Raw genomic sequence first — 72,089 nt, forward strand, 5'->3', positions numbered from 1 at the left:
CACTGGGACACAGTCAAGTTCTCGAGAAGCAAAGTGTCACTGGGACACAGTCAAGTTCTCGAGAAGCAAAGTGTCACTGGGACACATCATCGTGATGACGTGAACACCTCTTCCTGAGAGTCCAATATCTTGAAAACTTGACTGCTGACATGCTAATCATTTTGGAACTGTATCATCAGTGGACTAATGAAACAAACACCACAAGATAGTTTTTGAGTGGAGTTCCCCTTTAACCCATATGCCATGAACTTTAACCCTAACCCATAATTATTTATTTTTTTGACCCTAATGACCCTAATTCATGACCATAACAGAGGCCCAGAAGAATGAATGGCTATACAAAGGTCAGACCCTACCTTAACATTTAACCTATGACCTTAACCTAACAATAACCTTTTATACCTGGTTGGGTTCCCATCCTGACTAAATTGAAAAAAGTCCCCCCGCTCTGAGCTGAGATATATAGTTCTGAGACCAACATGCGTTACACATGTCCTACACATTCCTTCCAATGTTTCAGTACATTACGTTGATGCTCCACCAGTTTATTTGTGTCCTTGTTCTCCGTTTGTCCTCAGGTCCTGAGTACTGAGTTGGCCAGCGCTCGAGACGACAGTAAGAATACTCCCAACGACCTGATCCACGCGGAGAACGTTAAGGCCGGCCGGGACAAGTACAGGACCCTCCGTCAGATACGACAGGGCAACACCAAGCAACGCATCGACGAGTTTGAGTCCATGTGAGAGAGAGAGAATGAGTGAGTGAGAGAATGAGAGAGAGAGAGAACAAGTCTGTACTGAATGTATTTGAATGGCAGTCATATAGGCAGGTACAGTGTAACTATAACGTCAACAGGTATAGTGTAACTATAACGTCAACAGGTATAGTGTAACTAACGTCAACAGGTACAGTGTAACTATAACGTCAACAGGTATAGTGTAACTATAACGTCAACAGGTACAGTGTAACTATAACGTCAACAGGTACAGTGTAACTATAACGTCAACAGGTACAGTGTAACTATAACGTCAACAGGTATAGTGTAACTATAACGTCAACAGGTACAGTGTAACTATAACGTCAACAGGTATAGTGTAACTATAACGTCAACAGGTACAGTGTAACTATAACGTCAACAGGTACAGTGTAACTATAACATCAACAGGTACAGTGTAACTATAACGTCAACAGGTATAGTACAGTAACTATAACGTCAACAGGTATAGTGTAACTATAACGTCAACAGGTACAGTGTAACTATAACGTCAACAGGTACAGTGTAACTATAACGTCAACAGGTACAGTGTAACTATAACGTCAACAGGTACAGTGTAACTATAACATCAACAGGTATAGTGTAACTATAACGTCAACAGGTACAGTGTAACTATAACGTCAACAGGTACAGTGTAACTATAACGTCAACAGGTACAGTGTAACTATAACGTCAACAGGTATAGTGTAACTATAACGTCAACAGGTATAGTGTAACTATAACGTCAACAGGTACAGTGTAACTATAACGTCAACAGGTACAGTGTAACTATAACGTCAACAGGTACAGTGTAACTATAACGTCAACAGGTACAGTGTAACTATAACGTCAACAGGTACAGTGTAATTATAACGTCAACAGGTACAGTGTAACTATAACGTCAACAGGTACAGTGTAACTATAACGTCAACAGGTACAGTGTAACTATAACGTCAACAGGTACAGTGTAACTATAACGTCAACAGGTACAGTGTAACTATAACATCAACAGGTACAGTGTAACTATAACGTCAACAGGTACAGTGTAACTATAACATCAACAGGTACAGTGTAACTATAACGTCAACAGGTACAGTGTAACTATAACGTCAACAGGTACAGTGTAATTATAACGTCAACAGGTACAGTGTAATTATAACGTCAACAGGTACAGTGTAACTATAACGTCAACAGGTACAGTGTAACTATAACATCAACAGGTACAGTGTAACTATAACGTCAACAGGTACAGTGTAATTATAACGTCAACAGGTACAGTGTAACTATAACGTCAACAGGTATAGTGTAATTATAACGTCAACAGGTACAGTGTAACTATAACGTCAACAGGTACAGTGTAACTATAACGTCAACAGGTACAGTGTAACTATAACGTCAACAGGTACAGTGTAATTATAACGTCAACAGGTACAGTGTAACTATAACGTCAACAGGTATAGTGTAACTATAACGTCAACAGGTACAGTGTAATTATAACGTCAACAGGTACAGTGTAACTATAACGTCAACAGGTATAGTGTAACTATAACGTCAACAGGTATAGTGTAACTATAACGTCAACAGGTACAGTGTAACTATAACGTCAACAGGTACAGTGTAATTATAACGTCAACAGGTACAGTGTAACTATAACGTCAACAGGTACAGTGTAATTATAACGTCAACAGGTACAGTGTAATTATAACGTCAACAGGTACAGTGTAACTATAACGTCAACAGGTACAGTGTAACTATATCGTCAACGTTGCTTTATTGACTTTGTAAGCACCCACTGCCTCTCCCCAGTAGCGTTTTGTCTCCTGTGACTAAAGAGTGCCATCTACTGGCTGTAACGTATTACATTTATGTTTGCTAAAGTCAAATTCTGTGGACTACAGACTGCAGGCTACGAGTTCAACAATCAAAGTGAATGATGACATTATTACTACATCACTCCTGTTGCTTTTGGGTTTTGCAATCTTGAAATGCATCTATGCAAAATAATCCTTAGCTGATACACTATAAAACCCATATTTTTCTGTATGCATAGTTTAGTGAGAGGAACGGTTAGAGGTTATTTACAATATTTACAATGGATGTCATTTCACAGATATAAATGAGCACCAAATTTGTTAAGTGTTTTGCTATGAGTCAAATAAATACCATCAACCAACATTGAATATGTGTTGAGTGCTGTGCATATAGCTACTGTCTCAATCTGTTATGATTGTCACTCTGGTCATCTGTTATAGGCTGTTATGATTGACGTGTGTGTGTGTGTTTGTGTCTGCAGTGTGTGTGTGTCTGCAGTGTGTAAGTGTGTGTGTGTGTGTGTCTGCAGTGTGTGTGTCATGTGTTTGTCTGCAGTGTGTGTGTCATGTGTTTGTGTCTACAGTGTGTGTGTGTGTGTGTGTGTGTGTCTGCAGTATGTGTGTGACATTTGTTTGTAAGGAGTGTGTTTTTCAGTAGGCCTGATATGACTGATAGGATACAGTAAGCGCTGTAAAAAAAATAATATATATTTTGATTCAAAGTAGAATTGTAAGAAAACCAGCTGCAATAGGATTGTGAGTTTGTTCAACAAAAATGTTCTTGAACAAAACTCACAATCCTATTGTAGCTGGCTGCCTGACGTTGAAACAACATAGTCTTTTAGTTTTTTACAGTGTTATGAAATCTGAGGTCTACTATGCTGGAAGACAAGATCCCTCTCTAAGGAAAATACAGTTATCTTCTGTGGGAAGTAGGCCATTGAACAGCTCAGTTACAAGAGCAGACTCCCAGTTAGTGAATTCATCTTAAAATAGTTTAATATTTAACCATTATTTAACTAGGCAAGTCAGTTAAGAACAAATTATTTTTTTACAATGACGCCCCAAACCTTCCCCTAACCTGGATGACGCAGGGGGCCAATTGTGCGCCGCACTATGGGACTACCGATCACGGCCCGTTGTGATACAGCCCGGGATCGAACCAGGATCTGTAGCAACGCCTCGCGCCACTCAAAAGCACATATAGTAAGGTGGGACAAACAGTTTCAGTCATAGTAAGTACATCTTTCCGGAAAATAAGTTACGTTGTAAAATAGGTTCCATAAATTCATAATGCTGTCTTAACAGATGCCATATAACTGTTAGTCTTCTTCTGACAGCTGACATGTTGCTGTCATGTGACACAAACAGAACAAAGGATGTGCCATAGCTCTCAATCGCTGTTTCTAAACAGATTACAGGAGTGTCTGGGGGTCAGAAAAACACGGACAACTCACTATTGTTGTGTTATTGCACTGGAGGAAGAGGAAGAGTGTACACGTCTGTTTTGACTGTGAGATATAACGAACCAGCAACAACACTCAGTCTCTCTACAACTTTATTAAAAATATATTTTAAATATACTTTACAGTCATAATTGTAACGGTCAAATAAGTAACTGATAGATGAAGAACACGGTGTTATAAACAGACAGTAATAACACCGTAGAGAATGCACTTTACCCTACACGAGTCACAACTTGGACACGCGCCAGCCTTTCCCTCCCCGAGGTCACAACGAATGAGCAAAACGCAGAGGCGTAAGAAGGGATTTGTTGTTCATGTACTGTAGTCTCCCGTAGTTCAGATCGGGGAGGTTATAGGTGGTGGCCCGATATAACGACATAACAGGAGTCTCTGGTTACACGGTTACGTTAAGATTTAACGTAGTTGCGTCTACTCTCACCACGGGAAAAAAATGTAGTAGCTCCTCGTGCTTTAGGCCTACAGTGAAAACCGAAGACCTCGTGAGCACGTCTTTTTTTGGAACTGTCCGCGCCTGGGAAGAAATCAAAACAACAATGCAGAGTTGCACCAATATATCAGATACAGCCAAGGAGTTATGTGACGCGGTGTCAGTGTCTTTAGGTTTGAGTTCGCAGTTAAACGAGGTAGTGGATAATGGACGGAGCGGCCCTGCCTTCTCTGCAGACTGCGGCCCAAATCATGGAAACCATTTTTCAGTCTCCGAGGAGTCTTCTCCAGAGTTTGGAGCTGGCGCAAGTATGACCTCAGAGTTAACCACCCAGATGCAGAGGAAAACGACAATTAAATCAAATGATCTCGGGCCATCGTTCGAAGTACATCAAGACATTTGCGGACAAAATTATGTCGGTTTTTTACAGACCCTCGAGCGCGAAAGGGACAGCGCATGGAAGGTGACAAGGCCTATGCACGAGTTGGAAATTGCCAGAGGTCTCCGTAAAAACTCGGACATGTTCGTGAATTTGGATAACGCTATTGCGCTCTCGGTGCCCTCTCAGTTTGACGAATTGTTACCTTTAAGTTCTCCATTCCGTAAAGACGCCCCAACCCAGTTATTTGGTAGGGAATTTACGGATCAATCGACCGTCAATGGCCTCATCAAAAGCAGCCTTAACAAAACCGAACCAGGACACGAGGGACCCTGTCCGGTGGCGGGTGGATCTTGGTTCTGTAAATATTTGGACAACGGAAATTGCATGTCTTGTGGAGCACGTAAAGCCTGTCCCCCTGGGGTTAACTATCAGGAATATGACCCTGGGATGCCACAAGAGGGTCGTGTCCAGAAGCAAAGTTACCAAAGTGTGATGCATGAAAGCGGTCTTCAACAAGTGTATCACTCCGCTATCAAGAAGGAGAGTTCTGGATGGATGAGTGCTGACTCCAGACTGAGGTAGATATACTCTTTATAAGACATATTATTTCAATTGTTTCTTTGTTTGTTTTCACGTCAGACCAAGCAGACTAGAGGAAAATTAATGGAGCTTCTCTAACTATGTAATCATAACAAAACAACAGTAATATCAGATGTTATAATATGTCAAATTCAATGAAGCAAAAAGGCACGAGGGGGTGTGGTATGTGGCCTGAGCTGTGGTGTATTGGCCATATCTGGTTAGAGTGTTGGATTTCTAACTGAACGGTTGCAAGATAGAATCCCCGAGCTGACAAGATAAAAATCTGCCTTTCTGCCCCTGAACGAGGTAGTTACCCCACCGTTCCTTGGCTGTCATTGAAAATAAGAATTTGTTCTGAACTGACTTGCCTGGTTAAATAAATATACCACAAACTCCTGAGCAGTAAAATCACCATTCAGAGCTCAAACCACAGGTTATAATAGCATTTATGCTATGTGTTATAATGACCTAATTCCCTGCACCAGCTGCCACAGAGACTCCCATGCTGGAGAGGACAGACTGCAAGTGATAGGTTATAGCCACTGTCCCTTTCAGCATGGCCAGTCTCGTGACTATTACCCAGCAGTGTGTCTGTCTCTGACAACACTGTTTACCTTCCTAACCAGTGTTTATTTCATGACTATTAGAGTAATAGGCTTCCAGCTGACTTTACGCTGGCCTTCAACTAACCAGGTGTAATGTATTTAGTCTCAATCAACAAGGCCCAGTAGGACATAAGGCAACACTCACTAAAAGATGCACTGTGCAGAAATCACTGACGTTTCCTGGTTGCTAAAATTCTAATAGTTAAGCTGTTGTACAAAACCAAAAGTAAAACGCTCAAAAAACGAAACTTAAGCACGGGAAGCATAGAAATAGCGCACATAGAACAGATCTACCGCTTCTTAGACAGGTTTTCAATGAGAATGACAGATCTATAACTCATATTTCTATGTGAATTTGGTCAGGTCGCCCAAAAAGTTGTATATTACAGCTTTCATAATGATATCACACTTATTGCCAAGGCTGTGGTGTGGTGGGTCAGTCAAAGATCTAGTAGCGGATACCGATCAAGTTGAATTAATTCACATTCAAGGACCATTTCATTTATAGAAAGGCTATCCAAGGTCAAACCAACTTTGACACAGTCGCACACCAGCTTACTGACAGTAATTGGCTAAATAATTTGTTTACTTCTTTCCACCTGCAAACACACACGAGGTACCCACATCAAACCACACCCCGAAACCAACTCACGTTTGAATTCAGTCATGGCCCCTAGCATTTATTAATTAACCAAATTTAAATTTAAAACGAGGCCAATTCAGGAAGCGCAGTCGCCCTTTAAACGGGTAGCTGGCTAATTTAAAATGTAAAGTTTGTCAGACTTGTTATACCTCAAAAGTAGTGTAATGTTGATCTGAGCCCGTCGTCCACACCGTCTGATTAACAGATTCTGCTGCTAACTGAATTAGAAAGGATCTGCATGACTCAATCCCACATCAATAGGCAAGTATGTGCAGATCAGCAGGTATAGGCAGGTAGGTGCATTTCAGATGTGAGGGTGTAGCTGTAAGATCTGAAATAGTGTTAGGTGTGTGTTGTGTGATTTCAGGTGAATGTGTGCGTGTGTATATGTGTGTACATCTGTGTGTGTGTGTGTGTGTTTCTGTCTGTGTGTGTGTGTATGTATGTACGTCTCTGTGTGTGTGTGTGTGGTTATGAGATGTAGCTGTAAGATCTAAAAGAGTGTTACCCACATGTTAGGTGTGTGTTTACAGTAGAGATCGACCGATTAATCGGAATGGCCGATTTAATTAGGGCCGATTTCAAGTTTTCATAACAATCAGAAATCAATATTTTTGGACACCGATTTGGACGATTTAAAAAAAAATATATATATATATATTTTTTACACCTTTATTTAATCTTTATTTAACTATGCAAGTCAGTTAAGAACATATTCTTATTTTCAATGACGGCCTAGGAACGGTGGGTTAACTGCCTTGTTCAGGGGCAGAACGACAGATTTTTATCTTGTCAGCTCGGGGATTCAATCTTGCAACCTTACAGTTAACTAGTCTAACGCTCAAACCACCGGCCTCTCATTGCACTCCACGAGGAGCCTGCCTGTTACGCGAATGCAGTAAGCCAAGGTAAGTTGCTAGCTAGCATTAACGCATTTAAACGTTAATGAATTAAACGTATCTTATAAAAAACAATCAATCAATCATAATCACTAGTTAACTACACATGGTTGATGATATTACTAGTTTATCTAGCGTGTCCTGCGTTGCATATAATCGATGCGATGCGTATTCGAGAAAAAGGACTGTCGTTGCTCCTATGTGTACCTAACCATAAACATCAATGCCTTTCTTAAAATCAATACACAGAAGTCTATATTTTTAGACCTGCATATTTAGCTAAAATAAATCCAGGTTAGCAGGCAATATTAACCAGGTGAAATTGTGTCACTTCTCTTGCGTTCATTGCACGCAGTCAGTGTATATGCAACATTTACTGCCACCTAATTTGCCCGAATTGTAGGTAATTATGACATAACATTGAAGGTTGTGCAATGTAACAGGAACATTTAGACTGATGGATGCCTCCCATTAGATACAATACGGAACGGTTCCTTATTTTACTGAAAGAATAAACGTCTTGTTTTCGAGATGATAGTTTCCGGATTCGACCATATTAATGACCTAAGGCTCGTATTTCTGTGTTTTATTATGTTATAATTAAGTCTATGATTTGATAGAGCAGTCTGACTGAGCAATGGTAGGCACCAGCAGGCCCGTAAGCATTCATTCAATCAGCACTTTCGTGCATTTTGCCAGCAGCTCTTCGCAATGCTTCAAGCATTGAGCTGTTTATGACTTCAAGCCTATCAACACCCGAGATTAGACTGGTGTAACCGATGTGAAATGGCTAGCTAGTTAGCGGGGTGCGCGCTAATAGCGTTTCAAACGTCACTCGCTCTGAGACTTGGAGTAGTTGTTCCCCTTGCTCTGCATGGGTAACGCTGCTTCGAGGGTGGCTGTTGTCGATGTGTTCCTGGTTCGAGCCCAGGCGAGGAGAGGGATGAAAGCTATACTGTTACACTGGCAATACTAAAGTGCCTATAAGAACATCCAATTGTCAAAGGTATATGAAATACAAATGGTATAGAGGGAAATAGTCCTATAATTCCTGTAATAACAACAACCTAAAACTTCTTACTTGGGAATATTGAAGACTCATGTTAAAAGGAACCACCAGCTTTCATATGTTCTCATGTTCTGAACAAGGAACTGAAACGTTAGCTTTCATACATGGCACATATTGCACTTTTACTTTCTTCTCCAACACTTTGTTTTTGTATTATTTAAACCAAATTGAACTTGTTTCATTATTTATTTGAGGCTAAATTGAATTTATTATTTATTATTTTAACTTATATATTAAGTTAAAATAAGTGTTCATTCAGTATTGTTGTAATTGTCATTATTACCAATAAATTTTAAAAATTGTCCGATTCATCGGTATTGGCTTTTTTTGTCCTCCAATAATCGGCATCGGTGTTGAAAAATCATAATCGGTCGCCCTCTAATATGTTGCCAGTGAGAGTGTATCTGTAAGATCTGAAAGAGTGTTAGGTGTTTACAGATGTGTGTGTGTTTCAGATGTGAGGATATGTTGCCAGTGTACTTCTCTGACCGGAGGGTGTGTAAGGTATGTGGAGACGAGGCGTCAGGCTGTCACTATGGAGCTGTTACCTGTGGGAGCTGCAAGGTGTTCTTCAAGAGGGCTGCAGAGGGTGAGCCATACACACACACATATATCACTTTGTTTACATTCATTTTACTAGGCAAGTCAGTTAATTAAGAACAAATTCTTAATTATAATGACGGCCTACCCACGGGCAAACCCTCACCACGACCCTGGGCCAATTGTGTGCCTCCTTATGGGACTCCCAATCACAGCATGTTGTGATAAAGCCTGGAATCGAACAAGGGTCTTTAGTGACAACTCTGGCACTGAGATGCAGTGCCTTAGACCGCTGCACCACTTGGGAGCCCCACACACATACAGGAAATGGGATATCCAATTCCCCTGCAGTGGCCTTGTTTGTTTTTGTGTCCCCAGGTAAGCAGAATCACCTGTGCGCCAGCCGTAACGACTGCACCATCGACAAGCTGAGGAGGAAGAACTGTCCTTCCTGTCGTCTCAGCAGATGCTTCCGGTCTGGAATGAGCCTCAAAGGTTACAACTTTTACCATAACATACATGACCGTTAAATGGAGAGAGGGAGAGAAAGAGATCACCAAAAAGAAGGGGGAGAAGAGGGGAGCAGAGAATAAGAGGGGAGGAAGGCTAGACACACCTACTTGTATTTTGGTTACAGGGTCTTTGAAGAAGCAGGAATCATGACTAGGTTTTACTCCCTATCCTGTGACTTTCATTGGTAAATTCAGCTGCTTTTCAGGCTGCCTTTCAGGCTGCCTTTCAGGCTGCTTTGGGGAGTTTTGACAGCATGTAGCTACTTTTTCCAACTCAATTCTGCCACATACAAGAGTGGGAGAAGCGGTCTGTGCAACAGCAGTGGGCCATGCACAGGCAGAGAAGCACCAGGGGAGGGGGTGTGCGGTGAGAGAGGAGGGGAAAATGTTGTGTCGGGGAGTGCAGCTGTGCAGCAGCAGTGGGCCATGCACAGGCAGAGAAGCACCAGGGGAGGGGGTGTGCGGTGAGAGAGGAGGGGAAAATCTTATGTCGGGGAGTGCAGCTGTGCAGCAGCAAGTCAAAATGGTGCTGTGATGTCGTCGTGGCAACAGCAAAAACATAATCTAGAGAGAAATCAAGGGGCCAATAGCAGATATCACTGAACAATAGTTGGCAACACTGTTTGCAACATTGTGCAGTGATTTCAGATGTGGCACCACAGGTCCCAGTTGTGGGGGGAGTTATTTTCCTGGGGCTCAGAGTTTTCTTGATCTGGTAGTAGGCTAACCAAAAGGTTACTACACAGAATACTCAAATGGCGGCGACGTAGCATAGTGTCGCAATGTTGTTTTTTGTTATGAAAGGGGAGGCTCCTTGCAGTGCGCACTGACATTCGATGTACCCTTCCCGTGGGGGCAGTGTTGTGTAGGCAATGATGTTTGCTTGATTCCTTGATCTGATCAACAGTATAAGCTATGCATCAAAGAAGCCTATTTTGCATTGATAAGCAAATATAATCTGAGCTACTGTTCAAACAACAAACCAAACAACATTGTAGCCTTGTTAGAATCTACCCAAAAAGGTATTTTGTTTAGCAGTAATAACTTGTGATTACAGGCTATTGTGAAATGGTAGAAAGTGCTGTAGGCTGATGTGGGAATACATACACAAGCAGCATATTTAACTGGAATAACGCTTTAGGTTACACCGGCAAGTAGAAGAATATTACCTGGGTATATTTTGTATTATTTATCATATTCAGTTTTTTTATATGCAAAAATAGAATCCTACTCCAACCACGTACATGCCAAAAATAGAATCCTACTCCACCCACGTACATGCCAAAAATAGAATCCTACTCCACCCACCTACACGCCAAAAATAGAATCCTACTCCACCCACGTGCACGCCAAAAATAGAATCCTACTCCACCCACGTGCACGCCAAAAATAGAATCCTACTCCACCCACCTACACGCCAAAAATAGAATCCTACTCCACCCACCTACACACCAAAAATAGAATCCTACTCCATCCACCTACACGCCAAAAATAGAATCCTACTCCACCCACGTACACGCAAGTAGAAGAACAGAGTTTAGCTTGTAGTAACCTTAACCAACTCCCAGATCCCTAGTTGTAGTAATAAATCAGCTGTAAGGTCATTAAAAAAAACTCCTGGAAAAACTTCTGGCCCTAGAAAGGATGAAAACCCTTTACACATAGAGAACAACTGGGATTGGACAGAGACTAGCAGGGCTGAGCTGGCTGTGTATGGTGTTGTGTGGCCTTTACATCTGTAATTGAATAGATACTCATACAGTGTGTCATCACTATTGTGTTAATTCATTAGTTCAAGCCAATCATTTCGGAATAAAAAGGCCTAGGTAGCCTAGCTACACGAAGTTTGATCACATTCACATTATCTCAGGACACAAATAAATTGGCCTATTTTAGGCTATAAAAACATATACGTTTCCCCTCGCTCAGATGGGATCAGAGCATTTTTCATAATTATCATTATGTTGTTTTAGAAGATATTATGCATTTTACCACAAATTCCACAATTCAATCACTGCAACAATCCCAAAAAGTGATAAACAAATCAATTGCCAATATTTCTTACATTGCTTCCCGAATGAAAATGCCTGATTTAAAAAAAAAATGCACTGAAAATAAAAATATACAAAATTAAATTATACAATTATAATTAAATTGGACTTTTTCTAAATTTGAGCTTGTTAACCATTCCAGTAATGAAAAGGCCGAATGGGGTAAAGGGGTTGTTTGAGAATAAGAACCTCATTCTGAAGGCATATAAGTAGATAAATTAAATCCTACTACTCCTCTAGATATGCATCATGGGTGGATGAAACTTTATGGAGTTTCTACAGGAAGTTGAAAAAGTGTTACGGTAATGATTTACACTTAATAAATATTATAGTTTAATGTAAACTTCAACTAGTATAACATTTTTAGGATTTATGGATAGGGTTGCACATTTTGGGGAATATTCAGAGGTGGAAACTTTCCATGGGAATTAACAGGAATATATGGGAATTAATGGAAATATATGCAAATTAATGGTAATACCATTTAAATGTAGATGTTTTTTGCATTATATGTATTTACCATATCATATGGAGACAGAAACATAAACCTTTTACCTTATCTAAGTAGACATAATTGCAAATGATTAAGTCCTTCCAATAGAAATAAAAAAACAATTTAGTTTCTCATTGAACATTAATTAAATGAGTTGACTCTTCACATGGGATGATTTCACTGAACAACAAAATAAAGGGAATAATGAATGATCCCCAATGATTCATTGCATCACACAAAAACATTTTCAACATACATCTGTAAAATGATTGTCTAGAAATTAAAGCTTTTGTTGTCTTCCTCTCAGCCTTCCATGTCTTCTTCCTGGACCTCCTCAATGTCCACCTCTTGAACATCATACTCTGAGGCCTCATCTTCAGTGTCAGGGAATGACAGTTATGCTAACAAAATGCATAGCGCTCAGAATTAAAAGGGTTTTACCAGGTATTGTTCATCCTGATCAGACAGGTTTTTTACATGGATGATACATTGGAGATAATATACGACAACTACTAGAAATAATAGAACATCATGAAACATAAGAAGCCAGGAATGGTATATATAGTGGATTTTGAAAAGGCATTTGATAAAGTAAGACTGGATTTTATTTATAAATGCCTGTATTTTTTTCAATTTTGGTAATTCTCTTATAAAATGGGTACAAATAATGTATAGCAACCCCAGGTGTAAAATAGTAAATAACGGCTACTTCTCAGAGAGTTTTGAATTGTCAAGAGGAGTTAAACAAGGGTGTCCGCTGTCACAATATCTATTCGTTATGGCCATCGAAATGCTAGCTATTAAAATGAGATCTAAAAACAACATTAGAGGATTAGAAATCCAAGGCTTAAAAACAAACTTGTCCATGTATGCCGATGACTCAAGTTTTATGTTAAGTCTGCAAGCTAGATCCCTGCAATGTCTCATTGAAGAGCTAGATAACTTTTCTGGACTCTCTGGACTAAAACCTAATTATGATAAGTGTACAATATTACGTATTGGATACTTAAAAAATACAACTTTTACATTACCCTGCAGTTTAGCTATAAATTGGCTGATGGTTAAGTAGACATACTCGGTATTCACATCACAAAAATATATAAATACGCTCTCCACAATGAATTTCAATAGAAAACTTGTAAAAATAGACAAGATCCTGCAACCATGGAGAGGTAAATACCTGTCTATTTATGGAAAAATTGCCCTGATTAACTCCTTAGTCATATCTCAGTTTACTCACTTACTTATGGCGCTGCCTACTGCTGATGATTCGCTTTCAAATCATATGAGCAAAAAATATCTTACTTTATCTCGGAAGCTAAACAAGACAAAATAAAACAAGCCTATCTATGTAATGAAATGAATTGGGTGGGTTGAGATGAGATGATTAAATATAAAAGCACTAAACCTCTCTCTAAAAGCTTCACTTATTCAAAAGTTTTATTTGAACCCTAAATGGTTCTCAAGTAGATTACTAATAAAAGCTCATCCATTGTTTAAAATGGCCTTTTTGCCTTTGTGCAGATTGCCATGTCTCATTTTCGATTCATTGAAAGTGATACTTTTTTCAAAGTATCTGTCTTTTTCAAACAAGCATTGCAGAGCTGGCTACAATTACAATGTCATCCCCCTGAAAAGATAGAACAAATATTACAACAAATATTATGGCTGAACTCAAATGTGCTGGTTGTTAAAATACCTGTTTTTATGGGAAAGATGTTTGAAAAGGGCATTTTGTTCTTAAATGATATTGTAAATTGTAATGGTAGAGTTATGTCCTTCATGGAGTTATGAGAATTGTAAGGGAAGGTCTGCTCATTCCAAGAGTACAACTAATTGATTACAGCATTGCCACAAAAATGGAGGAGGCGGGTGGCAGCAGGAGGAGGTAAGGAACTGGTCTGTCTGCCCAATATAAAGGATCAAAACTGGCAGAGGAATAAAAATAGCATAAATAGGAAAGTATACCAGTTTAATTTGAGGACCAGGATGTTGACAACTGTGTCATACAGATTGCAAAATAGTTGGGAAGAGATTTTTTTATGTACTGATTCCATGGTACAGGGTGTATGAGTTGATATATAAAATAACACAAGATTCAAGACTTCATGCTTTTTTTTTTGAGGATACAGAATCAATAGACCATTTATTTTGGTATTGCCCTCAGGTAGCCTGTTTCTGGTCTGAGGTTTGTCTGAAAATGAATAGCGTTGATCTAAAATTGACCCTAGAAATATTACTGTTAGGCGATCTGGAGAGACCGGGTCAGTCAATTACTAATATACTAATACTCTTAGTAAAACTATTTATCTTCAACACGGAATCTGTAGATTCAATTAGATAGATTGAAATTGTATGTTAAATATCATAGCATAGTTGAAAGATATGTGTTGCGTAAAAACACGAAGTGGGTGGCCAGCAGAGATAGATGGGATCGTCTGAGGGAAGCTGAGGGTTGGGATGTGGAATTGGAGACAAGTGGGAGTGGAGTTGCTGTGTGTGAGAGAGAATCATGGTCAAAGATAAGGGGGGGGGGTCTAAATAAAACATAATAAAAGTACATTTGAATGACACTGTGGCAGTGTTTTTCCAACGAATGCCGGTTTGCCAGAGGCTGATGCCCTGCAGGTGTTTGTACACATGCATATACACACACTCTCATTCAAATCAACACATATAAGAACACACACATACATGTAATAGTACCAGACATGCACAAACATATACAGTTGGCATTGCTGTTATGATTTCAGTTGTCCTTTACAGTGCCTTGCGAAAGTATTCGGCCCCCTTGAACTTTGCGACCTTTTGCCACATTTCAGGCTTCAAACATAAAGATATAAAACTGTATTTTTTTGTGAAGAATCAACAACAAGTGGGACACAATCATGAAGTGGAACGAGATTTATTGGATATTTCAAACTTTTTTAACAAATCAAAAACTGAAAAATTAGGCGTGCAAAATTATTCAGCCCCCTTAAGTTAATACTTTGTAGCGCCACCTTTTGCTGCGATTACAGCTGTAAGTCGCTTGGGGTATGTCTCTATCAGTTTTGCACATCGAGAGACTGAAATTTTTTCCATTCCTCCTTGCAAAACAGCTCGAGCTCAGTGAGGTTGGATGGAGAGCATTTGTGAACAGCAGTTTTCAGTTCTTTCCACAGATTCTCGATTGGATTCAGGTCTGGACTTTGACTTGGCCATTCTAACACCTGGATATGTTTATTTTTAAACCATTCCATTGTAGATTTTGCTTTATGTTTTGGATCAGTGTCTTGTTGGAAGACAAATCTCCGTCCCAGTCTCAGGTCTTTTGCAGACTCCATCAGGTTTTCTTCCAGAATGGTCCTGTATTTGGCTCCATCCATCTTCCCATCAATTTTAACCATCTTCCCTGTCCTTGATGAAGAAAAGCAGGCCCAAACCATGATGCTGCCACCACCATGTTTGACAGTGGGGATGGTGTGGTCACGGTGATGAGCTGTGTTGCTTTTACGCCAAACATAACGTTTTGCATTGTTGCCAAAAAGTTCAATTTTGGTTTCATCTGACCAGAGCACCTTCTTCCACATGTTTGGTGTGTCTCCCAGGTGGCTTGTGGCAAACTTTAAACAACACTTTTTATGGATATCTTTAAGAAATGGCTTTCTTCTTGCCACTCTTCCATAAAGGCCAGATTTGTGCAATATACGACTGATTGTTGTCCTATGGACAGAGTCTCCCACCTCAGCTGTAGATCTCTGCAGTTCATCCAGAGTGATCATGGGCCTCTTGGCTGCATCTCTGATCTGTCTTCTCCTTGTATGAGCAGAAAGTTTAGAGGGATGGCCAGGTCTTGGTAGATTTGCAGTGGTCTGATACTCCTTCCATTTCAATATTATCGCTTGCACAGTGCTCCTTGGGATGTTTAAAGCTTGGGAAGTCTTTTTGTATCCAAATCTGGCTTTAAACTTCTTCACAACAGTATCTCGGACCTGCCTGGTGTGTTCCTTGTTCTTCATGATGCTCTCTGCGCTTTTAACGGACCTCTGAGACTATCACAGTGCAGGTGCATTTATACGGAGACTTTATTACACACAGGTGGATTGTATTTATCATCATTAGTCATTTAGGTCAACATTGGATCATTCAGAGATCCTCACTGAACTTCTGGAGAGAGTTTGCTGCACTGAAAGTAAAGGGGCTGAATAATTTTGCATGCCCAATTTTTCAGTTTTTGATTTGTTAAAAAAGTTTGAAATATCCAATAAATGTCGTTCCACTTCATGATTGTGTCCCACTTGTTGTTGATTCTTCACAAAAAATACAGTTTTATATCTTTATGTTTGAAGCCTGAAATGTGGCAAAAGGTTGCAAAGTTCAAGGGGGCCGAATACTTTCGCAAGGCACTGTATGTCCTTTGTTTTAACCTCTTGCGACGAGCTATCCCAGATCCAGGATCATAATCATAGCCTCAAACTAATTAGCATAACACAGCGGACATAAATACCCCTAGAAACTTTTCCTATTCATGAAAATCGCAAATTAAATGAATTAAATATATTCAAACACAAGCTTAGCCTTTTGTTAACAACACTGTCATCTCAGTTTTTCAAAATATGCGTTACAGCCAACGCTAGACAAGCATTTGTGTAATTTTATCATGGCATAATGCTATGCTAGGCTCTGCTGGCAGCAGGCAACATTTTCACAAAAATAAGAAAAGCAATGGAAAATGCTACCACAACAACGCCAAACTTTTTTCAAAATTTGCTCCATAATATCGACAGAAACACGGAAAACGTTGTTTAGGATCCATCCTCAAGGTGTTTTTAACATATATATTCGATAATATATCCGTTGAGGCAATTGGTTTCTCATAAGAAGCGATTGGAAATATGGCTACCTCAGTATTTTACGCAAGATCTTCTGCGGGAGACACCATGTGACCACTTGCTATATATGGTCCCTTACGGCTTTTCTTCAATGGAAATGCGTAAAAAGACGTCATAATGCTGTAGACACCTTGGGGATTACGTGAAAAACGTAAGCTCATTCGTAGCTCATTCACAGCCATATAAGGAATCATTGGCATGAGGCGGTTTCAAAAAATGCGTCACTTCCGGGTTGGATTTTTATCTGGGTTTCGCCTGTAACATCAGTTCTGTGGCACTCACAGACAATATCTTTGCAGTTTTGGAAACGTCAGAGTGTTTTCTATCCAAAGCTGTCAATTATATGCATAGTCGAGCATCTTTTCATGACAAAATATCTTGTTTAAAACGGGAACGTTTTTCATCCAAAAAATGTAATAGCGCCCCCTAATGCTTAACTGGTTTTAAATGTATAATTATATATATTTTTTGGCATTGTTGTTTGCTGTTTTCTTCTGTCTTTTCCTTTTTTCTCTTTAGTTGATTCTCTTGGTTGTTGATGCTTTGGGGGTTCTTGGGGGTGGGGAATGGAATTAGTTGTATTTTTATTCGATTTTTTCTGGGGGAGACTGTGGGAGGGGTCTTGAATGGTTGAGGGACAGCTATTGGGGAACTGTGGGGGGATCTTGGAGGGTTCGGGTTTCACAAGATTTTGATCATGAAAAAGGAAACTATGACATATTTTATATCACTCATGCACACGCATCCTCACACGTAATACTTTAGTGTTACCCCTTCCTTGTGTTTTTTTGTAATAAATATAAAAAATAAGGACAACAGTTTTCAGCTGTTCAACATAATTGCAAAAGGGTTTTTTCTAATGATTAATTAGCCTTTTAAAATGATCAACTTGGATTAGCTAACACAACGTGCCATTGGAACACAGGAGTGATGGTTGCTGATAATGGGCCTCTGTACACCTATGTAGATTTTCCATAAAGAATCAGCTGTTTCCAGCTACAATAGTCATTTACAACATTAACAATGTCTACACTGTATTTATGATCAATTTAATGTTATTTTAATGGACAAAAAATGAGCTTTTCTATAAAAAACACGGACATTTCTAAGTGACCCCAAACTTTTGAAAGGTAGTGTATATTCACCCCACCCAGTATTGTAATCCAAATTTACCAGAAAGCTTGTAGTCCTAGGCTCAGACAGTATAGTGGTGTGGGCTCAATAGCATCTCATTAGTGTGCAAGATCTTGAGAATCAGCCGTACATGTGATGGAAGAATAGTCTGTGCATGCAGAGGGTTGCAATTCCATTGAATTGGGAATAGTTTAACCAAAATATGCCACTAGACCTAGAATTGCCTTATGTGGATCCCACAAAAAATGTTCACTGTTATAAGCTAACTCTTTTGATGAATTTAAGCAAGATTCCCGGGCTTAACTTCCCAGGAAAATTTCTGTAAATTTACCGGGAAGTTTCCAACCCTTTGCAACTCTATTTATGGACAAACTGCAGTGACATATTTTGTGTTTTATTCAAATCAGTTAGGTTTTTCAAAAGTACAATTTTATAAAATGACCCAATAATTTAATCCAGACGCATTGCGGTAATGAGAATATGGAAAAATGTACAAAATTCAGGCAAAAATGTATTAAAAACTAGACATCTTAGTCCTCAGAATGATGGTTGATTTTTGCAGATGCATCATGGTTTTGTAATTCAATTTGCTACAGACATGTTTAAAACATGCAGCTGTGGTTGTTATCAGTAGGCTAAAGTTGATCAGATTAATTGTGGATGTTGACAAATCAAGAGGCATTCATATGTTATTTTTGGGTGGCAGGTATGGGCTTCCATATAAAACAGCTCATTGCAGCCACTAATACCCATGTTTTCAGTCACATTTTGCCTTTGCCACATGTAATGGTTTGCATGATATTGATACAAATGAAGCCTGGTCAGTTGTAAAGTAGGCCTTTGTACTTTTATATTTGTATGAGAGGGTTAATCCTTCACTTTTTACATGTTACCAGTACTTAATAAAAACATGCAACTCTGGACTTTTGTCTTGAAGCTAAAATGTAATGTGTGTAGCCTACAGACAAGAAAATAAACCTTTTAATTGTCTGCACATACAGTGCATTCGGAAAGTATTCAGACCCCTTGAATTTTTCCACATTTGTTACGCTACCGCCTTATTCTAAAATTGGTGAAATTGGTGTTTCCCCCTCATTAATCTACACACAATACCCCGTAATGACAAAGTAAAAATGTGTCTGCCATGTGCCTTTTACTAAAGAGTGGTTTCCGTCTGGCCACTACCATAAAGGCCTGATTGGTGGAGTGCTGCAAAGATAGTTGTCCTTCAAGGAAGGTTCTCCCATCTCCACAGAGGAACTCGGGAGCTCTGTCAGAGTGACCATCAGGTTCTTGGTCACCTCCCTGACCAAAGACCTTCACCCCCGATTGCTCAGTTTGGCCAGGTGGCCAGCTCTAGAAAGAGTCTTGGTGGTTCCAAACTTCTTGCATTTAAGAATGATGGAGGCCACTGTGTTCTTGGGGACCGTCAATGCTGCAGAAATGTTTTGGTACCCTTCCCTAGATCTGTGCCTCGACGCAATTCTGTCTCTGAGCTCTACGGACAATTCCTTTGACCTCATGACTTGGTTTTTGCTCTGACATACACTGTCAACTGTAGGACCTTATATAGACAGGTGTGTGCTTTTCCAAATCATGTCCAATCAATTACGTTTACCACAGGTTGACTCCAATTAAGTTGTATAAAGATCTCAAGGATGATCAATGGAAACAGGATGAGCACCTGAGCAGAATTTCGAGTCTCATAGCAAAGGGTCTGAATACGTATGTAAATAAGGTATTTCAGCTTTTCTTTCATTTTTAATACATTTGAAAATATTTCTAAAAACCCGTTTTCACGTTGTCATTATGGGGTATTGTGTGTAGAATGTTGAGGGGGAAAATATATTTAATCCATTTTAGAATAAGTAACGTCTGAATGCGTTCCGGTTGTGTTGTACATGCTTGTGAATTGTTGCATTATCAAGTAGTGTAATATTTCGGGAAGAAAAGTCTCTGTCATTGTTAAATAGATTGTGGCTTCTCGCTAGTGGCTACTGTGATATTTACGGTCAATTTGAGCGACGGACCAAGAATGTCACATGGCCAGCAGCCACGGCAATGATGTAATGTGAATGGAAAAATAGCTTTCTTCACCCCACTCCTCAGACTCCTTCATATCTCCTAGTGGGGCCTTTCTCTCTGTCCTACTTCTGTGTGTGGTGCATTTCAGGCCGCAAGCTGAGGGGAGCTGGCCCGCTGAAAGGAGGAGTGGAGGGGGGAACACAGGCACCCGGCAAAGAGAGGACTGGAGAGAGGGGAGGAGAGAGGCCTGGAGAGAGGGGAGGAGAGAGGGGAGGAGAGAGCACTGGAGAGAGCACTGGAGAGATGACTGGGGGATTACAGTTATCCACCGTTTCCCCACAGGCTAAATGTGAGGATCAATATTACCATATGTAAAATATTTTTCTTAACCAGAATGCTATTTTTTCAAGTGAGCCCTGACTAAGAAAGCAGTTACAACTCAATTCAGAATTTACCCCAACCCTGGATGAAAGGCAGCACATATTAAATGTAAATGTAAATATTCAGCCTCAACAGGTTTCATTTTGTCTCTCATCTCATGTCTCAATTCACCTTGCCTTGTTTCATGTCATATCCCTCTCTGCAGGCTGTGCTGCGTTGCAGGCTCCCGCTCTTGGCCCCTCCCCCAGTCTACGCCCCTCCCTCCTCAACATTCTGAGTTCCATTGAGCCAGGAATGGTCAACGCAGGCCATGACACCTCCCAGCCAGACTGTTTCGCCTCCCTACTGTCCAGCCTCAACGAGCTGGGAGAGAGACAACTGGTGTCTGTGGTGAACTGGGCTAAAGCCATGCCAGGTAAACCATTCTTCCTGTATCCTACTGTTACCTAACTACTACATGTTACCAACCCTGTATCCTGCTGTTACCTAACCACTACATGTTACCAACCCTGTATCCTGCTGTTACCTAACCACTACATGTTACCATTCCTGTATCCTGCTGTTACCTAACCACTACATGTTACCATTCCTGTATCCTGCTGTTACCTAACCACTACATGTTACCAACCCTGTATCCTGCTGTTACCTAACCACTACATGTTACCATTCCTGTATCCTACTGTTACCTAACCACTACATGCTACCAACCCTGTATCCTGCTGTTACCTAACCACTACATGTTACCATTCCTGTATCCTGCTGTTACCTACCACTACATGCTACCAACCCACTAACCCTGTATCCTACTGTTACCTAACCACTACATGTTACCAACCCTGTATCCTACTGTTACCTAACCACTACATGTTACCAACCCTGTATCCTACTGTTACCTAACCACTACATGTTACCAACCCTGTATCCTACTGTTACCTAACCACTACATGTTACCAACCCTGTATCCTACTGTTACCTAACCACTACATGTTACCAACCCTGTATCCTACTGTTACCTAACCACTACATGTTACCAACCCTGTATCCTACTGTTACCTAACCACTACATGTTACCAACCCTGTATCCTACTGTTACCTAACCACTACATGTTACCAACCCTGTATCCTACTGTTACCTAACCACTACATGTTACCCCCTGTATCCTACTGTTACCTAACCACTACATGTTACCAATCCTGTATCCTACTGTTACCTAACTACTACATGTTACCAACCCTGTATCCTACTGTTACCTAACCACTACATGTTACCAACCCTGTATCCTAACCACTACATGTTACCTAACCACTACATGTTACTGTTAACCCTAACCCTGTATCCTACTGTTACCTAACCACTACATGCTACCAACCCACTATCCTACTGTTACCTAACCACTACATGTTACCAACCCTGTATCCTACTGTTACCCTGTATCCTACTGTTACCTAACCACTACATGTTACCAACCCTGTACTAACCCTGTATCCTACTGTTACCTAACCACTACAACCCTGTTACCAACCCTGTATCCTACTGTTACCTAACCACTACATGTTACTAACCCACTACCCTGTATCCTACTGTTACCTAACCACTACATGTTACCAACCCTGTATCCTACTGTTACCTAACCACTACATGCTACCAACCCACTAACCCTGTATCCTACTGTTACCTAACCACTACATGTTACCAACCCTGTATCCTACTGTTACCTAACCACTACATGTTACTAACCCTGTGTTACCATTCCTGTATCCTACTGTTACCTAACCACTACATGTTACCAACCCACTAACCCTGTATCCTACTGTTACCTCCTACTGTTACCTAACCACATGTTACCAACCCTGTATCCTACTGTTACCTAACCACTACATGTTACCACCCTGTATCCTACTGTTACCTAACCACTACATGTTACCAACCCACTAACCCTGTATCCTACTGTTACCTAACCACTACATGTTACCAAACCCTGTATCCTACTGTTACCTAACCTACCAACCCTGTATCCTACTGTTTACCTAACCACTACATGTTACTAACCCTGTATCCTACTGTTACCTAACCACTACATGTTACCAACCCTGTATCCTACTGTTACCTAACCACTACATGTTACCAACCCTGTATCCTACTGTTACCTAACCACTACATGTTACTAACCCTGTATCCTACTGTTACCTAACCACTACATGTTACCAACCCTGTATCCTACTGTTACCTAACCACTACATGTTACCAACCCTGTACTAACCTGTATCCTACTGTTACCTAACCACTACATAACCCACCAACCCTGTATCCTACTGTTACCTAACCACTACATGTTACCAACCCTGTATCCTACTGTTACCTAACCCTACATGTTACCAACCCTGTATCCTACTGTTACCTAACCACTACATGTTACCAACCCTGTATCCTACTGTTACCTAACCACTACATGTTACCAACCCTGTATCCTACTGTTACCTAACCACTACATGTTACTGTTACCTAACCACTACATGTTACCACCTAACCACTACATAACCCTGTATCCTACTGTTACCTAACCACTACATGTTACCAACCCTAACCCCTACTGTATAACCACTACATGTTACCTACTGTTACCTAACCACTAACCCTGTATCCTACTGTTACCTAACCACTACATGTTACCAACCCTGTATCCTACTGTTACCTAACCACTACATGTTACCTAACCCAACCACTAATGCTACCAACCCACTGTATCCTACTGTTACCTAACCACTACATGTTACTAACCCTGTATCCTACCCCACTACATGTATCCTGTACCTACTGTTACCTAACCACTACATGTTACCAACCCACTAACCCTGTATCCTACTGTTACCTAACCACTACATGTTACCCCACTAACCCTGTATCCTACTGTTACCTAACCACTACATGTTACTAACCCACTAACCCTGTATCCTACTGTTACCTAACCTACTACATTCCCTGTATCCTACTGTTACCTAACCACTACATACCCTGTATCCTACTGTTACCTAACCACACATGTTACCAACCCTGTATCCTACTGTTACCTAACCACTACATGTTACCAACCCACTAACCCCACTGTATCCTACTGTTACCTAACCACTACATGTTACCCCTGTATCTAACCCTATCTACATGTTACTAACCACTACATGTTACTAACCCACTAACCCTGTATCCTACTGTTACCTAACCACTACATGTTACTAACCCACTAACCCTGTATCCTACTGTTACCTAACTACTACATGTTACCAACCCTGTATCCTACTGTTACCTAACCACTACATGTTACCAACCCTGTATCCTACTGTTACCTAACTACTACGTGTTACCATTCCTGTATCCTACTGTTACCTAACCACTACATGTTACCAACCCTGTATCCTACTGTTACCTAACCACTACATGTTACTAACCCTGTATCCTACTGTTACCTAACCACTACATGTTACCAACCCACTAACCCTGTATCCTACTGTTACCTAACCACTACATGTTACCAACCCACTAACCCTGTATCCTACTGTTACCTAACTTCTACATGTTACTAACCCACTAACCCTGTATCCTACTGTTACCTAACCACTACATGTTACCAACCCTGTATCCTACTGTTACCTAACCACTACATGTTACCAACCCTGTATCCTACTGTTACCTAACCACTACATGTTACTAACCCACTAACCTTGTATCCTACTGTTACCTAACCACTGCATGTTACCAACCCACTAACCCTGTATCCTACTGTTACCTAACCACTACATGTTACCAACCCTGTATCCTACTGTTACCTAACCACTGCATGTTACCAACCCACTAACCCTGTATCCTACTGTTACCTAACCACTACATGTTACCAACCCACTAACCCTGTATCCTACTGTTACCTAACCACTACATGTTACTAACCCTGTATCCTACTGTTACCTAACCACTACATGTTACTAACCCTGTATCCTACTGTTACCTAACCACTACATGTTACCAACCCTGTATCCTACTGTTACCTAACCACTACATGTTACTAACCCACTAACCTTGTATCCTACTGTTACCTAACCACTACATGCTACCAACCCACTAACCCTGTATCCTACTGTTACCTAACCACTACATGGTACCGACCCTGTATCCTACTGTTACCTAACCACTACATGGTACCAACCCACTAAACCTGTATCCTACTGTTACCTAACCACTACATGGTACCAACCCACTAACCCTGTATCCTACTGTTACCTAACCACTACATGGTACCAACCCACTAACCCTGTATCCTACTGTTACCTAACCACTACATGGTACCAACCCTGTATCCTACTGTTACCTAACCACTACATGTTACCAACCCTGTATCCTACTGTTACCTAACCACTACATGTTACCAACCCACTAACCCTGTATCCTACTGTTACCTAACCACTACATGTTACTAACCCACTAACCCTGTATCCTACTGTTACCTAACCACTACATGTTACTAACCCACTAACCCTGTATCCTACTGTTACCTAACCACTACATGGTACCAACCCACTAACCCTGTATCCTACTGTTACCTAACCACTACATGGTACCAACCCACTAACCCAGGTGTGATAGAGAGAGCTGGTCTGTGTGTGACTGATGCCTGGGGTTGATGATGTTCTCTGTGTAGGTTTCAGACAGCTGCATGTAGAAGACCAGATGTCAGTGATCCAGTCTTCATGGCTGGGGTTGATGGTGTTCGCTCTGGGCTGGAGGTCTTACACAAACACAGATGCTAGAGAGCTCTACTTCGCTCCTGACCTCATCTTTAACGAGTGAGTACTATTGTCTTGCTGAATACAATATTGATGACAATCTCTCTCTGTCTCTCGACAATAGACAAGGGAAATGTTTGAAATTTGAAATGTTGTATTATTGGTTATGTAACAACACTCTCTCAATCAATTTCACTCCCTCTCATCCTAACTCCCCCTCACTCTCCCTCGCAATTCAATTGATTAGCATGGGAAACACATGTCACCAAATGGAATAGAAATAAACTAACATTACACTCTCTCTCCTCACCCTCTTTCTCTCCGTCTGTCTGTCTCTCTCCTCCCCCCCCCCAGTCAGAGGATGCGTGTGTCCAGTATGTACGAACACTGTGTCCAGTTCCGTCTGCTGTCCCAGAGGTTCTGTATGCTCAGAGTCACCCAGGACGAGTTCCTCTGTATGAAGGCTCTGCTCCTCTTCAGCATCAGTGAGTCACATCACTGACACACTGACACCAAGTGACTGTATCATTATCTGGTTCAATATCTGCTTATTTCTTTGTGTCTTTTAGTCCCTGTGAAGGGTCTGAGGAATCAGAAGTGTTTTGACGAGCTGAGGATCTCTTACATCAAGGAGCTGGTTTGTCTGGCCAGCCAACACGGAGAAAAACACCACACACAACGCCTGTTCCAGCTAACACAGCTACTGGACTTCCTACACCCGGTAATATTACCTAACCCTGACCTCTAACCCCTAATTTATACACAACGTCTGTTCCAGCTAACACAGCTACTGGACTTCCTACACCCAGTAATATTACCTAACCTTGACCTCTAACCCCTAGCCCATACACAACGCCTGTTCCAGCTAACACAGCTACTGGAATTCCTACACCCGGTAATATTACCTAACCCTGACCTCTAACCCCTAACCCATACACAACGTCTGTTCCAGCTAACACAGCTACTGGACTTCCTACACACGGTAATATTGCCTAACCCTGACCTCTAACCCCTAGCCTATACACAACGTCTGTTCCAGCTAAAACAACTACGTCCGGTAATTTAATGATAATAATAATGATACTAGATTTAATTACTATAGAGCTTTTCATTACAGCAAGAATCTCAATGACGCTCTTAAAACAGCCTAATCTTTCAGTTAGCCTATTGACTGTTCTAGCTGGAAGGTCTATCACAGTCATCCACAGTCTTTCACAGTCATCCACAGTCTTTCACAGTCATCCACAGTCTTCCACAGTCATCCAGTCTTCCACAGTCTTTCACAGTCTTTCACAGTCTTCCACAGTCATCCACAATCTTTCACAGTCATCCACAATCTTTCACAGTCATCCACAGTCTTTCACAGTCATCCACAGTCTTTCACAGTCATCCACAGTCTTCCACAGTCATCCACAATCTTCCACAGTCTTCCACAGTCATCCACAGTCTTCCACAGTCTTCCACAGTCATCCACAGTCTTTCACAGTCATCCACAGTCTTCCACAGTCTTCCACAGTCTTTCACAGTCTTTCACAGTCTTTCACAGTCTTTCACAGTCTTTCACAGTCTTTCACAGTCATCCACAGTCTTCCACAATCTTTCACAGTCATCCACAATCTTTCACAGTCATCCACAGTCTTTCACAGTCATCCACAGTCTTTCACAGTCATCCACAGTCTTCCACAGTCATCCACAGTCTTCCACAGTCATCCACAGTCTTCCACAGTCATCCACAGTCTTCCACAGTCTTCCACAGTCATCCACAGTCTTTCACAGTCTTCCACAGTCATCCACAGTCATCCACAGTCTTCCACAGTCATCCACAGTCTTCCACAGTCATCCACAGTCTTCCACAGTCATCCACAGTCTTCCACAGTCATCCACAGTCATCCACAGTCTTTCAGTCTTCCACAGTCTTCCACAGTCATCCACAGTCTTCCACAGTCATCCACAGTCTTTCAGTCTTCCACAGTCATCCACAGTCTTTCACAGTCTTTCACAGTCATCCACAGTCTTTCACAGTCATCCACAGTCTTTCACAGTCATCCACAGAGGCAGGTTCCAGTTCAACAGGTCACATCCTGTGTCCAATCCACTCTACATGTCCACTTACCTGACCCGTCCACGTCTCTACCGACCGAGGCCCAAATGAAGGGTTGAAGTCCAGATGATAAAAAAAATGTATTTAAAAAATGTAACCTTTATTTAACTAGGCAAGTCAGTTAAGAACAAATTCTTATTTACAAGGACAGCCTACATCGGCCAAACCCATATGACACTTGGCCAATTGTGCACCGCTGTATGGGACTCTGGAATTGACCAGGGTGTCTGTAGTGACGCCTCAAGCACTGAGATGCAGTGCCTTAGACCACTGCGCCATTCAGGAGCCCAAGGGTTGAGGCCCAGATGAATGGTTGAGGCCCAGGTGAAGACTGGGACCCAGATGAAGGGTTGAGGCCCAGGTGAAGACTGGGGCCCAGATGAAGGCTTGAGGCCCAGATGAAGGGTTGAAGCCCAGAAGAAGGGTTGAGGCCCAGATGAAGGGTTGAAGTCCAGATGAAGACTGGGGCCCAGGTGAAGGGCCGAGATGTGATGTGTGTTGAGCAGTGGTGAAACGATGCTTAGATCCAGGGGGGAAACAAGTTAGAAGTCAGGTCATCTCTTCCCATGGAAACTCCTCTGAAAAACATGTAGCACCAACCTGGGTGAAGTAATGCAGCTGCTAAGCTTTATGGCATGAAGCTCACTACAGTCAAAAGCGATAGTCCACCTTGAAATTAACTACTGGGGAAAACCTCTGCCATCTCTTGTTGTTTCAAATAAAGTTGGTAGCTAAAGAGCTTCTCAGTTCAGTTGGTAAAATAACTGACTTGCCGATCTTGCACTGCCGTGGATCAATATATTGTAATGAATCAGGCAGGAAGTGCGGCTCGAACCCTCAACCTTCTGGCCCGAAGCCCAGAGCGCAACAACATGCTCTTCTTGCAGTCGAAATCCGCACTTATAAACCCAGGATTGCTACAATATATACAATCAAAACTTGCTTAGATAACAAAATAAAAAGTTGATCAAAAAAGAAAACAACAAACTTCAAATCTGTACAATATATACAGAGCTCTCTGCGCCATGGCAGCCACAGAACTGCCCTGCCCCTGACCTCTAACCCGTAACCCGTACTCCACACCTGTCCTAGCTAACCCAGCCAGTGGACTACCTTCTGCAGGTAGTATAGACCTACTACCAAGGGCCAGCCAAGCTTTTTGTGGGCCTGTCATGGCAAATAATGTCCCCTGGCCAAATAGTGTCCCCTTCTGCGTCACAATGGAATTCGATAAATTGTTAGCGTCCGTTGCTATATCAACGGTGGGATGACCTAATTACAGCCTAAATGGCGTTCTTTTCATCATCGCTATGCAAACAAGGAGGATTTCTGCAGCAATTTCGCTGTTTAAACATGTTTTATTTAGCTGACAAAATGAAAACATTCATTCAAAACTACTTTTGGGTACCTTGTTAACATTACAACATGAAATCCATGTCTTAAACATTATTACGTTTCGGAAATGTCAAATAAAACGTGTAATCTGCTTGACACATTAAAGTTACTTACCTTACAGACCAGGAAGTCAGATTGTTTCCACTTCATTCATAAGCAAATCTGTTGGATTCATACACTGGCTTGTCTGGCCGTCATGTTTCAATTTGATCCTGCCCTTCCCTTATCTACGCTGAAATATTATATTTTCACTAGACCTCCTTTAGGATTCATGTTGTTCTATCTCACATAGCTCATTAGTACACCCTTGTGGTTGAATATATATGTATTTATTGTCGGTCCTAGGATACAACAATGAATAATGTGGAACAAATAAATACCATCAAAGGAAACCTTACAACAATGAACACCTTGTGAAACAGCTGTGAAAACCAACCTAGCAATATTTCAGATTTGAATACATAAACTTCGATAGTTTTTGGTACAGTTGTGTCATTCGTTTGTTTTACACTAACATGGCAATCATAGACTAAAATACTGAATTCTGGTGTGTGCAATATAGAGGAGGGGGTTGCTGTGTGGGTGGGGGGTTCTGCCTGTCACCTATTCTCAACAGGCAGTCAGTCTCAGAAGGGAGACTTGAATAGGGAGACTGCGAAGTTCAGGCACTGATGCTCTCATTGTTCTGAGTGTTTGCAGTGCTCGTGTTTTTAGTTCATCTGTGGATCTCACATATTATGTGTCCAGTACGATAGATTATGATAGAAAATGATAGAGTATGATAGAGTATGATAGAGTATGATAGAGTATGATAGAGTATGATAGAGTATTATAGAGTATTATAGAGAATGATGGGGTATGATAGAGTATGGTAGAGAATTATAGAGTATGATAGATAATTATAGATAATTATAGAGTATGATAGAGTATGATGGAGTATTATAGAGTATGATAGAGAATTATAGAGTATGATAGAGAATTATAGAGTATGATAGCGTATGATAGAGAATTATAGAGTATGATAGGGTATGATAGATTATGATAGAGTATGATAGAGAATTATAGAGTATTAGAGAGAATTATAGAGAATGATAGGGTATGATAGATTATGATAGATTATGATAGAGAATTATAGAGTATGATAGAGAATTATAGAGTATGATAGAGAATTATAGAGTATTAGAGAGAATTATAGAGAATGATAGAGTATGATAGATAATTGTAGAGAATTATAGAGTATGATAGAGCATGATAGAGCATGAGTGTGATAGAGTATGGTAGAGTATGGTAGAGTATGATAGAGTATGGTAGAGAATTAGAGAATTATAGAGTATTATAGAGATTGATAGAGTAGGATAGAGTAGGATATTGGAGAAGTACATTTTTATAGGCTTAGCATAAAACTAGCTTCAGGGTATTTTGTGTGCAAATACAAATAGTTATTATCTGATATTTTCTATATTCACTTTAACTGACGGTGACCCCAGCTAGGAGTGAAAGAGCAGTGAGGTTTCCCAGGTGTCGTCTTTCTTTCCTCCATCTTGCAAACCTAGTAATTCGCCCTGAAGTCGCAGCACTTGGTCCCTTTCTTCATTCTGCTCTGGTAGCTCTCCTTCTGTTTCTCCTGTGCCTTGTCCATGTTCAGTCTCACATTGATTGATAACAGGAATAAATGCAGTATGATAGAAAATGATAGAGTATGATAGAGAATTCTAGAGTATGATAGAGAATGATAGAGAATTCTAGAGTATGATAGAGAATTCTAGAGTATGATAGAGTATGATAGAGAATTATAGAAAATTATAGCGTATGATAGAGAATGATAGAGTATGATATAGTATTATAGAGAATTATAGAGTATAATAGAGAATTATAGAGTATAATAGAGAATTATAGAAAATGATAGAGTATGATGGAGAATTATACAGTATGATAGAGTATGATAGAGAATTATAGAGTATGATAGAGAATTATAGAGTATGATAGAGTATGATAGAGTATTATAGAGAATTATAGAAAATGATAGAGAATTATAGAGTATAATAGAGTATGATAGAAAATGATAGAGAATTATAGAGTATGATAGAGAATTATACAGTATGATAGAGAATTGTACAGTATGATAGAAAATTACAGAGTATTATAGAGAATTATAGAGTATGATAGAAAATGATAGAGTATGATGGAGAATTATAGAGTATGATAGATTATGATAGAGTATGATAGAGAATTATAGAGTATGATAGAGAATTATAGAGTATGATAGATAATTATAGAGTATGATAGAGTATGGTAGGGAATTATAGAGTATTATAGAGAATTATAGAGTATGATAGAAAATGATAGAGTATGATAGAGAATTATAGAGTATGATAGATTATGATAGAGTATGATAGATAATTATAGAGTATGATAGAAAATGATAGAGTATGATGGAGAATTATAGAGTATGATAGATTATGATAGAGTATGATAGAGAATTATAGAGTATGATAGAGTATGATAGAAAATTATAGAGTATGATAGAGTATGATAGAAAATGATAGAGTATGATATAGTATGATAGAAAATGATAGAGTATGATAGAGTAGGATATTGGAGAAGTACATTTTTATAGGCTTAGCATAACTACTATTTCTTGCTTTTCTTATTCTTTCTGTCAACCAATGCTGAGCATACTTTGTCTATTGGGCTTCACTGAAGTGTAGGGCGTCAGTGCTTTCAGTGGTCAACCGTCCAAGTGCTCCAACTGTAGAAGATTGTTGGCTTCCACCGAGGTGACCCTAGGAAGACAAAGAGAAAAATATCAGTGTTAGGGGAACTAAAATTAGCTTCAGGTTATTTTGTGTGGAAATACAAATAGTTATTATCTGATATTTTCTATATTCACTTTAACTGACGGTGACCCCAGCTAGGAGTGAAAGAGCAGTGAGGTTTCCCAGGTGAGTCTTTCTTTCCTCCATCTTGCAAACCTAGAGTATGCCCTGAAGTCGCAGACTTGACTTCATTCTGCTCTGGTAGCTCTCCTTCTGTTTCTCCTGTGCCTTGTCCATGTTCAGTCTCACATTGATTGATAACAGGAATAAATGCTATTCTATTTCTTACATATCTCTTGGAGGGACAGAAAATAAATTGACAGTGGACAATCATTTTAGAGTATGACCTGGTATGATACATCCTCCTCAGTCCGATAGATTATGCCTGAAGATAGTATGATAGAAAATAGTATGATAGAGTTCTGATAGGTTGATAGCTTCCATACATCAGGTGGGGTTTCAGAGAATAATCTGAAAGTACCTTATATAAAAATAGCATAGACAAACAACATCAGTATATATGATAGCATAAACATTGACATTGTTTTAGAGTATCAGTCAACAGCTGCGATCCTGTCCGTGATAGTGGAGGCCTGGAATTATAGAGTATGAAAGAGAATGACCTTCCAGTATGATTCTCCCATAGATTCCTGATACCAATATGATAGAGGACTAAAGTGATAGTGACATGTCTTAGAGTCTGATTGAGTCCATTCATAGAATTATTGAGAATTATAGAGTATGATAGAGTATTATAGAGAATGATAGGATGATAGGGGTATGAAAGAATTATAGATATCTATTGACAATGAAAGAGTATTGAAATATGTCTGTTTATATGTAAAGTATGATAGATTATGAAAAATAAATAGGGTGATAAAAATGATAGAGTATCTAAAAATTATAGAACCATTGGTGACAGAATATAACCTATAACATGATAGTATGATGGAGAATTGTTAGATGTTATAGAGTATGATCGGTCATAGAGTATGAGATGAATTATAGAGTATGATAGAGTATGATAGAGAATTATAGAGTATCCTTATAGAGTGATAGAGTATGATAGATAATTGATAGGTATCATAGAAAACAAATAGATCTATTTTTGGTTTATAGGCAGTTTTTGATAATGGGTTACAGAAGGGAATTTAGAGTTATAGACCACATTCTCTTCCTGATACTGAGCTTAATGAGTATGCCTCCACCTACTTGGTAAAGTGATAGAGTATTCGAGTAGATAGCTGTTGCCATTCCTGGATTTGGAGAATGATAGAGTATGAGGGAGAATTATAACATTTAAAGAGTTAGAGAGAAGATGATCCATTCTTACCCGTACCTGTGAGAATGATAGAGAATATAGAGTATGATAGAGTATGATAGAGAATTATAGAGTATGATAGAGTATGATAGAGAATTATAGAGTATTAGAGAGAATTATAGAGAATGATAGAGTATGATAGATAATTATAGAGTATGATAGAGTATACAGTATACAGATTTTCATATTTGTAAAGGCTACTGACACACACACACATTCTATAATACTGTTGTGGTCAAATAAAGCAACCATTACAAAACAACTTATCGGGACGAAATTTGAATTGGGACACTCACCGATCAAGTGCCATGATGAAACAACTTTGATGGGCTTCAACTCCGGCGCCACAGTCTTCGCCCTCTCAAACTTCTGGCAGGCTAGACAGGGTACTGACCTTTTGGCACAACGTGACAAATTGAAACATTATGTCACGTTGAAACATAATAGAATGTGATTGATAAATAAAAGGTTATTTCACCTGCCCAGCTGTCCACCTCCTTGACAATTCCCCGTCAGAAGAAGCGTAGGTTGATTTTTGCAATCATGCGCTTCACTCCGAAATGGCCAGCATGCATCTTGGTCAGCACGGCCTCCTCCTCCTTAGTAAATCTCACCCTCCTGTGTGGCTGGCCACCTTCCCCTGTAGGTACATATGATTGCCTCACAAGTTGGAGGAGAAGAGGTGTTGAAATACTCTAGTCTAAGTACATTTACACTGCTGTCTTTCTCTCTCTCTGTTTCTCTCTCTTTGTCTGTCTCTCTCTCTGTCTGTCTTCCATTCTTTTCCCACCTCCTCTCACGTTCATCCTTTCTTTCTCACTTTCCTCCTCCCTCCTCTCTATGTCTGTCTAGCGAAGACACCTAGTTAAGGGCATTTGGAATAACCATAATTGCTTACACCTATCCATTTGATTGATCAGGTTGAACTTATAGCTAGACACCCTAATATGACGCATCCTTCTTCCTTCGCGACCGCTACGAGGTAAAATAAGAGAACAACTTTGGTTCGTTACGTAATCCGGTCAGAATTTTGCACGTTCTAGCAACAGCTCTTGGTGTTCTACTATTATAACTCTCAACAGTAAGTTTAGACCCCAACTGAGTTCCTAAAGTATTTTTGGGGGTTGGGGGCCATAGCGGCCGGGGGCCCTAAGCAACAGCTTATGTCGCCTATACCCAGGGCCGGCCCTGCTTCTACCCCTGACCACTAACCCCTGACTTGTTCAACCCCCCCTGCTTTGGTGTTACTGACAGTTGACTCCCTCTCCCCCCCTCTCTCACTCTCTATCTCTCGCTCTCAGATTGTGAGGAAGCTGCACCAGTTCACCTATGATCTGTTTATCCAGGCCCAGTCTCTGCCCACCAGAGTCAGCTATCCAGAGATGATCTCTGAGATCGTCAGCGTTCACGTGCCCAAGATACTCACAGGCATAGTTCAGCCAATCCTCTTTCACAATGCACCTTGCTAGAGGGTCATCCCATCAGAATGCACCTTGCTAGAGGGTCATCCTATCACAATGCACCTTGTTAGATGGTCATCCAATCACAAAACACCCTGCAAGTGGTTCAACCTATCACAAAACTTCCTGCTAGAGGTTCAACCCAGGGCAGGCCCTAGGCACAAGGTACTTTTTTTTGGGGGGGGGGCTCAGTCAGGGTCTCAACTTAATGTTGAGAGTTAAAGTAAAATACACAAGGTGACATTTTTAAATTTGTTAGTGAATCAGCAGTTTTTGTTAGTGCTTCAGCAGTGTCAGTCTGAATTAGCCCTTGTCAGCAAACATTTATTTAGATTGGTAAGTTAGCCAGCTGTCTGCACCTTATAGTAATCATGGCCAACTAATGACCAGGCTTGTACCCTGAACTCCAGGGGACCTCCATTGATGTTGTCAGTCAGTCTCACTCAGATATCATAAGTCATGGCAAAATGTGTAGAATTGTAGGAAATTTGCTTTAAAACTTGATCATTTTTCTCCACCCCCTGGCAGTATTTGTAGAATTGTAGGAAATTTGCTTTAAAACTTGATCATTTCTCTCCACCCCCTGGCAGTATTTGTAGAATTGTTGGAAATTTGCTTTAAATCTGCAAGATCTTCTGGCTGCCCCATTTGAAGAAAAATGTGTAGAATTTGATAAAATGTGATTTAAAACCACATTTTCTCTACGCCCCATAGCTAAATGCGTTGAATTTCAGGAAATGTACTTTAAAACTTAAATTTGCTTTATCTGTGCCGTCAAGAGGGGGCCCAATAAAATGTTTTACCTGCATGGTGTGGGGCCCCAAAACGCTAGGGCCAGCCCTGGTTCAATATATCACAAAAACCTTACTAGAGGACCAACCATTGTCTGTACATGAATGGGCAAAGCCGTCGATGATGTCACACCATTAATTCCTATGTGAAGACTCAATGTCGCATTTGAAGGTTAGGAAGTTGGTTTTAGCTTGCTAAAGTGCCGTCTCATTGGGGATATGTATGTCGACATAACATGCACAGTTTGAACTACTCCAGGAAGGGACGTTGGAGACGAGGTCAGAGCTGCCTGCAACCGAAGGCCGACCAGGGTACTGCAGGCTACCATAGCAACTCAATTATCCTTATAACTTCTTTGTACAATTGTATTTTTTGTTTTATATAATCAGTTCAAGGACACACATCTGTTCTAATATAAGCAATTATTGGTAACATGGTTGTGTTTGAATGCTATTTTTTAGTTTTTTCTCTAATATTGACAACGAAGATTGCCATTTTCCCATTCACTATAATGGGAGATCCTGCTTTCTGGAAACAACAGCCTTCAGTACCGCAGTCGGCCTTGAGGTTCATGGCTTCAATGAGAGGGGTCAGTTGGTCTTCCCAGGGTGGATTACGTTACAACCCCTGATCTCAAGCTAGGGTTTGATCCTGAATGTACATTTCAGACTGTTGGTTTTCAATGAGAGGGGTCAGTTGGTCTCCCCAGGGTGGATTACGTTACAACCCCTGATCTCAAGCTAGGGTTTGATCCTGAATGTACATTTCAGACTGTTGGTTTTCAATGAGAGGGGTCAGTTGGTCTCCCCAGGGTGGATTACGTTACAACCCCTGATCTCAAGCTAGGGTTTGATCCTGAATGTACATTTCAGACTGTTGGTTTTCTCTCTTTTCAGTTAACTGTTATATACTCTTTCATAGTTTCAGTAAATGTACTAGTATGTTTAACACTGTCAAAATAAGTCATAATTCTTCTGAATAACACATCATTCATACTCTACAGACATTCATATATAACACAATATCTGTAGATATAAAATGCATTATACTTTGCATATTCTATCAAAACAAATCATGCTTCTTTAAAATTCTAACAAATGAAACCATGTATAACTATCTATATTCCACTTCACTGGGTCTTTATTTGGCATCATGTGATTTGTATCGTAAGTATTCTATAAGGGACAGGGAAACACATACAGGTTGTATCCAAAATGACATCCAAACCCTTCTAGTGCACTACATTTGAGTAGGACCCATAGGGCTCTGGTCAAAACTAGTGCACTATATAGGGAATAGGGTGCCAATTTCTGACTCAATTTTCATTAAAAAAAAAAAAGTATATTTCTCCCTCAGGTAAGGTGTTACCATCTATTGAAGTATTGAGCTTCATCAATACTTTATCCTATCTGAGTTCATATGTCTACTTACCAAATAAATACCGTACCTCACTATTCCAGAAGGTGTGTTCTATTCAGTGGGGTTATATGTTCACGACGTTGCAGAAAGGAAACAAAGACAACACAATTCCCTAATTCTACTTGAGAAACACAATACATTTCTATGTCTTCCTGGGTAAAATAAAGTTGCATCCTGAATAGGCCCCAGTGATCATCTGCTTATGGGTCTTGTAGTTTTTATTTCTCAGCACAAAAAGAGCCCACAGCAAACATGATTACCAACAAGTTAGTAGAGATGTTCAGTGTTCAACTACAGCCATCTAGTGGACTGCCCTGTTACTGCAACAAGAGGCAAATGAAGACCAGCTGGCAGTGATGTCGGACTGGGTTAGACAAACAGTCGCCACATTGATACCAACCACATTCGTCCTACATGCTGGAACAATCTTATATCATCATGAAAAGACGGCAATTATCATGTGCTGGGCAGAGGAATGCGAAATGATGAACTCCTTATAATCAAAGCTGTCTTTTTTCATCTCACAACTTAATGTATTATTCATGAACATGCCTCAACAATCTGTCTTTCCCTCAATGTTTTATGTTGAAATCCTCACACGTTGATGAAAGCAGATAAGAATATGGTTTAAGGGCCGGCTCAACCCCTAAGCTGCATTCCAATGTCCACACTGGTACGACACTTAGTATGAAGCGTGTACTCTAAGTGGTATGGTAGTATGGAGATTGGAACAGGGCCGAAATAGTCTAGTTCAACGGCCACTTTGTCTACAACGAAATAGTCTCGTTCAACAGCCACTTTGTCTACAAGGTGTTGTTCCAAATGGAACCCTTTATAGTGCACTACTTTTGACCAGGCCTCTGGTTAAAGTAGTGCACTATACAGTGAATATGGTCTAATTTGAAATGCACTACTTTTGACCAGGCCTCTGGTTAAAGTAGTGCACGATACGATACAGTGAATATGGTCTAATTTGGGACGCAGACACAGACCCGTCTAAACCAGAACCAATGTCACATTGAATCTCTGTGATTCCTGTGGGTTTAAAAAACAGTCCATCTAGACTATCTGGTTGTATAAAAAATGAAAAACATCCTGTTAGTGACATGTTTCGGTACATTTCTCCACAGCGAGGAGGAGTGACATGACTGACTGAACGCCACTAGTCTATTTTAGTTCATTGGATTGGATGTCTGAAAGACCCGACTGTAAAAAGCCCAGATCTGTCTGAGTAACATCCTGCACGGCGGCCATGTTAAGTACACACACATACTGTCACACACACACACACACACTGTCACACACACACACATACTGTCACACACGCACACACTGTCACATACACACGCACACTGTCACACACACACTGTCATACACACGCACACTGTCACACACACACACACTGTCATACACACACACACACTGTCACACACACACACTGTCATACACACTGTCATACACACACACACTGTCACACACACACATTCTCGGTTCCTGCTCTATAACCAACTCTCTTAACAACTATTTGTCTCCTCATAAATGCCGTAGAACTGAGTGATCGAGGGCTGAAATATCACTTCTCTAAATATATTATTTGCAACATTGCCCTTGTGGTTTGACTTTAAAAGGACCGGCGTCTCCTACATTTGAAATTATCAAAAATACACGTGTTGACGTCGACATTTGAACTTTTGGATTCCATTTGATTTGTGTGTGTTTGTAATCTTCCAGCCATTCATACATGAATATATTTCCACTGTAGTAGAAGTACTGGGGAGTAGAGACAAGACTCATGACATCATAGTCACAAATATCCCTCGTCGTTTACATTCCTACCGGATGTATATTTCTCCCCAATGCACACCAGAGTAGAACATACAGTAGAAACAGAATCCATGTCCAAATGTATATCCAAGGAGTAGTTCTGACTGCTTATGCGTTAGTTTGCAACATGGTCTCATGAGGTATATGTTCCATGTCAATGTACAGCAGTTGTATATTCATTTTTGTTGTTGTTGCAGTAAAAGGATTGTTATGTAAGATTGTCACAAGTCACATTCCTGTGAGATTTCCTGTGCGGTTGGGCTATTGTAGGCGTTGTGCTAACAGAATGTTCCACAACATAATTGATTAGGGGAAGGCTTAGGATATAAATCTCACTAGACAACGTGGTCAACCTTTGGGCCACTTGACTTGGGGCACAAAAAAATAACAATTTAAACCAAAGCAGCAGCACATAAAACAATACTACGATTAACATCTACACTCTGAATTCCACAACATATTGTCTGTGTCAGAAATAGCAGCCTATTCACTACATAGTGCACCAATGGGACCTGGTGAAAAGTAGTGCACTATATGGTGAACAGGGAGCCATTTGGGACATTGGTCCTGGTTTATCAGCCAGTTGTAGAGGTGTAACCCTACACTATGTGGCCAGGGCTCACAGGGCTGTGGTGGAATGGTAATAAACAGGACTATTGGGACTATCAACACAACCCAGTCCATTAACAAACAATTAACAGACTATTACTATTTTAGCAGACAGACCTTCTCATCTCACTGTATGTTTAAAGGAGGATGTCCCAGGAGAGAGAGGGAGAGTGTAATGGTCTGGATGGAGGGAAGAGGAGGAGGAGGAGAGAGGACTGGTATAATGGTCTGGATGGAGGGAAGAGGAGGAGGAGGAGAGAGGACTGGTATAATGGTCTGGATGGAGGGAAGAGGACTGGTGTAATGGTCTGGAGGGAAGAGGAGGAGAGAGGACTGGTGTAATGGTCTGGATGGATGGAAGAGGACTGGTATAATGGTCTGGAGGGAGGGAAGAGGACTGGTGTAATGGTCTGGATGGAGGGAAGAGGACTGGTGTAATGGTCTGGATGGAGGGAAGAGGACTGGTGTAATGGTCTGGATCGAGGGAAGAGGAGGAGGAGAGAGGACTGGTATAATGGTCTGGATGGAGGGAAGAGGACTGGTGTAATGGTCTGGATGGAGGGAAGAGGAGGAGAGAGAGAGGACTGGTGTAATGGTCTGGATGGAGGGAAGAGGAGGAGGAGAAGAGAGAGAGGACTGGTGTAATGGTCTGGATGGAGGGAAGAGGAGGAGGAGGATGGAGGGAAGAGGACTGGTGTAATGGTCTGGATGGAGGGAAGAGGAGGAGAGAGGACTGGTGTAATGGTCTGGATGGATGGAAGAGGAGAGAGGACTGGTGTAATGGTCTGGATGGAGGGAAGAGGAGGAGAGAGGACTGGTGTAATGGTCTGGATGGAGGGAAGAGGAGGAGAGAGGACTGGTGTAATGGTCTGGATGGAGGGAAGAGGAGAGAGGACTGGTGTAATGGTCTTGATGAAGGGAAGAGGAGGAGAGAGGACTGGTGTAATGGTCTGGATGGAGGGAAGAGGAGGAGAGAGGACTGGTGTAATGGTCTGGATGGATGGAAGAGGAGAGAGAGGACTGGTGTAATGGTCTGGATGGAGGGAAGAGGAGGAGGAGGAGAGAGACAAAACGGGGAGGTGGAGAGGAAAGGGAGAGAAGGAAAGGAAAGGGAGAGAAGGAAAGGAAAGGGAGAGAAGGAAAGGACAGGGAGAGAAGGAAAGGACAGGTAGAGAAGGAAAGGAAAGGGAGAGAAGGAAAGGACAGGGAGAGAAGGAAAGGACAGGTAGAGAAGGAAAGGAAAGGGAGAGAGGGAAAGGAACTGGAAGAGAATGGAAAGGAAAGGGAGAGAAGGAAAGGAAATGGTCTGGATGAGAGGGAAAGGACAGGGAGAGAAGGAGAGGATGGAGAGGAAGGAAAGGACAGGGAGAGAAGGAAAGGAAATGGAAGAGATGGAGGAAAGGAAAGGGAGAGAAGGAAAGGAAAGGAGAGGAAGGAAAGGACAGGGAGAGAAGGAAAGGAAAGGGAGATGAAGGAAAGGACAGGGAGAGAAGGAAAGGACAGGGAGAGAAGGAAAGTAAAGGGAGAGAAGGAAAGGACAGGGAGAGAAGGAAAGGACAGGGAGAAAGGAAAGGAAAGGAGAGAAGGAAAGGACAGGGAGAGAAGGAGAGGAAAGGGAGAGAAGGAAAGGACAGGGAGAGAAGGAAATGGAAAGGACAGGGAGAGAAGGAAAGGACAGGGAGAGAAGGAGAGGAAAGGGAGAGAAGGAAAGGACAGGGAGAGAAGGAAAGGACAGGGAGAGAAGGAAAGGACAGGGAGAGAAGGAAAGGAAAGGAAGAGAAGGAAAGGAAAGGGAGAGAAGGAAAGGAAAGGGAGAGAAGGAAAGGACAGGGAGAGAAGGAAAGGAAAGGGAAGAGAAGGAAAGGACAGGGAGAGAAGGAAAGGACAGGGAGAGAAGGAAAGGAAAGGAGAGAAGGAAAGGACAGGGAGAGAAGGAAAGGACAGGGAGAGAAGGAAAGGTAAAGGGAGATGAAGGAAAGGACAGGAGAGAGAAGGAAAGGACAGGGAGAGAAGGAAAGGACAGGAGAGAGGAAAGAAAAGTGAGAGAAGGAAATGGACAGGGAGAGAAGGAAAGAAAGGGAGAGAAGGAAAGGACAGGGAGATGGACAGAAGGTGTAATGGTTGGGAAAAAGGAGGAGGAATCAAATCCAATTGTATTTGTCACGTACACATGGTAAGCAGATGTTAATGCGAGCGTAGGAAATGGTGCTTCTAGTTCTGGATGCAGTAATATCTAACAAGTAATCTAACAATTCCACAACTACCTTATACACACAAGTGTAAAGGAATGAATAAGAATATGTACATAAAGATATATGAATGAGCGATGGCCGAGAGGATAGGCAAGATGGTAGATGGTATGAGTAAGTATATACATATGAGATGAGTAATGGTCGTGTATGTAAACATTACATTAAGTGGCATTGTTTAAAGTGGCTAGTGATACATTTATAACATACATTTTTCATTATTAAAGTGGCTAGAGATGAATCTGTTGGCAGCAGCCATTCAATGTTAGTCTGTTTAACAGTCTGAGGAGGGTGATGTGTTGTGCAGACCTCACTACCCTCTGGAGAGCCTTATGGTTGTGGGGGAGCAGTTGCCGTAGAGGCGGTGATACAGCCTGACAGGATGCTCTTGATTGTGCATCTGTAAAAGTTTGTGTTTTTGGCGACACTCTGAATTTATTCAGGCTCCTGGGGTTGAAGAGGCGCTGCTGTAATGGTCTGGATGGACGCTGTCTGTGTGGGTGGACCAATTCAGTTTGTCCGTGATGTGTACGAAGAGGAACTTAAAACCTTCTACCTTCTCCACTACTGTCCCGAGGGGAAGAGGAGGTAGAAAGGGAGGTCTGAACTGGGGAAATGGTCTGGAGAAGGTGGAATAAAGGGAATGAGAGGATTAGATGGAGAGAGGACTGGGTAATGATCTGGAGAAGGTGGAATAAAGGGAATAGAGAGGATTAGATGGAGAGAGGACTGGGAAATGGTCTGGAGAAGGTGGAATAAAGGGAATAGAGAGGATTAGATGGAGAGAGGACTGGTGTAATGGTCTGGAGAAGGTGGAATAAAGGGAATAGAGAGGATTAGATGGAGAGAGGACTGGGGAAATGGTCTGGAGAAGGTGGAATAAAGGGAATAGAGAGGATTAGATGGAGAGAGGACTGGGGAAATGGTCTGGAGAAGGTGGAATAAAGGGAATAGAGAGGATTAGATGGAGAGAGGACTGGGAAATGGTCTGGAGAAGGTGGAATAAAGGGAATAGAGAGGATTAGATGGAGAGAGGACTGGGGAAATGGTCTGGAGAAGGTGGAATAAAGGGAATAGAGAGGATTAGATGGAGAGAGGACTGGGGAAATGATCTGGAGAAGGTGGAATAAAGGGAATAGAGAGGATTAGATGGAGAGAGGACTGGGGAAATGGTCTGGAGAAGGTGGAATAAAGGGAATAGAGAGGATTAGATGGAGAGAGGACTGGGGAAATGATCTGGAGAAGGTGGAATAAAGGGAATAGAGAGGATTAGATGGAGAGCAGGGTTGGGGAAATGGTCTGGAGAAGGTGGAATAAAGGGAATAGAGAGGATTAGATGGAGAGAGGACTGGGGAAATGGTCTGGAGAAGGTGGAATAAAGGGAATAGAGAGGATTAGATGGAGAGCAGGGTTGGGGAAATGATCTGGAGAAGGTGGAATAAAGGGAATAGAGAGGATTAGATGGAGAGCAGGGTTGGGAAATGGTCTGGAGAAGGTGGAATAAAGGGAATAGAGAGGATTAGATGGAGAGAGGACTGGGGAAATGGTCTGGAGAAGGTGGAATAAAGGGAATAGAGAGGATTAGATGGAGAGCAGGGTTGGGGAAATGGTCTGGAGAAGGTGGAATAAAGGGAATAGAGAGGATTAGATGGAGAGAACTGGGGAAATGGTCTGGAGAAGGTGGAATAAAGGGAATAGAGAGGATTAGATGGAGAGAGGACTGGGGAAATGGTCTGGAGAAGGTGGAATAAAGGGAATAGAGAGGATTAGATGGAGAGCAGGGTTGGGGAAATGATCTGGAGAAGGTGGAATAAAGGGAATAGAGAGGATTAGATGGAGAGCAGGGTTGAGGGAAATGGTCTGGAGAAGGTGGAATAAAGGGAATAGAGAGGATTAGATGGAGAGAGGACTGGGGAAATGGTCTGGAGAAGGTGGAATAAAGGGAATAGAGAGGATTAGATGGAGAGCAGGGTTGGGGAAATGGTCTGGAGAAGGTGGAATAAAGGGAATAGAGAGGATTAGATGGAGAGAGGACTGGGAAATGGTCTGGAGAAGGTGGAATAAAGGGAATAGAGAGGATTAGATGGAGAGAGGACTGGGAAATGGTCTGGAGAAGGTGGAATAAAGGGAATAGGAAAGGATTAGATGGAGAGAGGACTGGGAAATGATCTGGAGAAGGTGGAATAAAGGGAATAGAGAGATTAGATGGAGAGCAGGGTTGGGGAAATGGTCTGGAGAAGGTGGAATAAAGGGAATAGAGAGGATTAGATGGAGAGAGGACTGGGGAAATGGTTTGGAGAAGGTGGAATAAAGGGAATAACAGAGGATTAGATGGAGAGCAGGGTTGGGGAAATGGTCTGGAGAAGGTGGAATAAAGGGAATATGAGAAAGATTAGATGGAGAGAGGACTGGGGAAATGGTCTGGAGAAGGTGGAATAAAGGGAATAAACATTAGATGGAGAGAGGACTGGGGAAATGGTCTGGAGAAGGTGGAATAAAGGGAATAGAGAGGATTAGATGGAGAGAGACTGGGGAAATGATCTGGAGAATTGGAATAAAGGGAATAACAGGATTAGATGGAGAGAGGACTGAAATGGTCTGGAGAAGGTGGAATAAAGGGAATAGAGAGGATTAGATGGAGAGTGGGGGGAAATGGTTTGGAGAAGGTGGAATAAAGGGAATAGAGAGGATTAGATGGAGAGCAGGGTTGGGGAAATGGTCTGGAGAAGGTGGAATAAAGGGAATAGAGAGGATTAGATGGAGAGAGGACTGGGGAAATGGTCTGGAGAAGGTGGAATAAAGGGAATCCGAGAGGATTAGATGGAGAGAGGACTGGGGAAATGGTCTGGAGAAGGTGGAATAAAGGGAATAGAGAGGATTAGATGGAGAGAGGACTGGGGAAATGATCTGGAGAAGGTGGAATAAAGGGAATAGAGAGGATTAGATGGAGAGAGGACTGGGGAAATGGTCTGGAGAAGGTGGAATAAAGGGAATAGAGAGGATTAGATGGAGAGAGGACTGGGGAAATGGTCTGGAGAAGGTGGAATAAAGGGAATAGAGAGGATTAGATGGAGAGAGGACTGGGGAAATGATCTGGAGAAGGTGGAATAAAGGGAATAGAGAGGATTAGATGGAGAGAGGACTGGGGAAATGGTCTGGAGAAGGTGGAATAAAGGGAATAGAGAGGATTAGATGGAGAGCAGGGTTGGGGAAATGGTCTGGAGAAGGTGGAATAAAGGGAATAGAGAGGATTAGATGGAGAGAGGACTGGGGAAATGGTCTGGAGAAGGTGGAATAAAGGGAATAGAGAGGATTAGATGGAGAGAGGACTGGGGAAATGGTCTGGAGAAGGTGGAATAAAGGGAATAGAGAGGATTAGATGGAGAGCAGGGTTGGGGAAATGGTCTGGAGAAGGTGGAATAAAGGGAATAGAGAGGATTAGATGGAGAGAGGACTGGGGAAATGGTCTGGAGAAGGTGGAATAAAGGGAATAGAGAGGATTAGATGGAGAGAGGACTGGGGAAATGGTCTGGAGAAGGTGGAATAAAGGGAATAGAGAGGATTAGATGGAGAGCAGGGTTGGGGAATAACAGGTTACATGTAATCTGATTACAAAAAATGTCATCAGTTGTGTCCTAATAAAAAATATCGTAATCAGATTGTTTTAAAAAATGACAAGATTACTTCTTGGATTACTTTTAAATTCAGAAACAATGTTTGCATTAAAAAAAAAACCAAGATGACACCTTTCTGTTTTCTCAAAAAGTTTGTCCCACTTTAGCAAGTCAGAGACCACTATGATGACACACCAATCAGAGACCACTATGATGACACACCAATCAGAGACCACTATGATGACACACCAAATGATGACCACCAATCAGAGACCACTATGATGACACACCAAATGATGACCACCAATCAGAGACACCTATGATGACCACCAATCAGAGACCACTGCGATGACACACAAAATGTGTTTGATGGATGCTTTATGTCTTCTAACGCTTCTTAATTAAGGAGCAAATAATCAGATTACGTCACTGAGTTTGAGTAATCCGAAAGTTACATTACTGATTACAATTTTGGACAGGTAACTAGTAACTGTAACGGATTACATTTAGAAAGTAACCTACCCAACCCTGGAGAGACAACCTGATTGCAACATGAGGAGAAAGACAGCTTTCTGCAGCTGGTCTCAGTCTGGGTCGTGTTGAGACAGAGGATGTGGGCAAAGGCACGAGGCCCTATGAACTCATTCACACCAGAATGTCTGCTTACTGGTTCCTATTCTATGATCTGGGATCAGGGTGGACAGTAGGACTATATAGCTCAGGGAAACTCCCAGTCTTAGAGAGAGAGAGGGGGGAGGAGAGGTAGGGAGATAGAGGGGAAGGGAGGGAGAAAGAGGGGGATAGAGAGAGGGAGAGAGAAGGAGGGAGAGCGGGGAGATGGAGAAGGAGGGAGAGTGGGAAGAGAGAGAGCGAGGAGAGGGAGATGGAGAAGGAGGGAGAGCGGGAAGAGAGAGAGGGAGGAGAGGGAGATGGAGAAGGAGGGAGAGTGGGAAGAGAGAGAGAGGGAGGAGAGGGAAATGGAGAAGGAGGTAGAGCGGGAAGAGAGAGAGGGGGAGGAGAGAGAGATGGAGAAGGAGGGAGAGCGGGAAGAGAGAGAGGGAGAGGGAGATGGAGAAGGAGGGAGAGAAGAGAGAAATGGGAGGAGAGGAGATGGAGAGCGGGAGAGCGGGAAGAGAGAGGGGGAGGAGAGGGAGATGGAGAAGGAGGGAGAGCGGGAAGAGAGAGAATGGGAGGAGAGGGAGATGGAGAAGGAGGGAGAGCGGGAAGAGAGAGAGGGGGAGGAGAGGGAGATGGAGAAGGAGGGAGAGCGGGAAGAGAGAGAGAAGGAGGAGAGGGAGATGGAGAAGGAGGGAGAGCGGGGAAGAGAGAGGGGGAGAGCGAGATGGAGAAGGAGGGAGAGCGGGGAAGAGAGAGAGGGGAGGAGAGCGAGATGGAGAAGGAGGGAGAGTGGGAGGGAGGAGAGGGAGATGGAGAAGGAGGGAGAGCGGGAAGAGAGAGAGGGAGGAGAGCGAGATGGAGAAGGAGAGAGGGGGGAGGAGATGGAGAAGGAGGGTGAGCGGGAAGAGAGAGAGGGGAGAAGGAGGGAGAAGAGAGAGAGGGAGAAAGGAGGGAGAGCGGGAAGAGAGAGAGAAGGCCCATTATGACCTCAGCAAGTCCCAGTGGAACATGTATTTGTCTTTACTTGAAAGTATGATTTATTTTCCTAGCTGGAAGAGTAGGGTTATGTTTGGCACTGAAACATGTTTGGAAGAACGTTTGGAAGAATAGCAGAAAAAATAAACGTTTCAAGGCTTGAGGTTTTTTAATGTTTGATGTTTACCTGGAGACTGAATAAGGAGTTATCATTCTCTCTTGATGAGTTTCGCTACTTACATTTGAAATAATTGCATTATATCTGAATCATAACCACATCGTTATCCAGGAGAAAGAGATGGAGAGAGAGTCAGAGGGATTGAGGAAGATAAGAGGAAGTGAAGTGGAATGAAAAGAGATGGGAAAAAGAGCAAAATTGGGAAGATAAGAAAAAAATAGAGCAAGGGGAGAGAAAAGAGAGATGGAATGAAAAGAGAGATGGAGAAGAAAGGGAAAGAGAGAGAGAGGGATTGAGGAAGAGATGGGGAAGAGAGGGAAAGAGAGAGAGAGGGATTGAGGAAGAGATGGAGAAGAGAGAGAGAGGGATTGAGGAAGAGATGGAGGGCAGCGGTTGTATCAGATTTCCTCCACTGGGTGTAGATGTGGTCTTAGATTTCTCTCTGGGCTGCTGATTAACGTCTGTGTGTGTGTGCGTGAGTGTGTGAATGAGTGTGTGTGTCTGCGTGTGTGTCTGTGTGTGTGTTTGTGCCCGAGCAGAGGCGAGGAACTTCAGATTTAATTTCTCCCAGCACCAGATATTACACCCCTCCTACCTCCCCCTCCTCCCTCTCATTGTGGTTTTATTGGAATGGGGTGTTTGTGATGCAATAAAACATGGGGGGGTGTTAGTGTGGAATTGTTAATCTATACATTTGTCCCTCTCTCTCTATCTATCCCTCACTCTCTCTCTCTCTCTCTCTCTCTCTCTCTCTCTCTCTCCATCTGTCCCTCTCTCTCTCTCTCCATCTGTCCCTCTCTCTCTCTCTCTCTCTCTCCATCTATCCCTCTCTCTCTCTCTCCATCTGACCCTCTCTCTCCATCTATCCCTCTTTCTCTCCCTCTCTCTCTCTCTCTCTCTCTCTCTCTCTCTCCATATCTCTCTCTCTCTCTCTCTCTCCCCCCTCTCTCTCTCTCTCCATCTATCCCTCTCTCTCTCTCTCCACCTGTCCCCCTCTCTCTCTCCATATCTCTCTCTCTCTCTCTCTCCATCTATCCCTCTCTCTCTCTCTCCATCTGTCCCTCTCTCTCTCTCCATCTGTCCCTCTCTCTCTCTCTCCATCTGTCCCTCTCTCTCTCTCTCCATCTGTCCCCCTCTCTCTCTCTCTCCATCTATCCCTCTCCCTCTCTCTCTCTCTCTCTCCCTCTCTCATCTGTCTCTCTCTCTCTCTCCCATCTGTCCCTCTCTCTCCATCTGTCCCTCTCTCTCTCTCTCCCTCTTCATCTGTCCATCTGTCCCTCTCTCTCTCTCCATCTGTCCCTCTCTCTCTCTCCATCTATCCCTCTCTCTCTCTCCATCTGTCCCTCTCTCTCTCCATCTATCCCTCTCTCTCCCTCTCTCTCTCTCTCTCCATCTGTCCCTCTCTCTCTCTCTCTCTCTCTCTCTCTCTCTCTCTCCATCTATCCCTCTCTCTCTCTCTCTCTCCATCTGTCCCCCTCTCTCTCTATATATCCCTCTCTCTCTCTCCATCTATCCCCCTCTCTCTCCTCTCCCCCCTCTCTCTCTCCATCTCTCCCTCTCTCCCTCTCTCTCTCTCCCCCTCTCTCTCTCTCTCCATCTGTCCCTCTCTCTCTCTCTCCATCTGTCCCTCTCTCTCTCCATCTATCCCTCTCTCTCTCTCTCTCCATCTGTCCCTCTCTCTCCATCTATCCCTCTCTCTCTCTCTCCATCTATCCCTCTCTTTCTCTCTCTCTCTCTCTCCATCTATCCCTCTCTCTCTCTCTCCACCTGTCCCTCTCTCTCTCTCCATCTATCCCTCCCCCTCTCTCTCTCTCCATCTGTCCCTCTCTCTCTCCATCTGTCCCTCTCTCTCTCTCCATCTGTCCCTCTCTCTCTCTCTCCATCTGTCCCTCTCTCTCTCTCCATCTGTCCCTCCCATCTCCCTCTCTCTCTCCATCTGTCCCTCTCTCTCCATCTGTCCCTCTCTCTCTCTCTCTCCATCTGTCCCTCTCTCTCTCTCCATCTGTCCCTCTCTCTCTCCATCTATCCCTCTCTCTCTCTCCATCTGTCCCTCTCTCTCTCTCTCTCCATCTGTCCCTCTCTCCATCTATCCCTCTCTCTCTCTCTCAATCTATCCCTCTCTCTCTCTCTCCATCTATCCCTCTCTCTCTCTCTCTCTCCATCTATCCCCCTCTCTCTCTCTCTCTCCATCTATCCCCCTCTCTCTCTCTCTCTCTCTCTCTCTCTCCATCTGTCCCTCTCTCTCTCCATCTCTCTCTCTCTCTCTCCATCTGTCCCTCTCTCTCTCTCTCTCCATCTATCCCTCTCTCTCTCTCTCTCCATCTATCCCCCTCTCTCTGTCTCTCTCTCCATCTATCCCTCTCTCTCTCTTTCAATTCAATTCAATTCAAGGGGCTTTATTGGCATGGGTAACATGTGTTAACATTGCCAAAGCAAGTAAGGTAAACAATAAAAATGTACAGTAGACATCACACATACAGAAGTTTCAAAACAATAAAGACATTACAAATGTCATATTATATATATATATAGTGTTTTTACAATGTACAAATGGTCTCTCTCTCTCTCTCGCTCCTCTCTGTGTCTCTTTCCGCCTGTTTCAGAGCTTTGATTAATCACTTCAGGATAGTCCTGATGATGATGGTAACACACTGTAAAATCATGTTTATCGTCACATTGGAGAGAGAATGTCCTCTGGGGCTACAGTTACTGGGAAGGTTGGGAAGGGAGACGAGGAAGAGATGGATGGAGAGAGCCAAAGAAAGTTAAGTGGGAGAGGGAGCAGGTTGTTGGCTCAATAAAACATATTGAATATGTAGAATGTATTTGTATATATCTTAACTTTACAAAGTCACTTTAGATAAGTGTTAGATTATGTTATTATTGTTATTGTAGTACTTTATCACACCTCCTAAATCCATATATTGAACAATAGAAGTCTTTGTCCCTATAGCTTCAGTGTGTTATCTAAAGACAACACATCCTGTCATGTGGTCGGCGTCCTGCGACTGGAGCCGCGTGTCGGGGAGAGGGTACTGTCACGTGCTCCCTCTCCGGCCTCAAGGTCACCAGGCTGCTCATTATGGAGCACATCTGTCACCAGCGTTACGCGCACCTGTCACCAGCGTTACGTGCATAATGACACTCACCTGGACTCCATCACCTCCTTGATGGCCTTCCCTTAACATGTCTCCCCCTTTGGTTCCTTCTCTTTATGTGTCTCCCTTTGGTTCCTTCTCTTTATGTCTCTCCCTTTGGTTCCTTCTCTTTATGTGTCTCCCTTTGGTTCCTTCTCTTTATGTCTCTCCCTTTGGTTCCTTCTCTTTTTGTGTCTCTCCCTTTGGTTCCTTCTCTTAATGTCTCTCCCTTTGGTTCCTTCTCTTTATGTGTCTCTCCCTTTGGTTCCTTCTCTTTCTATGTCCCTCCCTTTGGTTCCTTCTCTTTATGTGTCTCTCCCTTTGGTTCCTTCTCTTAATATGTCTCTCCCTTTGGTTCCTTCTCTTTATGTGTCTCTCCCTTTGGTTCCTTCTCTTTATGTGTCTCTCCCTTTGGTTCCTTCTCTTTTTGTGTCTCTCCTTTGGTTCCTTCTCTTTATGTGTCACCCTTTGGTTCCTTCTCTTTATGTCCCCCCCTTTGGTTCCTTCTCTTTATATGTCTCTCCCTTTGGTTCCTTCTCTTTATGTGTCTCTCCCTTTGGTTCCTTCTCTTTATGTATCTCTTCCTTTGGTTCCTTCTCTATATATGTCTCTCCCTTTGGTTCCTTCTCTTTATGTGTCTCCCTTTGGTTCCTTCTCTTTATGTGTCTCTCCCTTTGGTTCCTTCTCTTTCTATGTCCCTCCCTTTGGTTCCTTCTCTTTATGTGTCTCCCTTTGGTTCCTTCTCTTAATATGTCTCTCCCTTTGGTTCCTTCTCTTTATGTGTCTCTCCCTTTGGTTCCTTCTCTTTATGTGTCTCTCCCTTTGGTTCCTTCTCTTTATGTGTATCCTTTTGGTTCCTTCTCTTTATGTCTCCCCTTTGGTTCCTTCGCTTAATATGTCTCTCCCTTTTGTTCCTTCTCTTTATATGTCCCTCCCTTTGGTTCCTTCTCTTTATGTGTCTCTCCCTTTGGTTCCTTCTCTTTATGTGTCTCTCCCTTTGGTTCCTTCTCTTTATGTCCCCCCCTTTGGTTCCTTCTCTTTATGTCCCCCCCTTTGGTTCCTTCTCTTTATATGTCTCTCCCTTTGGTTCCTTCTCTTTATATGTCTCCCCCTTTGGTTCCTTCTCTTTATGTGTCTCTCCCTTTGGTTCCTTCTCTTTATGTGTCTCTCCCTTTGGTTCCTTCTCTTTATGTGTCTCTCCCTTTGGTTCCTTCTCTTAATATGTCTCTCCCTTTGGTTCCTTCTCTTTATGTCTCCCCTTTGGTTCCTTCTCTATATATGTCTCTCCCTTTGGTTCCTTCTCTTTATGTGTCTCCCTTTGGTTCCTTCTCTTTATGTCCCCCTTTGGTTCCTTCTCTTTATGTCCCCCCCTTTGGTTCCTTCTCTTTATATGTCTCTCCCTTTGGTTCCTTCTCTTTATATGTCTCCCCCTTTGCTTCCTTCTCTTTATATGTCTCCCCCTTTGGTTCCTTCTCTTTATGTGTCTCTCCTTTTGGTTCCTTCTCTTTATGTGTCTCTCCCTTTGGTTCCTTCTCTTTATTTATCTCTTCCTTTGGTTCCTTCTCTATATATGTCTCTCCCTTTGGTTCCTTCTCTTTATGTGTCTCCCTTTGGTTCCTTCTCTTTATGTGTCTCTCTCTTTGGTTCCTTCTCTTTGTGTCTCTTCCTTTGGTTCCTGCTCTTTATGTTTCTCTCCCTTTGGTTCCTTCACTTTATATGTCTCTCCCTTTGGTTCCTTCACTTTATATGTCCCTCCCTTTGGTTCCTTCTCTTTATGTCTCCCCCTTTGGTTCCTTCTCTTAATGTGTATCCCTTTGGTTCCTTCTCTTAATGTCTCTCCCTTTGGTTCCTTCTCTTTATGTGTCTCTCCCTTTGGTTCCTTCTCTTTATGTGTATCCTTTTGGTTCCTTCTCTTTATGTCTCCCCTTTGGTTCCTTCTCTTAATATGTCTCTCCCTTTGGTTCCTTCTCTTTATATGTCCCTCCCTTTGGTTCCTTCTCTTTATGTGTCTCTCCCTTTGGTTCCTTCTCTTTATGTGTCTCTCCCTTTGGTTCCTTCTCTTTATGTCTCCCCCTTTGGTTCCTTCTCTATATATGTCACTCCCTTTGGTTCCTTCTCTTTATGTGTCTCTCCCTTTGGTTCCTTCTCTTAATGTCTCTCCCTTTGGTTCCTTCTCTTTATGTGTCTCTCCCTTTGGTTCCTTCTCTTTATGTGTCTCTCCCTTTGGTTCCTTCTCTTTATGTTTCTCTCCCTTTGGTTCCTTCACTTTATATGTCTCTCCCTTTGGTTCCTTCACTTTATATGTCTCTCCCTTTGGTTCCTTCTCTTAATATGTCTCTCCCTTTGGTTCCTTCTCTTTATGTGTCTCCCTTTGGTTCCTTCTCTTTATGTCCCCCCCTTTGGTTCCTTCTCTTTATGTCCCCCCCTTTGGTTCCTTCTCTTTATGTCCCCCCCTTTGGTTCCTTCTCTTTATGTGTCTCTCCCTTTGGTCCCTTCTCTTTATGTGTCTCTCCTTTGGTTCCTTCTCTTAATATGTCTCTCCCTTTGGTTCCTTCTCTTTATGTCTCCCCCTTTGGTTCCTTCTCTAATGTCTCTCCCTTTGGTTCCTTCTCTTTATGTGTCTCCCTTTGGTTAGGCTTAACTCTTTATGTGTCTCTCCCTTTGGTTCCTTCTCTTTAATGTGTCTCCCTTTACATTCTCTTTATATGTCTCTCCCTTTGGTTCCTTCTCTTTATGTGTCTCTCCCTTTGGTTCCTTCTCTTTATGTGTCTCTCCCTTTGGTGCCTTCTCTTAATGTCTCTCCCTTTGGTTCCAGTCTCTTTATATGTCCCTCCCTTTGGTTCCTTCTCTTTATGTGTCTCTCCCTTTGGTTCCTTCTCTTAATATGTCTCTCCCTTTGGTTCCTTCTCTTTATATGTCTCTCCCTTTGGTTCCGTCTCTTTATGGTTAAGGTTTTGGTTCCTTCTCTTTATGTCTCCCTCTTTGGTTCCTTCTCTTAATGTGTATCCCTTTGGTTCCTTCTCTTAATGTCTCTCCCTTTGGTTCCTTCTCTTTATATGGTCCCTCCCTTTAGGTTCCTTCTCTTTATGTGTCTAAGGTTAGGTTCCTTCTCTTTATGGTTAAGGTTAGGTTCCTTCTCTTAATGGTTAAGGTTAGGCATTCTCTTTATGTGTCTCTCCCTTTGGTTCCTTCTCTTTCTGAATGTTAAGGTTAGTTCATTCTCTTTATGTGTCTCTCCCTTTGGTTCCTTCTCTTAATATGTCTCTCCCTTTGGTTCCTTCTCTTATGGTTCCCTTTGGTTCCTTCTCTTTAGGGTTCTCCCTTTGGTTCCTTCTCTTTATGTGTTACCCTTTGGTTCCTTCTCTTTATGGTCTCTCCCTTTGGTTCCTTCTCTTTATATGTCTCTCCCTTTGGTTCCTTCTCTTTATGTGTCTCTCCCTTTGGTTCCTTCTCTTTATGGTCTAAGGTTGGTTCCTTCTCTAAGGGTTAAGGTTGGTTCCTTCTCTTTATGGTTCCCTTTGGTTCCTTCTCTTTATGGTTAAGGTTTGGTTCCTTCTCTTTCTAAGTTAAGGTTTGGTTCCTTCTCTTTATGTGTCTCTCCCTTTTGTTCCTTCTCTTAATATGTCTCTCCCTTTGGTTCCTTCTCTTTATGGTCTCTCCCTTTGGTTCCTTCTCTTTATGGTATCCTTTTGGTTCCTTCTCTTTATGTCTCCCCTTTGGTTCCTTCTCTTAATATGTCTCTCCCTTTGGTTCCTTCTCTTTAATGTCCCTCCCTTTGGTTCCTTCTCTTTAGGGTTCCCTTTGGTTCCTTCTCTTTATGTGTCTCTCCCTTTGGTTCCTTCTCTTTCTATGGGTTAAGGTTCCTTCTCTTTAAGTGTCTCTCCCTTTGGTTCCTTCTCTTAATATGTCTCTCCCTTTGGTTCCTTCTCTTTATGTGTTCTCCCTTTGGTTCCTTCTCTTTATGTGTCTCTCCCTTTGGTTCCTTCTCTTTAAGGGTTCCTTTTGGTTCCTTCTCTTTATGTTAAGGTTTGGTTCCTTCTCTTAAGGGTTAAGATTTTGTTCCTTCTCTTTAAGGTCCCTCCCTTAGGTTCCTTCTCTTTAGGGTCTAAGATTTGGTTCCTTAACTCTTTATGTCCCCCTTAGGCATTCTCTTTATGTCCCCCCCTTTGGTTCCCTCTCTTTAATGGTCTCTCCCTTTGGTTCCTTCTCTTTATAGGTCTCCCCCTTTGGTTCCTTCTCTTTATGTGTTCTCCCTTTGGTTCCTTCTCTTTATGTGTCTCTCCCTTTGGTTCATTCTCTTATGTGTTCTCCCTTTGGTTCCTTCTCTTAATATGTCTAAGGTTTGGTTCATTCTCTTTATGTCTCCCCCTTTGGTTCTTTCTCTAAGGGTTAAGGTTTGGTTCCTTCTCTTTAGGGTTAAGGTTGGTTCCTTCTCTTTATGTCCCCCCTTTGGTTCCTTCTCTTTATGTTAAGGTTTGGTTCCTTCTCTTTATATGTCTCTCCCTTTAGTTCCTTCTCTTTAATGTCTCCCCCTTTGCTTCCTTCTCTTTATATGTTCCCCCTTTGGTTCCTTCTCTTTATATGTCTCTCCTTTTGGTTCCTTCTCTTTATGGTCTCTCCCTTTGGTTCCTTCTCTTTAATGGTTAAGGTTGGTTCCTTCTCTATATATGTCTCTCCCTTTGGTTCCTTCTCTTTATGGATAAGTCTCCCTTTGGTTCCTTCTCTTTATGTGTTTCTCTCTTTGGTTCCTTCTCTTTGTGTTCTTCCTTTGGTTTGCTCTTTATGTTTCTCTCCCTTTGGTTCCTTCACTTTATATGTCTCTCCCTTTGGTTCCTTCACTTTATATGTCCCTCCCTTTGGTTCCTTCTCTTTATGTCTCCCCCTTTGGTTCATTCTCTTAATGGTTCCCTTTGGTTCCTTCTCTTAATGGTTTTGGTTCCTTCTCTTTATATGTCCCTCCCTTTGGTTCCTTCTCTTTATGTGTCTCTCCCTTTGGTTCCTTCTCTTTATGGTCTCTCCCTTTGGTTCATTCACTTAATGTCTCTCCCTTTGGTTCCTTCTCTTTATGTGTCTCTCCCTTTGGTTCCTTCTCTTTCTATGGTTAAGGTTGGCATTCTCTTTATGTGTCTCTCCCTTTGGTTCCTTCTCTTAATATGTCTCTCCCTTTGGTTCCTTCTCTTTATGTGTCTCTCCCTTTGGTTCCTTCTCTTTATGTGTCTCTCCCTTTGGTTCCTTCTCTTTATGTGTTCCTTTTGGTTCCTTCTCTTTATGGTCTCCCCTTTGGTTCCTTCTCTTAATATGTCTCTCCCTTTGGTTCCTTCTCTTTATATGGTCCCTAAGGTTCCTTCTCTTTATGTGTCTCTCCCTTTGGTTCCTTCTCTTTATGTGTCTCCCTTTGGTTCCTTCTCTTTATGTCCCCCCTTTGGTTCCTTCTCTTTATGTCCCCCCTTTGGTTCCTTCTCTTTATATGTCTCCCCTTTGGTTCCTTCTCTTTATATGGTTAAGGTTTGGTTCCTTCTCTTTATGGTCTCTCCCTTTGGTTCCTTCTCTTTATGTGTCTCTCCCTTTGGTTCCTTAACTCTTAATATGTCTCTCCCTTTGGTTCCTTCTCTTTATGTCTCCCCTTTGGTTCCTTCTCTATATAGGGATCCCTTTGGTTCCTTAACTCTTTATGTGTCTCCCTTTGGTTCCTTCTCTTTATGGTTAAGGTTCCTTCTCTTTATGTGTTAAGGTTGGTTAACTCTTTATGTCCCCCCTTTGGTTCCTTCTCTTTATGTCCCCCCCTTTGGTTCATTCTCTTTATATGTCTTAAGGTTGGGCTTAACTCTTTAATGTCTCCCCCTTTGCTTCCTTCTCTTTAATGTCTCCCCCTTTGGTTCCTTCTCTTTAATGTCTCTCCTTTTGGTTCCTTCTCTTTATGGTCTCTCCCTTTGGTTCCTTCTCTTTAATCTCTTCCTTTGGTTCCTTCTCTAAGGTCTCTCCCTTTGGTTCCTTCTCTTTATGGTCTCCCTTTGGTTCCTTCTCTTTATGTGTCTCTCTCTTAGGTTTTCTCTTTGTGTCTCTTCCTTTGGTTCCTAACTCTTTATGTTTCTCTCCCTTTGGTTCCTTCACTTTAAGGGTCTAAGGTTTGGTTCCTTCACTCTGAATGGTTCCCTTTAGGTTTTCTCTTTATGTCTCCCCCTTTGGTTCCTTCTCTTAATGTGTATCCCTAACCTTCTCTTAATGGTTCCCTTTAGGTTCCTTAACTCTTTAATGTCCCTCCCTTTGGTTCCTTCTCTTTATGGTCTAAGGTTTGGTTCCTTCTCTTTATGTGTCTAAGGTTTGGTTCCTTCTCTTTATGTGTCTCTCCCTTTGGTTCCTTCACTTAATGTCTAAGGTTTGGTTCCTTCTCTTTATGGTCTCTCCCTTTGGTTCCTTCTCTTTCTATGTCCCTCCCTTTGGTTCCTTCTCTTTATGTGTCTCTCCCTTTGGTTCCTTCTCTTAATATGTCTCTCCCTTTGGTTCCTTCTCTTTATGTGTTCTCCCTTTGGTTCATTCTCTTTATGTGTTAAGGTTCCATTCTCTTTTAAGGTTTTTGGTTCCTTCTCTTTATGTCTTAAGGTTGGTTCATTCTCTTAATATGGTTAAGGTTGGTTCCTTCTCTTTAATGTTCCCTTTAGTTCCTTCTCTTTATGGTTAAGGTTTGGTTCCTTCTCTTTAAGGGTTAAGGTTAGGTTCATTCTCTTTATGGTCCCCCCCTTAGGTTCCTTCTCTTTATGTCCCCCTTAGGTTCCTTCTCTTTAATGGATCCCCCTTAGGTTCCTTCTCTTTATATGTCTCCCCCTTTGGTTCCTTCTCTTTGTGTCTTAAGGGTTCCTTCTCTTTATGTGTCTCTCCCTTTGGTTCCTTCTCTTAATGGTTAAGGTTGGTTCCTTCTCTTTATGGTTCCCCCTTTGGTTCATTAACTCTAATATGTCTAAGGTTGGTTCATTCTCTTTATGGTCCCTTTGGTTCCTTCTCTTTATGTGTCTAAGGTTAGGCATTCTCTTTATGGTTAAGGTTAGGCATTCTCTTTATGGTTAAGGTTGGTTCATTCTCTGAAGGGTTCCCTTTGGTTCCTTTGACTCTGAAGGGTTAAGGTTTGGTTCCTTCTCTTTATGGTCTCCCCCTTTGGTTCATTCTCTAATGGTTCCCTTTAGTTCCTTCTCTTTATGGTTCCCTTTGGTTCCTTCTCTTTATGTGTCTTAAGGTTTGGTTCCTTCTCTGATATATGTCTAAGGTTAGTTCCTTCTCTTTATGGTTAAGGTTTGGTTCCTTCTCTTCTGAATGGTTCCCTTTGGTTCCTTCTCTTTATGGTTAAGGTTGGTTCCTTCTCTTTATGTGTCTAAGGTTTGGTTCCTTCTCTTTATGTGTTAAGGTTAGGTTCCTTCTCTTTATGTCCCCCTTTGGTTCCTTCTCTTTATGTTAAGGTTTGGTTCCTTCTCTTTAATGGTTAAGGTTAGGCATCTCTTTATATGGTTAAGGTTAGGTTCCTTCTCTTTATGGTTAAGGTTAGGTTCCTTCTCTTTATGTGTCTCTCCCTTTGGTTCCTTCTCTTAATATGTTAAGGTTAGGTTCCTTAACTCTTTATGTCTCCCCCTTAGGTTCCTTCTCTATAAGGGTTAAGGTTAGGCATTAACTCTTTATGTGTCTCCCTTTGGTTCCTTAACTCTTTAGGGTTAAGGTTTGGTTCCTTCTCTTTATGTGTCTCCCTTTAGGTTCCTTCTCTTTATGGTTAAGGTTCCTTCTCTTTATGTCCCCCCTTTGGTTCCTTCTCTTTATATGTCTCTCCCTTTACGGTTCCTTAACTCTTTATATGGTCCCCCTTAGCTTTAACTCTTTAATGGTTCCCCCTTAGGTTCCTTAACTCTTTAAGGGTTAAGGTTTTGGTTCCTTCTCTTTATGTGTCTAAGGTTTGGTTCCTTCTCTTTATTTATCTCTTCCTTTGGTTCCTTCTCTAATATGTCTCTCCCTTTGGTTCCTTCTCTTTATGGTCTCCCTTTAGTTCCTTCTCTTTATGTGTCTCTCTCTTAGGTTCCTTCTCTTTGTGTCTCTTCCTTTGGTTCCTGCTCTTTATGGTTCTCTCCCTTTGGTTCCTTCACTTTATATGTCTCTCCCTTTGGTTCCTTAACTCTATATGTCCCTCCCTTTGGTTCCTTCTCTTTATGTCTCCCCCTTTGGTTCCTTCTCTTAATGTTAAGGGTTAGGCATTGACCCTTAGGTTCCTTCTCTTTAAGTGTCTAAGGTTTGGTTCCTTCACTTAATGTCTCTCCCTTTGGTTCCTTTCTTTATGTGTTAAGGTTTGGTTCCTTCTCTTTCTATGTCCCTCCCTTTGGTTCCTTCCCTTTATGTGTCTCTCCCTTTGGTTCCTTCTCTTAATATGTCTCTCCCTTTGGTTCCTTCTCTTTATGTGTCTCTCCCTTTGGTTCCTTCTCTTTATGTGTCTCTCCCTTTGGTTCCTTCTCTTTATGTGTATCCTTTTGGTTCCTTCTCTTTATGTCTCCCCTTTAGGTTCCTTCTCTTAATATGTCTCTCCCTTTGGTTCCTTCTCTTTATAGTCCCTCCCTTTGGTTCCTTCTCTTTATGGTCTCCCTTTAGTTCCTTCTCTTTATGGTTCCCTTTGGTTCCTTCTCTTTATGGCATTCCTTCTCTGAATGGTTAAGGTTGGTTCCTTCTCTGAATGGTTCCCCCTTTGGTTCCTTCTCTTTATATGTCTCCCCCTTTGGTTCCTTCTCTTTATGGTTCTCCCTTTGGTTCCTTCTCTTTATGTGTCTCTCCCTTAGGTTCCTTCTCTTAATATGTCTCTCCCTTTAGTTCCTTCTCTTTATGTCTCCCCCTTTGGTTCCTTCTCTAAGGGTCTCTCCCTTTGGTTCCTTCTCTTTATGTGTCTCCCTTTGGTTCCTTCTCTTTATGTGTCTAAGGTTTGGTTCCTTAACTCTTTATGGTTCTCCCTTTGGTTCCTTCTCTTTAAGGGTCTAAGGTTTGGTTCCTTCTCTTTATGTGTCTCTCCCTTTGGTTCCTTCTCTTAAGGTCTTCCCTTTGGTTCCTTCTCTTTATGTCTCCCCTTTGGTTCCTTCTCTATATATGTCTCTCCCTTTGGTTCCTTCTCTTTATGGTTAAGGTCCCTTTGGTTCCTTCTCTTTATGGTCTCTCCCTTTGGTTCCTTCTCTATAATGTCTCTCCCTTTGGTTCCTTCTCTTTATGTGTCTCTCCCTTTGGTTCCTTCTCTTTATGTCTCTCCCTTTGGTTCCTTCTCTTTATATGTCTCTCCCTTTGGTTCCTTCTCTTTATGGTCTCTCCCTTTGGTTCCTTCTCTTTAAGGTGTTCCCTTTGGTTCCTTCTCTTAATGTCTCTCCCTTTGGTTCCTTCTCTTTATGTGTCTCTCCCTTTGGTTCCTTCTCTTTATGTGTTAAGGTTTGGTTCCTTCTCTTTAAGGTCTCTCCCTTTGGTTCCTTAACTCTTAATATGTCTCTCCCTTTGGTTCCTTCTCTTTATGTCTCCCCCTTTGGTTCCTTAACTCTAATATGTCATCCCTTAGGTTCCTTCTCTTTATGGTCTCCCTTTGGTTCCTTCTCTTTATGTCCCCCTTTGGTTCCTTCTCTTTATGGTTAAGGTTAGGTTCCTTCTCTTTATATGTCTCTCCCTTTGGTTCCTTCTCTTTATATGTCTCCCCCTTTGCTTCCTTCTCTTTATATGTCTCCCCCTTTGGTTCCTTCTCTTTATATGTCTCTCCTTTTGGTTCCTTAGGCTTTATGTGTCTCTCCCTTTGGTTCCTTCTCTTTAATTTATCTAAGGTTTGGTTCCTTCTCTATATATGTCTCTCCCTTTGGTTCCTTCTCTTTATGTGTCTCCCTTTGGTTCCTTCTCTTTTGTGTCTCTCTTTTGGTTCCTTCTCTTTGTGTCTCTTCCTTTGGTTCCTGCTCTTTATGTTTCTCTCCTTTGGTTCCTTCACTTTATATGTCTCTCCCTTTTAAGGTTCCTTCACTTTATATGTCCCTCCCTTTGGTTAAGGTTAGGCTTCTCTTAATGTCTCTCCCTTTGGTTCCTTCTCTTAATGTGTATCCTTTGGTTCCTTCTCTTAATGTCTCTCCCTTTGGTTCCTTCTCTTTATATGTCCCTCCCTTTGGTTCCTTCTCTTTATGTCTCTCCCTTTGGTTCCTTCTCTTTATGTGTCTCTCCCTTTGGTTCCTTCTCTTTATGTGTCTCTCCCTTTGGTTCCTTCTCTTAATGTCTCTCCCTTTGGTTCCTTCTCTTTATGTGTCTCTCCCTTTGGTTCCTTCTCTTTATCTGTCTCTCCCTTTGGTTCCTTCTCTTTATGTTTCTCTCCCTTTGGTTCCTTCAAAATATGTCTCTCCCTTTTAAAACCTTCACTTTATATGTCTCTCCCTTTGGTTCCTTCTCTTAATATGTCTTCCCTTTGGTTCCTTCTCTTTGTGTCTCTTCCTTTGGTTCCTTCTCTTTATGTTTCTCTCATTGGTTCCTTCACTTTATATGTCTCTCCCTTTGGTTCCTTCACTTTATATGTCACTCCCTTTTTGTGTTTCTTGTTTTGTTCATTTATTAATTAAATGTATTCACTTCCTGAACTTACTTCCCGACTCTCAGCGTACATGGTTACACATCCTCCATACCTCCATTTACCCTGAGTAAACTACCAGACAGGAGGGTTCAATTACTACACGGACAAATTATACATAAAACATTTTCTCATACCTTACAAGGCTTGTCTGAAGTTGAGTACCATTGTTGAGAAAATGAATGGAAGTATATAATGGAGACTGCTTTCGTGCCAAAAATGACATGTAACACTCTGAAGGGGGCGTAGATCTGATGGTTAAACACTGTAATAACAACACCTCAACAATAGATAGATATTAGATATCTCTCCCTCCCCGAATGTCACAGACCAACTACAACTCTCAGCTGCAACCAATACAGGACATATTCTAACCAGCTCTCACAGTCTCACGAAGAGTTAATGTTCATCCATGTTTCTCAAACTTCAATGTTTTTTCTTTCTTTCGAAGTTGCTGCAAAAGTCAAATTTTGAAGTCATTAAGTTTATGCATTAACTCTGAAGGGTTAAGGTTAGGCATTAACTCTGAATGGTTAAGGTTAGGCATTAACTCTGAAGGGTTAAGGTTAGGCATTGACTCTGAAGGGATAAGGTTAGGCATTAACTCTGAAGGGTTAAGGTTAGGCATTAACTCTGAAGGGTTAAGGTTAGGCATTGACTCTGAAGGGTTAAGGTTAGGCATTAACTCTGAAGGGTTAACCATTAGACCAGCATTTTCTCTGAAGGGTTAAGGTTAGCTATTAACTCTGAAGGGTTAAGGTTAGGCATTAAGTCTGAAGGGTATAAGGTTAGCCATTTACTCTGCAAAAAGTTAGAAAAAGGTTTGGGATAGGTTTAAAACAAAAATATAAAAACAACTTTCTATCACTGGTTCAATCTTTTGCCCTTTGGAATCAGAAGCAGATGCCTATCCACCATCCCTGTGACTCTGAATGGTTAAGGTTAGGCATTGACTCTTGGTTAAGGTTAGGCATTGACTCTGAATGGTTAAGGTTAGGCATTGACTCTGAAGGGTTAAGGTTAGGCATTGACTCTGAATGGTTAAGGTTAGGCATTGACTCTGAATGGTTAAGGTTAGGCATTGACTCTGAATGGTTAAGGTTAGGCATTAACTCTGAAGGGATAAGGTTAAGGTTAGGGTTAAGCATTGACTCTGAAGGGATAAGATTAGGGTTAAGGTTAGGCATTGACTCTGAAGGGTTAAGGTTAGGCATTGACTCTGAAGGGTTAAGGTTAGGCATTGACTCTGAAGGGTTAAGGTTAGGCATTGACTCTGAATGGTTAAGGTTAGGCATTGACTCTGAATGGTTAAGGTTAGGCATTGACTCTGAATGGTTAATTAGGCATTGACTCTGAATGGTTAAGGTTGGCATTGACTCTGAATGGTTAAGGTTAGGCATTAACTCTGAAGGGTTAAGGTTAGGCATTAACTCTGAAGGGTTAAGATTAGCTATTAACTCTGAAGGGTTAAGGTTAGGCATTAACTCTGAAGGGTTAAGGTTAGGCATTAACTCTGAAGGGTTAAGGTTAGCTATTAACTCTGAAGGGTTAAGGTTTGGCATTAACTCTGAATGGTTAAGGTTAGGCATTGACTCTGAAGGGTTAAGGTTAGGCATTGACTCTGAATGGTTAAGGTTAGGCATTGACTCTGAATGGTTAAGGTTCGGCATTGACTCTGAATGGTTAAGGTTAGGCATTAACTCTGAAGGGATAAGGTTAGGGTTAGGGTTAGGCATTGACTCTGAAGGGTTAAGGTTAGGCATTGACTCTGAATGGTTAAGGTTAGGCATTGACTCTGAAGGGTTAAGGTTTGGCATTAACTCTGAAGGGTTAAGGTTTGGCATTAACTCTGAATGGTTAAGGTTAGGCATTGACTCTGAAGGGTTAAGGTTAGGCATTGACTCTGAATGGTTAAGGTTAGGCATTGACTCTGAATGGTTAAGGTTCGGCATTGACTCTGAATGGTTAAGGTTAGGCATTAACTCTGAAGGGATAAGGTTAGGGTTAGGGTTAGGCATTGACTCTGAAGGGTTAAGGTTAGGCATTGACTCTGAATGGTTAAGGTTAGGCATTGACTCTGAAGGGTTAAGGTTTGGCATTAACTCTGAATGCACTGACTCTGTTAAGGTTAGGCATTGACTCTGAAGGGTTAAGGTTAGGCATTGACTCTGAAGGGTTAAGGTTAGCCATTGACTCTGAAGGGTTAAGGTTAGGCATTGACTCTGAATGGTTAAGGTTAGGCATTGACTCTGAATGGTTAAGGTTCGGCATTGACTCTGAATGGTTAAGGTTAGGCATTAACTCTGAAGGGTTAAGGTTAGGCATTAACTCTGAAGGGTTAAGATTAGCTATTAACTCTGAAGGGTTAAGGTTAGGCATTAACTCTGAAGGGTTAAGGTTAGGCATTAACTCTGAAGGGTTAAGGTTAGCTATTAACTCTGAAGGGTTAAGGTTTGGCATTAACTCTGAATGGTTAAGGTTAGGCATTGACTCTGAAGGGTTAAGGTTAGGCATTGACTCTGAATGGTTAAGGTTAGGCATTGACTCTGAATGGTTAAGGTTCGGCATTGACTCTGAATGGTTAAGGTTAGGCATTAACTCTGAAGGGATAAGGTTAGGGTTAGGGTTAGGCATTGACTCTGAAGGGTTAAGGTTAGGCATTGACTCTGAATGGTTAAGGTTAGGCATTGACTCTGAAGGGTTAAGGTTTGGCATTAACTCTGAATGGTTAAGGTTAGGCATTGACTCTGAAGGGTTAAGGTTAGGCATTGACTCTGAAGGGTTAAGGTTAGCCATTAACTCTGAAGGGTTAAGGTTCGGCATTAACTCTGAAGGGTTAAGGTTCGGCATTAACTCTGAATGGTTAAGGTTAGGCATTAACTCAGAAGGGTTAAGGTTCGGCATTGACTCTGAATGGTTAAGGTTAGGCATTAACTCTGAAGGGTTAAGGTTAGGCATTGACTCTGAAGGGTTAAGGTTAGGCATTGACTCTGAAGGGTTAAGGTTAGGCATTGACTCTGAAGGGTTAAGGTTAGGCATTAACTCTGAAGGGTTAAGATTAGCTATTAACTCTGAAGGGTTAAGGTTAGGCATTAACTCTGAAGGGTTAAGGTTAGGCATTAACTCTGAAGGGTTAAGATTAGCTATTAACTCTGAAGGGTTAAGGTTAGGCATTAACTCTGAAGGGTTAAGGTTAGGCATTAACTCTGAAGGGTTAAGGTTAGCTATTAACTCTGAAGGGTTAAGATTAGCCATTAACTCTGAAGGGTTAAGATTTAGCATTTTCTGAAGGGTTAAGGTTCCATTAACTCTGAAGGGTTAAGGTTAGGCATTAAGTCTGAAGGGTAAAGGTTAGCCATTTACTCTGCAAAAAGTGAAAAAGGTTTGGGATAGGTTTAAAACAAAAATATAAAAACAACTTTCTATCACTGGATTCAATCTTTTGCCCTTTGGAATCAGAAGCAGATGCCTATCCACCATCCCTGTGGACAGGCATACATGTTCTAAGCAGACCACCATAGTGCCTGTGCCCATGTTCTAAGCAGACCACCATAGTGCCTGTGCCCATGTTCTAAGCAGACCACCATAGTGCCTGTGCCAAGAACACTAAGGTAACCTGCCTAAATGACTACCGACCTGTAGCACTCACGTCTGTAGCCATGAAGTGCTTTGAAAGGCTGGTCATGGCTCACATCAACACCATTATCCCAGAAACCCTAGTCCCACTCCAATTTGCTTAAAAAAGCCCCAACAGATCCACAGATGATGCAATCTCTATTGCACTCATTGTTTCCCACCTGGACAAAATGAACACCTATGTGAGAATGCTATTCAATTCCTTATGTTTCACCAACAAACTAATATGGTCCAAGCACACAAGGACAGTCATGAAGAGGGCACAATAAAACCTATTCCCCATCAGGAGACTGAAAATATTTGGCATTGGTCCTCAGATCCTCAAAAGGTTCTACAGCTGCACCATCGAGAGCATCACTGGCAAATGCTCAGCCTCCGACCGCAAGGCATTTACAGAGGGTAGTGCGAACAGCCCAGTACATCACTGGGGCCAAGCTTCCTGCCATCAGGACCTCTATACCAGGCAGTGTCAGAGGAAGGCCCTAAAAATTGTCAAAGACTCCAGCCACCCTAATCATAGACTGTTCTCTCTGCTACCGCATTGACTCTGTACCGGAGCGCCAAGTCTAGGTCCATAGGCTTCTTAAAAGCTTCTACCCCCACCATAAGACTCCAGAACACCTAATCAAATGGCTACCCAGACTATTTGCATTTCCCCATCCCCTCTTTTAAACCGCTGCTACTCTCTGTTGTTATCATCTATTTGCATAGTCACTGTATTGACTCTACATGTACAGTGCCTTGCCTGTATATTGTCCCCCTTGAACTTTGTACCTTTTGCCACATTTCAGGTCTTCAAACATAAAGATATAAAACTGTATTTTTTGTGAAGAATCAACAACAAGTGGGACACAATCATGAAGTGGAACGACATTTAATTGGATATTTCAAACTTTTTTAACAAATCAAAAACTGAAAAATTGGGCTGCAAAATTATTCAGCCCCTTAAGTAAACATTTCACTTTGTAATGCCACCTTTGCTGCGATTGACAAATTTATTTTATTTGTTCACAACACCCTAGAAAAACCGAAACCTTCTTAAAGGTAACAGCACTCTCTGTTGCCACTAGTGACCTGTTTCCACGTCATCTCCCGACGTCCTCAGACATGGATGGACGTCGAATACGGACATGTACCACGGGTGACCTGGCTGCACATTCTCCTTCTACAGAATTACTAATGCAAGCTGATGCATGGCGGATCATTACACAACTATGTGTATGCTTGGGGGTCAACACACATTTCAATTTTAACAGAGGCAGAATGTGCTTACCTTTGTCTGAGGTCTAGGCTCCCTTTTGAACAGGCAAGATCAGAACACACAAAGGCTATGTTTACACAGGCACCCCAGTTTAGACCTTTTTTTCCACTTATTTGTATTTTTATCAATCAAATCAGATGTTTTCACATCAGATCTTTTCCAGGGCTGATCTGATCGGTCAAAATAGAAATTATTGATTGAAAAAAATAAGATCCGAATTGGGTTGCCTGTCTAAACGCAGCTATACACACAGACACACACACACACACATTTTCACACATCTAGTTGGACCCGGTCTATCTCTCTGAGGATCATATTGTTTTAGGGGTCAAATGATTGAATTATTAATGTGACTGCAAAAAACAATCGTCTCTTGTCAGCTGTGATTCCGACAGGATCCTCACACGCCTGCCCTCGAACACACACACACACACACACACACACACACACACACACACACACACACACACACACACACACACACACACACACACACACACACACACACACACACACACACACACACACACACACACACACAGCGCATGCGCACACACACACACACACACACACACACACACACACACACACACACACATACACACACACACATACACACATACACACACACACACACACACTTACACACACACACACACACACACACACACACACACACACACACACACACACACACACACACACATACACACACACATACACACACAGACACAGACACACACACACATACACACACATACACACACAGACACAGACACAGACAATACAATTTGATACCATCCTCCTAAGATCCTCATACTAATCCAACAATGCAGCATCTGCAGAAGAATGAGCTTCTATTATTGTGTGATATTGAGAATATTGAGTTAACATCAGGACAATAGAGAGTTATAGTGGAGTATAATGAGTTAACATCAGGACAATAGAGAGTTATAGTGGAGTATAAGGAGTTAACAGCAGGACAATAGAGAGTTATAGTGGAGTATATTGAGTTAACAGCAGGACAATAGAGAGTTATAGTGAAGTATAAGGAGTTAACAGCAGGACAATAGAGAGTTATAGTGGAGTATAAGGAGTTAACAGCAGGACAATAGAGTTATAGTGGAGTATAATGAGTTAACAGCAGGACAATAGAGAGTTATAGTGGAGTATAATGAGTTAACATCAGGACAATAGAGAGTTATAGTGGAGTATAATGAGTTAACATCAGGACAATAGAGAGTTATAGTGGAGTATAATAGGTTAACAGCAGGACAATAGAGAGTTATAGTGGAGTATAATAGGTTAACAGCAGGACAATAGAGAGTTATAGTGGAGTATAATAGGTTAACAGCAGGACAATAGAGAGTTATAGTGGAGTATAATAGGTTAACAGCAGGACAATAGAGAGTTATAGTGGAGTATAAGGAGTTAACATCAGGACAATAGAGAGTTATAGTGGAGTATAATAGGTTAACAGCAGGACAATAGAGAGTTATAGTGGAGTATAAGGAGTTAACATCAGGACAATAGAGAGTTATTGTGGAGTATAATAGGTTAACAGCAGGACAATAGAGAGTTATAGTGGAGTATAAGGAGTTAACATCAGGTTAACAGCAGGACAATAGAGAGTGGAGTATAAGGAGTTATCAGTGTTATAGAGTAACATCAGGACAATAGAGAGTTAGGTTAACATCAGGACAATAGAGAGTTATAGTGGAGTATAAGGAGTTAACAGCAGGACAATAGAGAGTTATAGATAATTAACATCAGGACAATAGAGTTATAGTGGAGTATAAGGAGTTAACAGCAGGACAATAGAGAGTTATAGTGGAGTATAAGGAGTTAACAGCAGGACAATAGAGTTATAGTGGAGTATAAGGAGTTAACATCAGGACAATAGAGAGTTATAGTGGAGTATAAGGAGTTAACAGCAGGACAATAGAGAGTTATAGTGGAGTATAATGAGTTAACATCAGTACAATAGAGAGTTATAGTGGAGTATAAGGAGTTAACATCAGGACAATAGAGAGTTATAGTGGAGTATAAGGAGTTAACAGCAGGACAATAGAGAGTTATAGTGGAGTATAAGGACTTAACAGCAGGACAATAGAGAGTTATAGTGGAGTATAAGGAGTTAACAGCAGTACAATAGAGAGTTATAGTGGAGTATAAGGAGTTAACATCAGGACAATAGAGTTATAGTGAAGTATAAGGAGTTAACAGCAGGACAATAGAGTTATAGTGGAGTATAATAGGTTAACCGCAGGACAATAGAGGGAGTTATGAGAAAGAGAGAGCTGTATGTTCACCAGTTATGGACCCAATGAAGTCATTATAATCTCATATGACCACATTATGTTTATATTGCATCGTCTTGTGGTGTGTGTGTGTGTGTACGTGCCTGTGTGCGAGCGTGTCATCAAATGTGATTTGCAATTATGACATGTCATAATCAGATAGCATATTAATATGATAATGTTACATATCTTGCAGAAGCTTGCAGTCTCTAGATAACAAGGTAGATGCAATTAGGGTCAGGGTTGCTTTCCAGAGAGACATCAGGGATTGTAACATACTGTTTCATGGAAACATGGCTCTCTCGGTATATACTGTCGGAGTCGGTACAGCCACTGGGAGTCTTTGTGCGTCGCGCCGACAGAAATGGCGGAGGTATATGTTTCATTATTAACGACTCATGGTGTAATTGAAACGACATACAGGAACTCAAGTCCTTTTGTTCACCTGACCTAGAATTCCTCACAATCAAATATCAACCATATTATCTCCCAAGAGAATTCTCGTCGTTTATAGTCACAGCCGTGTACAGTATATCCCCCCCTCAAGCCGATACCAAGATGGCTCTCAAAGAACTTCCCTGGACTTTATGCAAACTGGAAACCATATATCCTGAGGCTGCATTTATTGTAGCTGGGGATTTTAACAAAGAACATTTGAGAACAAGGCTACCTAACTTCTATCAGCATATTGATTGTAGCACTCTCACTGGATCACTGCGTACAAGGCCCTGCCCAGACCTCCTTTCGGCAAATCTGACCACGACTCCATTTTGCTCATCCCTTCCTATAGGCAGAAACTCAAACAGGATGTATCTGCAGTAAGGACGATTCAATGCTAGTTTGACCAGCCTGCTACCAAGGACTGTGGGCTCTCCTTCTCTGTGGCCGACGTGAGTAAAACGTGTTAACCCTCGCAAGGCTGCCGGTTCAGACAACATCCTTAGCCACGTCTTCAGAGCATGTGCAGACCAGCTGGCGGGTGTGTTTACGGACATATTCAATCTCTCACTATCCCAGTCTGCTGCACATTCTGCAAGATGGCCACCATTGATCCTGTACCCAAGAAGGTAAAGGTAACTGAACTAAATGACTTTCGCCCCTTAGCACTCACTTCTGTCATCATGAAGTGTTTTGAGAGACTAGTCAAGGATCAGATCACCTCCACCCTACCTGATATCCTAGAACCATTTCAATTTGCATACCGCCCCAATAGGTCCACAGACGACGCAATCGCCATCACACTGCACACTGCCCTTTCCCATCTGGACAAGAGGAATACCTATGTAAGAATGCTGTTCATTGACTACAGCTCAGCATTCAACACCATAGTACCCTCAAAGCTTATCATTAAGCTTGAGGCCCTGGGTCTCAACCCCGCCTTGTGCAATTGGGTCCTGGACTTTCTGACGGGCCGCCCCCAGGTGGTGAAGGTAGGAAACAACATCTCCACATCGCTGATCCTCAACACTGGGGCCCCACAAGGGTGCGTGCTCAGCCCCCTCCTGTACTTCCTGTCCACCCATGATTGCGTAGCCATGCACACCAACAACGACGAGACAGCCTACAGGGAGGAGGTGAAGGCACTCAGAGTGTGGTGTCAGGAAAACAACCTCTCACTCAACGTCAGCAAAACAAAGGAGATGATCGTGGACTTCAGGAAACAGCAGAGGGAGCACCCTCCTATCCACATCGACCGGACAGCAGTGGAGAAGGGGGTAAGTTCCTCGGCGTACACATCACAAACAAACTGAAATGGTCCAGTCATACAGACAATGTGGTAAAAAAGGCGCAACACCACCTCATCAAAGAAATTTGTCCTGTTGCCTAAAACCCTAACAAACCTTTACAGATGCACAATTGAGAGGAACCTGTTGGGCTGTATCACAGCCAGGTACGGCAGCTGCTCCGCCCACAACCGTAAGGCTCTCCAGAGTGTAGTAAGGTCTGCACAACGCATCACAGAGGGCAAACTAACCGCCCTCCAGGACACCTACAGCAACCGTTGTCACAGGAAGGCCATAAAGATCATCAAGGACAACAACCACTTTAGCCACTGCCTGTTCACCCCGCTATCATCCAGAAGGCGAGATCAGTACAGGTGCATCAAAGCTGGGACCGAGAGACTGAAAAACAGCTTCTATCTCAAGGCCATCAGACTGTTAAACAGCCATCACTAACACAGAGAGGCTGCTGCCGCTTGGTCATTGCTCATCTCATATGTATGTATTCTTATTCCATTCCTTTACTTAGACTTGTGTGCATTAGGTAGTTGTTGTGGAATTGTTAGATTACTTGTTAGATTGCTGCACTGTCAGAACTAGAAACACAAGCATTTCACTACACTCACAATAACATCTGCTAACCATGTGTATATGACCAATAACATTTGATTGGATTTGATTTCATCAACGGCTACAAAGCTAGCTGGCTAGCTAGCTAACTACTCTGTAAGTTAGTTTGACGTGCTGGAAAGTACTAGAAACAAGTTGAGAAGAAAGTAACTAAAATAAACGTGTTTTATTATCTTCAGAATCAATTTGTTTCTCCTGTTTTGAATGTAGAATTTCTATTTTGCGATCTCCCAAAATAAATTCTCTTTGACAAGACCAGTCAGTGAATCAGGTCATCTCCATGGTAACCAGAAACTCTTTCTGCAATATATGCCTTCAAACTACCTTAAAACAACTTAAGTATGCCCTTACCTAGGGAAAACGTTGAGGGACTCTATGCACTCCATTAAACAATTCCCTGAGGTACGGGGAAATGATTCCTTCAGGTAAATCTTTAAGAGAAACACTTAAGATGTTATATGCAACCAGGTCCTGTCCAAATGGCACAACAACAGATAGATAACAGTGAGAGTCCCTGCTTGAGCAGTTTTCAGCAGCTGCATGAACAACATTTGTTTTGCATCCCACAGGATTCTCAGGATTCTGTAGTGCACTATATAGTGAATAGGGTCCATTTGGGGCACAGCCCATGTTTCATTTCATGTTTCCGTCTCCATGACGAAGCCATCAACCTTATGTTAGTGATGTAGAAAATGAGGGGTGTGTGTTTTACCATTTGAACGTTCCTTGTCATGGTCTTTCCTCAGAGCACACCAACGGTACTTTAAAGGGAAAAGGAACATGCTGACTGCTAGAGCTAACATAGACATGTTCAACAAAGAATTTCCAGAAAAGGATATTACGCAGGAATAGATATTGGGAAAGGACAACATTTGAATGGTTTTCACACTGAGTTCCTGACTAAAGATACTTCAATCAAACATGCGTACGTCATCATGTCTGTTGTGGATTACACAAGTTTTTCATCTTGAGCAAGAATGCCCGATACACAATATATTAATCTCCTCTCCCTTCTCATCATCCGCTTCTTCCTCCCTTAATTTTTAGAATTTTCTCTACTCCTACCCTCACTTATCTCCTCTCCCCATTCTCCCTCCTCCTCATTTCTCATGTTCTCTACTCCTACCCTCACTTATCTCCCCTCCCCATTCTCCCTCCTCCTCATTTCTCATTTTCTCTACTCCTACCCTCACTTATCTCCTCTCCCCATTCTCCCTCCTCCTCATTTCTCATTTTCTCTAATCCTACCCTCACTTATCTCCTCTCCCTGTCCTCCCTCCTGTCCTCTCCTCCCTCCTGTCCTCTCCTCCTCCTCTCCTCTCCTCCTGTCCTCCCTCCTGTCCTCTCCTCCTTCTGTTCTTCCTCATGTCCTCCTCCTCTCCTCTCCTCCTGCTGTCCTCTCCTCCTCCTCTCCTCCCTCCTGTCCTCCTCTCCTCCACTCCTCGTCTCCTCCCTCCTGTCCTCCTCTCCTCCACTCCTCCTCTCCTCCTGTCATATCCTCCTCTCCTCCTCCTCTCCTTCCTCCAGTCCTCCCTCCTCTCCTCCCTCCTGTCCTCTCCTCCTCCTTTCATCTCCTCCTCCTCTGCTACTCCTCTCCTCATCCCATCTTACATTCATTAGAGCTTGTGAATAAATGAGCATGGAAACAAAGAGTTTTATGTTTTGTTTTAGTTTTCCTCTAATTTATTATGTTTTAGGCTTTATTGGAAAACAACCCAAAACTAAAACTGAGAAATGAAATGATTTTCTGTTTGACTGTCTGTCTGCATCCCAAATGGCACATTATTCCCCACATAGTGTGCTAGTCTTGGGCCGACAGGGCTCTGGTCAGAAGTAGTGCACTATATAGGGAATAGGGTGCCATTTTGGAGTAAACACATCTATAGGACAACGAGGCAATACTTTCAGCGTCAAGATAATTGTACTTTTCAGTGCATTATGCAATATAGCTTAGAGTCACACACACACACACACACACACACACACACACACACACA

General features: G+C 42.0%; 2 protein-coding genes across 4 annotated transcripts in view; both read left to right on the forward strand.

Annotated features, from left to right (window-relative positions):
- LOC135545528 (moesin-like) overlaps positions 1 to 937 on the forward strand; it is a 146,381-nt gene extending 145,444 nt beyond the window's left edge. For all 3 annotated transcript variants that reach the window (XM_064973184.1, XM_064973185.1, XM_064973186.1), the window contains one exon: positions 579 to 937. In XM_064973184.1, the coding sequence (XP_064829256.1) occupies positions 579 to 743 (165 nt within the window). In that variant the 3' untranslated portion in view covers positions 744 to 937. The remainder of the gene's footprint in view (positions 1 to 578) is intronic.
- Positions 938 to 4,271: 3,334 nt separating this feature from the next.
- Positions 4,272 to 36,783, forward strand: LOC135545529 (androgen receptor-like). The gene is made up of 9 exons (XM_064973187.1): positions 4,272 to 5,439; positions 9,115 to 9,248; positions 9,578 to 9,694; positions 20,437 to 20,637; positions 20,875 to 21,084; positions 25,358 to 25,502; positions 25,797 to 25,927; positions 26,012 to 26,163; positions 34,377 to 36,783. The coding sequence occupies exons 1-9, from the start codon at positions 4,586 to 4,588 to the stop codon at positions 34,542 to 34,544; spliced, it is 2,112 nt and encodes a 703-aa protein (XP_064829259.1). The 5' UTR covers positions 4,272 to 4,585; the 3' UTR covers positions 34,545 to 36,783.
- The last annotated feature ends 35,306 nt before the right edge of the window (positions 36,784 to 72,089 follow it).

Source organism: Oncorhynchus masou, chromosome 9, assembly GCF_036934945.1.
Source record: "Oncorhynchus masou masou isolate Uvic2021 chromosome 9, UVic_Omas_1.1, whole genome shotgun sequence".
Lineage (NCBI taxonomy): Eukaryota > Metazoa > Chordata > Actinopteri > Salmoniformes > Salmonidae > Oncorhynchus > Oncorhynchus masou.

Bases quoted from the DNA above. Each gene is read 5' to 3' on its own strand.
- LOC135545529 (XM_064973187.1), top strand. From the start codon at position 4,586: ATGCAGAGTTGCACCAATATATCAGATACAGCCAAGGAGTTATGTGAC. The intron at 9,249-9,577 runs GTGAGCCATACA...TTGTGTCCCCAG, and splicing joins CTTCAAGAGGGCTGCAGAGG to GTAAGCAGAATCACCTGTGC. The intron at 26,164-34,376 runs GTAATATTACCT...TCTCGCTCTCAG, and splicing joins TACTGGACTTCCTACACCCG to ATTGTGAGGAAGCTGCACCA.